The sequence below is a fragment of the Xiphophorus couchianus genome, chromosome 21, assembly GCF_001444195.1.
Source record: "Xiphophorus couchianus chromosome 21, X_couchianus-1.0, whole genome shotgun sequence".
NCBI classification, from domain to species: Eukaryota; Metazoa; Chordata; class Actinopteri; order Cyprinodontiformes; family Poeciliidae; genus Xiphophorus; species Xiphophorus couchianus.
In genome coordinates this window covers 19,068,153-19,140,241 of record NC_040248.1, presented here as the reverse complement: position 1 = coordinate 19,140,241, position 72,089 = coordinate 19,068,153, and the positions used below count along the sequence as shown (strand labels likewise).

General features: G+C 41.6%; 1 protein-coding gene across 7 annotated transcripts; it reads right to left on the bottom strand.

The window, feature by feature from the left end:
* Nucleotides 1-31,509: 31,509 nt before the first annotated feature.
* pfkpa (phosphofructokinase, platelet a) lies at nucleotides 31,510-58,499 on the bottom strand. Of its 7 annotated transcripts, none has more exons than XM_028004700.1 (23): nucleotides 58,245-58,499; nucleotides 55,963-56,036; nucleotides 54,495-54,572; nucleotides 54,139-54,328; nucleotides 53,164-53,329; nucleotides 53,036-53,080; nucleotides 52,845-52,953; nucleotides 52,557-52,652; nucleotides 49,980-50,072; nucleotides 47,318-47,443; nucleotides 45,598-45,662; nucleotides 45,320-45,389; nucleotides 42,547-42,693; nucleotides 41,646-41,716; nucleotides 40,109-40,196; nucleotides 39,152-39,304; nucleotides 35,903-36,067; nucleotides 35,750-35,811; nucleotides 35,431-35,542; nucleotides 34,310-34,409; nucleotides 34,046-34,051; nucleotides 33,208-33,313; nucleotides 31,510-32,396 (listed from the first exon to the last, which is right to left on the bottom strand). In XM_028004700.1, the coding sequence occupies exons 1-23, from the start codon at nucleotides 58,336-58,338 to the stop codon at nucleotides 32,240-32,242; spliced, it is 2,373 nt and encodes a 790-aa protein (XP_027860501.1). In that variant the 5' UTR covers nucleotides 58,339-58,499; the 3' UTR covers nucleotides 31,510-32,239. The 7 variants fall into 7 exon arrangements, with proteins under 7 accessions (XP_027860501.1, XP_027860500.1, XP_027860499.1 ...); XM_028004699.1 differs by lacking the exons at nucleotides 39,152-39,304; nucleotides 52,557-52,652 and adding exons at nucleotides 37,077-37,229; nucleotides 52,027-52,122; XM_028004698.1 differs by lacking the exon at nucleotides 39,152-39,304 and adding an exon at nucleotides 37,077-37,229 and having other exon boundaries at nucleotides 58,245-58,498.
* Nucleotides 58,500-72,089: the final 13,590 nt, after the last annotated feature.

Here is a 72,089-nt window from a genome sequence, read left to right as displayed (position 1 = left end):
TGCAACATCAGTTTCCAATTCTTTCCACAGATTTACAGTTGAATTGAAGTCTGGACTTTGACTAGGCCAACCCAACTTATGAACATTCTTTGATCTGAGCTATGTCAGTGTCCCTCTGGCTATCTGTCTAACGTTGCTGACTTGCTGGAAGGTGAACATCAATTTCTTCTTGTAAATCTGCATAGTGATAAGTTCTACTGGCAACAAGTTCTCCCGCCTGAGACTTGGATCTTTGATCTTCCACCAGAGTGACACTTTCTTTGCAAATATCAAACCCCTGAGGCCTTCGCAGAAAAAAAAAAGAAATTTAGACAGATTAAATTACACACCGGTCGACTCCATTTAACTAACCAGGTAAACTTCTGAAGGCATCTGGCAGCATTGGATTTTAATCAGGAGTATCAGAGTAAAGGGGTGCGCTCACTGCGGTGAAACACACACACACACAATTCCATCTGTGAGCCGCCTTAATCAAAACGAAGCACACACAAGTCGGTGCGAGTGCGCGCTAGAAAATGCTGACTGGAAGAACTGTGGGTTTCTACAGGAGCTTACAAAGCCATGAAAGCATGCGATGACAGAATGTGGCGAGCGCGCTCCATTGCCTGTGCAGGAATATAAGCCAACACACACATGCACACGCCCACACACAGAGTCACCTCCACATTCACATGTTCACGCCGACTTGAGGCCTGTCACAGCAAATAGAGCCACTTACATTTTGGCTACAAGTACCTGCCTGGAATATGAGAAGTGTTTCAAATCTGTCTGAGCCAATAAAAGGTGTTACAGGATCACTTGCATCCTTAGTGGATTAAATTGCAGTTACAATCTACCGAAGGACACAGTTACACACAAAAGGAGAATGCTTATCGTTTGGCTATTACTTCGGTCAAGACAAAAAATCGAAACCCTGTGACTGAGTTAGTTCCTTTTTTCGTCATGTTACAACAGAGAGCTACAGCGCGAGGGTTGTCACCTGTGCTGTAGGCTATCATTTACCTGCAGCGAACCCACAAACTCCATGCAAAAAAACCTCTGGCTGGGCTGCAAGCCCGGCCCAGAAGCGGCCCAGAAGCAGCCCAGGGGCCTCTGGTAACTCTGGAGGAGCTGCAGCTCCTGTCAGCAGGACAATTGCAAGTCTTGTACTCTACCCGCCCCACCTTTGCAGAAGAATGTGAAGAACGGAGTCATTGTTATAAATAAAAATCAAGCTTGCAGTAAGCTACATGGGAATACAGCAAGAATATGGCTGAGCAGAACAAAACGTTTTGACCTTTTCGAGAACTACAGACCCTCTCATCCTCAGGCATATTTCACTCCGCGAAGGTCCACTCCTACTCAAGGTGGACTCAAAGCAGACGTCCATCGGACACGTCTGTGCAAAGGAAAATCTTTATCTGCATGCATATCTGTTGTGCAGTAACCGGTTTGGCAGGAAACAGTGTTCCCATCGACCTATTTGTATGAGCTGATAATGTTGTGAGTTGGCGCAAACAGTTGCCAGGTCACGGCCAGACTGCCACTCTATACCACACTAACAGGTGTGTGATGGCTGCCCCGGTGGAGAAGAAATGGTGTAAGGTGTCTAACTTGCTCATCAACTTGATAGTATCCATTCAGATTGTGGGGAAAATGAAGCAATTTCTCATGAGAAATGCAGGCAACCAATATGCTTGACTATGAAATCTCAACTGTCTGCAGACGGTGTGCGCGGAGTTCGCGTGGATACAAAAATATGTACAGTATATGAGTATTTTGGATTTCAAACACCACAGATAACCGTACCATTTCACTCTTCTTTAGCAGGGATGGGGGATCTGGTCAGAAATGAGGAGAAGAGTGAGTTATTTACTGACCAATTCTGGATGGGTATGTGGTAGAGGCTTCAAAAGACTTGAGCACGGGATGAAGCATCACCTTGCAACACGACAGCAAACCCACTTGCATATCCAGACTCTAAACACGCTATAACCACATTAAAACATGAGTAGCACTATCATGCTACTACCATGCACAGAGCTCAACTCTTTTGTAAAGGAAATTTGATAAGAAATGCAAACCTGCTAGAGACATACCTCAAGAGGCTTGCAGTAGTTTGCACACTTTTGCAAGGCACTGTACATTCAGAAGGCGGGTTGAGAGTAGAACTTAACATAAAAACCCCAGAGTATCAACGGATGTCGCTGCACCACCACCGTTTTTAAGAATCTAATTCCTCCAAGAAAGAAATATGCTTGCCTCTGTCTGTCTATGTCTGTCTGTGGGTGGGTGTGTGTGTGTGCGTGTGTGTGTGTGTGTGTGTGTAGGGGTGTTTGTTCCTGTTCTCATTAGGATCCACACTGCAGGGCGCTGCTTCAATGTTGTTTCCTGTATAGCCCATTACAGCTACCTGCCCCGGGGTTGGAAGTTGAAGCCCGAGACAAACAACGAGCCGTGTGCAGTAAAATGCACCCGAGAGATTAGTGTGGCGAGGAAATCGCGCTGTGTAAAGAGGGGTGAACTTAAGGTTGAGTCAACCTGAGGCCACAATAAGCTGGCGTGGAGATTTCAAGCAAAGCGTTTTGTTTTGTTTTTTTATTATAAATATATATATTGAGCGGGGCAGGTGACAACAGGCAGGCCGTGAGATGTGTAATTCAATTCAGAAAATAGAGAAATACATTATTAAAATATCATAGCAGGAAAAGAAAAAAAGCAACCTTGCAAAAGGTTCACATGTGGCGCATAGATGTGATTACAAGCTAAAGTAGCAGCATTTCTAGTTTTACCAAAACTGAATGACTTTCAAGATATATAAAGCTTAAAGTAGATGGTTGTTTTCTATGTGAATCTATTTCAAATGTAGTGATTTGATGTCCTTACAGCCAAACCTACTTTCATTCTCACTGTTTCGCCTCCCAATGCTCTTAAACTACACAACCATCACAGGTTTTGTACGGATTATGTGGTTACATTAACACATTGGTGCCACAAATGAAAGCCTGCAGAGGTTTCACAGACTGCAGGGTTTCTCAGACCAACTGAAACCAAATGAGCGCATCCTTGTTGTTAGTTTGCTTGCCAGTTTGAAGGAACATCCACAACACTAGGTGGAGGTAATGGACGATATTCTCTGAATTCAGAGGGGCTCGAGTCTGTTACACGCACTCATAAAGTGAAGAAGGGCGTTTTCACACCTGATACTGCAGTAGACTCAGTTTGATTGGGGACCAAAAGAGCAACACCAGTTACATTGTCAGCTAGTGCGGTTCGCTTTCTCACTGCAATGTGTCAAACGATCCAAACCCTTTGGAAAAAACCTGACCCTACCCACCCTCGCCTGTGGTGGCGCTGCACCAAGAACTACTGAGGGAAACAACATGAAAACCTCTGAAGACCAGAGCATAACTTACTTCTTCTCAAAATGTAAATGAATATGGAGTGGCGTCGGATTTATCTTTTGTCTTTTTCAAAACACCACCAGCCATTTCTCCTGCTAGCGCCAAACCGCTAGACTCATATAGATTCTCTAGGTTGTATTTACCCAGAGTGCCCTGCGTCGCAGTCCGCTCCCTGCTTTTGGAGCGGTCTCCGGTCCGCTTGGCCGTCACATATGGATTCGAACAGCAGCAGAGTTCACTTCGACCGAACCAAAACCTAGGTTTGTAGGCGGACAACAGCTCCATTGTGAACTCACACCTCCCCCAACCAACCAGACTTTCTAGGCAAACGAAAGTGGACTAAACAGGCCTGGTGCAAATTCACCCTAATAGGCAACTTGAAACATTTTAAGTATATCTCATAAGAGAATACTATTTGCATAGTGTTGTTATTCTTTGTTATAATCATGGTGAGAGTTTGGAACAATGGCTGTAATCTAGACGGCTCTAACTGTGGTTTACCGGAAACCTAAAGCTTTAGAAATGACTGTCACCATTTCCATATTGACGGACATGATGTGTTGCTTTTAGAGATTTTCCAGCCTAATTCATGTTGTCAGACAGGTTATATCTAAGTACTTCATTTCATTGTATGTTTTTGACATGCATGAAATAACGATGAATCATTTGTTTCCTATTTATCCTGAATGCTTCTTTGCTCCAAACTCATCAGGTCATCGCTAAAGCTTCCTTAGTTAGATGGTGTCGGCCCACTGTAGGTATAAAGCTAACTCAGAGGCTAGTGATAGCCACTTTAAGCCACTAAATTATTAATTTTGGGAAATTTAATACTAAGGCCAGAACATGAATCCTAAAAAGATAACTCTAGGAAGGACGAGGCATTACAGCAAAACACCCTGTATCTGAACAGTAGATCCTCTACTAAACATTAGTTGTATTTATAGCAGTGGTCAGATCAATAGAGAGTGATATTTGCTCATGTTTCCTACTTCACTCCCCCAAGTGCTTTGTTATGCTATTTTCCTGAATGTGCCGGCTGGAAGAGACTACGTGAAGATGCACAGAGTCTTTATATTATCTGCCAAGCTATTTCAATAAAACATAAGGTTACAAATGTGCGTCAGTTCAAGGCAACAGCACACTTTGTGATGACATACTCCAGTTTAAGGGATGCAGAGGGAAAAATTAGCTCTTCTCTTTAAATTCAATTTTCTTTCAAGACAGGAGCTTTTTTCTTTTTCCCCTGCTTCCTCAAAGAATGGATTTGAAGAGAACATGACTAATAGTTGAGACCATAAGATGTTCAAAATACGGCGCGCAGTTTTATACCCCGACCCCGGTTTGACTTTCTCCATAACTTTATCTCCGACGGCTCTCCTTGGTCTTCATTTTTGCTGTCTGTTCAGCAATGTTCTCCAACAAACTTCTGAGGTCTTTAAGGACGGAAACCTAATGCTGCACCCTGAACACACCATTCCTACAGAGAAAAAAACGCTGGTGGCAACAGCTACGAATGCGCCTTCATGAAGGATCAGAATGCAAACAGCCAGCAGCCCTTTCATATTTATTTTGTAAATAATTTTGAATGCTATGAATCATTTCCCCAAGTCCCAATAAAACCCATTAAAGCTTGCGGTTGTGACATGGCAAAATGTGGATATTATTTCAAGGCAATGTTTTTCTAAAATAGTGATTAAATAAATGGAGGAAAAAAAATCCCTTCAGAACTGTTTCAATCACCGTAATAAAGAAAGGGAACTGCTTTAAAGCCAACGATTTTGTTGTGTGATTTAAAAAAGAAAAAAAAACAACAACCGTATTCCTTTAATTTCCCCCCAAATAGTATGATGATTTAGGAAGTCTTTTTATATGACTTATTACTCTGGGTAATTGAGAAAAATAACAGACCCCCCTTAATATGCAAGTTTCCAACACTGACTCATTAAAAAATCTTCAAATCTTAAAACCAATACATGTTCTACTGCGGCAGTAAAATCTCACAGCAAAATCTGGAGTGAAATCCATCCTTTCGTTTGAGCATATTGACGAAGAGGAGAAAACCTCAACAAGAAAAACCTTTTTTAGTACCCTTCACAATGCCTGTAAAATAAAAGGAAAATGAAGCCGTATTTTATTTATACGTAACATTTCGGAGGCTGAAGGAACTTTTAGTTTGGAATCAACGACTCGTTTCCCATTGCATATCCTAGGTGAATGTTTAAGAGATAGTAAATGTGTAGAGTTTGCCAAATATGACTTGAACTTCCCACATTCGGACAATTGAGTATGATTGTGGATTTGTGACGCCGTGGGCCTGCTCTCCTTCTAAAGGGGATAAGAACCTTGTTAGAGTGCTTGAAATCGTTAAGTCTTGAAAAAACTGAAGAGAAAAAAAATTAAAATAAAAATACAGCCTCAACTACTAAACTTAAAATGATGCATCATTGGGTCTTTTGGTAGAATGATCTGAAGCGTATGGCCAAAACAACACAGGGTTCACCAGACACAAAATCAACCTTCTTCCATGCCCATCTTAGTGTCCACATCTAAATCACATAGAAAACCAGCAGCCAGAGGTGGCAGGAAGTGTGACTCTGGTGTGCAAGATTTATTTTATTTTTTTTTCGATCACGTGCAGCAGTAGCCGTGTTTCCATGAACGTATTTTTATGCATATTTTGAAGTGTTGCATTAGAAAACATTGATGGAAATGCCAAAACTTCAAAAGAACTTCTTCATTTTTGCAAAACCATTTTCATGCACGCTCGGGGCGGACTTTGGCTTTTACCGAAAACGAGATGATGCCGCTGAGGGGAGATGGAAAAACATTTGCCCAATAAGTTCTGACGTAGCAAACGTTCCCGTCCACTGGTGGGTCTGTGTGCCTCATCAGAGTCTCAAAACTCAAACAAAATGTTGAAGTCTAAACTTCCAGTTTGGAGGCAACGTGTCTCTCCATTTTTCTGAGATGTGTGGTCCATGCTAGTTTACAACCTTTACTTCCTGTTAATTACAGCCATACGTAGCGTCAACATCTGACTAAATAACACTCTTGGGTGATTTGCTCCAGACCAGTAGACAGAAACACGGCTAATTCACTTTTTTGTGACATTTTAAAAGTTCACTCAAAAGTCTGGTGACAGTTGGATGGAAACTTACCTACTAAATTTACACAAAGTGTAACTTTATGTTACACATAACATAAAGTTTGGACTTTTCAAAATTTTTGAGGATGAGATCTTTTTTTTTTTACAATATCCTATTGTAAAGAAAAATAAATTATCTACCGAACTTTACATGTAGGGGAAATGAACACAGATACTTTGCACATTTACTCTGATTTCCATTTAGCTCTTAATTTTAGCCAATTCTACAGTAGATGCATCGAGAACGCAAGTTGCAGCATTTTTTTAAAAATGTTTGCGTTATTAGTCAGATTTTACATTTCTGTGAAATGGCAGCTTTCATATATTAATCTCAGTTTGAGTAATAAACTGTCACAAGTTTAAGGGAACTGACTTAAATCTGATGATTATGTTAATTCAGACATTTTGGGTTTGGTTGCTTTAAATAGTCAAAAGGGAACTGATGCAGCTCGTCAGTAAACTCAAGACAGGAAGTGGAAGTGACACTAGAGAAACAGTGGCATCACACTAACAAAACAGATGTAAACCGTGCAGCACAAAAGGGGAACTAAAACAAAACAAAGTCTGAAAGTGAAATCAGAGCAAGATGACGAAGACTTGGTTAATTATAGTCCCATAATCTGGCCTGGCTCCGAGCAACAGAGATATGCCGATCAACTGAATATGAAAGAAAAAAACCCATCAATACTAAGAATTCCCAACATTTTCTGCCCTTAAACACATCAAAGAGCAGCATTTACTGAGTGTGAAGGTGAGGCCCAACAGATTTACTTTCACAAGTGGAGCACTACGGCTTTCACCAGGACGCTCCACATGGGACTTTATTAGAGATTGCTTCGGGTGTATTTAAAATGGACTGGAGGCAGAGACGAAAAAGAAAGGAGAAGAGAAAGGGAGAAAAATGGTGTGTAAAAGCAAAGGAAATAAGAGTAGAGGAGATTTTTAAAAAGCATAGATGGAATTCAAGTCAACACCTTATTAGTCTGCTTCTACACCTCCAGAAAGAGGGAGAAACCGCAGCAACAAACATCTACAATTCAAACCTTCTACCTCCTTTATGGAGCACTAAGGTTGCGTTCACACAGCAGCATGAAGTGACACAATTCCGATTTTTTTTTACGTAGTGCGAATCCGATTTTTTTTACGACGGTCTGAACAGCACAGGTCAGATTCTTTTAGAATGCGACCCGTATCCGATGTGTATCTAATTCAAATGCGACCTAACGTCCAGGTCGCATTCATCCAAACTGAACGTCAATGATACTAAACAAATGTCACTACTCTGCGTCCTGACGCGTAAGTGGGAAGAAAAACAACAACTATGACGGATTAAGTCATAGTTAAGGACAACTTAAGGATTAAGTTGTTAATGTGCTGCTCCGGTCGGACAACAACTTCAAATGTGTAAGCGATGCTCCACCGTTAGCCTCCATGTTTACTTCCACAAACACTGAGCACTTCTTCTTTTTATGGCTGTTGGCAGAACACTGAGAACGCTGACGTTACTGCGCCCCCTACTGCGCATGCGGGACACTTTCAGGTCGTTGCCCGTTCACACTGCAGAACACATACAGGTCACATATGTTTGGAAGTGTGACCGGCCCCAGCAAAAAAAAAAATCCAATTTCACAAAAAATGGGAATTGGATCACTTCAGGCTGCAATGTGAACGCAGCCTGAGAGTCCAATCAGCGCATTTCTATCTACAAATTGTCACCTGTTATTGTAGTTCAATTTTTTTTTTTTTTTTCCTCAGTGTCAAATATTCCAGCGGGTGGAGACTCTGGAGCATGCTTCAAGGGTTTGCCAGAGACAGTACCAGCTTTGAGACAAATGATGTCAAGGCAGCAACAACGGACCCATCTGTTAGAAGCAGATGCATCAAACTGCTGCGGGGTTAATACACCTGGGATGTCGGTGTCAGATGGCTCAACTGCAGGCATGTTTCCCTGGTTTTAAACCTTCTTTTATGCATCCGAATAGATGGAACAAACACAGACGCGCGGACGGCTCGCAACTCTCACGTCCTGCGGCAGCGTCAGGAGTTTCAAATCAAAGAGAAGATCCCCGCGTCTCCGCGGCAACCCCTGACTCAACACTCTGTTCAAAGGCGGGCCGGCTCCGGAGACCGTCCCGAGGAAGCAGGCTGGCCGCTTTTGCTCGGCGTGTTCGCGAAGCGGCTCGTCCATCTGCCTCTCTCTCGTGACTCAACGCCGTCCTCTTGTCTGCGCCAGCCGCGGTTTAGCAGGTGTTGGTGGGGACGGCTCGCACTGATACTGTCAGTCACCATGTTTTCCAATTACCATAGCGCCCGCGCACCAACACGATTGCCTGATTGGCAGCGTTATTTCCGTGGCAATTATTATGATTCTGATTATGTCAATCATTTCGCTCTCTGCTCCATGTGGCATCAAATAGCAGTAGCTTCGGCTTACCAGCGCCTCCCCTCCCCCCACCCCGCCCAACTCACGTGTCTTGATGGCTGTTTGAGGTATAGTCTCTGTTTTTTACAGTAGAAAACTTTTTAAAAATTCATGTTCTGCTTGCTGCGAGCGCTATTACCTTTGAGCGCGGTAGCTCATTCCAGATTACTAACGGTCTGTATATGGTCCCCATAATGATCATTTTCACTCTGTGTCAGTAATAATTGCGAGGTTAGTTCTATTTTAGTGCAAGCTCAGGGCTTCTGGTTTTATCTCGCTACTTCTTGTATTATTCATGTCATCCTTGTGTCTTTGACTTTTTCCACAGCACCCCTCCACTCAAAACGGCAATTACTACTATTACCTCTTCCGCAACGCGTCGGGAGGAGGAAAAGCCATTTTCTTTATTATCCTCGTCATCTGCAGCCACGACTATCATCATCTATTTACTACCTGATTCAATTAGTGAGCCATCAGATGAAAGGTCAGAGCTGTAATCAGTCCTTTGAGAACATGTTTTTCTGCGCATCGAGCCTTCCACTGGGCCTGGCTTTACATCTAAGGACAACTAATGACCTTTCTTTCGCATTCTGCGACCCGAACTCAAACACTTGTTCGGCCGCTCTAATGCTGCGTCTGCTCCATCAAACGTGTCCGGCAGGCCGGACTTGAAGCGGAGCCTCTCGAAAATATCCAAACCTGTTGGAACTTTTTGACATTTTGTTTCATGTTTTCCTTTTTTTTAGTGCAGAAACACTCTTTGCTATACGTATGACTTCATGTGGTTTGGGCTGCGTTTGTTCCCTGCAACATCTAGCAACGCTAACCAGTTGCATTTCGGCTTCATCTGATCAGATGACCTTCTTTGACATGACTGTGGCGTCCCGTACTAAGCTTTGTGGCTTTATTCTAGCAGTGGCTCTCTCCTTCTTAACATGTTTTTCCTACTTAATCTCTGCAGCTCCTCCAGAGTTCCCATGGGGATTAAAACGTATCTGCTTCTCCTGAAAGAACTGCCTTGCTGATGAAATTTTCTGATTGTTTACTCTCATCTAAGCAAAAATGCCAACATATTTATTACTATGTAAGTAGTGTGTTATATAAGAACATAAACAAATAAGAGAGCAGTGTGAATTTTAAACATTTTAAGGATATGTGGACACTCTAAACTAATGTGTTCTAACTAACGGACCAGATGGATATATATTCAAATTAAATTAAACACTATCTACTAATTAGATGACGGGCAGTTTGTTGCGCTGAATATTACCTGGAGGTACTGGAGTTAAGCGGTCTGAATACAAATAATTCTGCTTCACGTTTATGTGCCTGCTTGTGTTGATTTATTCCATGAAACAATGCAAATTAACACAGTGAAGACTGTAGTTGTGATGTGCCAAAGTATATATATATATATATATATATATAAGTTCATAGGGTATGAATTCTTTTGCAAGCCACTGCAAGTCATACAGAATCAGCAGAAAACGTTGAGATTGACACGCTTTATGCATGAGGTCCTCAGATAATGCCTTGTTTATTAAGAACCAGCTTCCTGATTTAATTTTCCCCACCAAATTTTTTTTTGCAATGGATGGAAACCGACTCAGGCCTAATGTGCATTTTTCCTGCTCGCGTCAGCTCTCCACGTGCAGAAGTGAATTAGGTGTAAATCTACCTGTGCACAGTTATGTACATGTATATATTTTTTCATTATATGTACTGCATCTGCAATTTGCGCAGACTTAAATATGGCACGTTGCTGACAGCTTGCCGGCTCACACGCAAGCAAGCTGTCCCTTCGACTTTTGATTTATGTACTGAAACATTCATATCCGTGTTTGACTGCGTTTTATTACTGAAAGGTAACTAGGGAGTTTCCGATTTTTTTTCATTTAGCAGCACCCTCGGCTGACCCTTGTTGCTACGCTCTGTGCAAAAATGCAGCCAAATTTGGTGCAGACCTTTGTGTTCTCTACAGGATCAATCTGACTGCTTTTCCCCTGACCTTTCCTCTGCAACCAGCAATGAACTGAATGTTCTCATTTTCTCCAAACTCACAAAGAGGTTACCATAAAGTTTAGCACCGAGGGTTATTCCTAAAATTAATCTGCTAGTCTGCTTACATTTCGTCAAGTAATACCAGCGGACCGAAGTTTCCACTCGTTCTGTTTACAGTGCCTCGCCAAGTAATCATAACCCCCTTTTGAGCCTTTTAGCGTTTAATAAAATGTATTTGACTGTGATTTTATGTGGAGGATCAACATAAACCAACAGTGGAGAGAAACATGCTTTTGGTTTCAGTTACAACTGAAATTCTGAAAAGTGGGAATCAGCATTCTGCCTCCTTCTCTGTGATTCTCCTAAACAAAATTCAATACAAGCAATACCTTCAGACGTCATTTAATTAGCAAACTGGGGTAGGTCTATTTATCTACCGTCTTCCCATTTTTATGGAAACATTTCCAAATTTTCAGGTACTTTCTGGTTTGATTCTCATCTCCCTTCAGTGCTCTGGTCTTCCTCTCATTGAAGTGGATTCCTCTGCTTGAGTTTTATCCGGACCAAGCAGCAAAGAGAAGGAAAAGTTGAGAACAATGACATTGATTTTCGGCGCTGCTTTAGAATTGTAGTCTGCCTGTAGTTTTATCAACGCATCAGAGGAAGTGAACAAAGTCATTCAGTCCGTGTTGGCCTCACTTCCAAATATTGACCTAATATCAGCAGCCGACTGGTTCAACTTGGCACATCTCTCTTCACAGCGCAGGCGAGTTTCGGTAAGCTTCATAGCATCAAACTATCACTTTACTTACGTCATGGAAGAATGTTAGTGATATGGGGTAAAATTTTAAACTTTAGCAGAGTCCAGCCTCCAGCAAGCAATCGTTTCTCTATAGTCGAGACCCTTTGTACAAAGCGAAGCATAGAACGAAGTGCTGTTTATTATCAGGCTAATTCCAAGATGTTGCCGTGGTTAAATGGAGATACAGTCTACTCAACATGTTCTGGATCTCCAGGGTCTCTTTTCAAATGGGATGTTCCTGATCAGACACTCCGCCGAATTGTGTTTCGATGTAGAGGCGCAGTTGCTCTGCTGCTAAACCTTTGACCCCGAGCCTGATCGCCAACCCTCACTAAAGGTGAGAGACCAGATCTGAACACATACTGTAACTTAAAAAAATTATTTTTACTATATGCTAATAGGCTAGAGTTTATCTGCCATATGCCCATATTTGAAGTTGAATAAAACTGACACCTCCGCCACGACTGACCTATATCCGAATGTCAGCTGACAGATGTCTGGCTCTAACACGCGTCCATAATCACCTCTAAACATCAACAGCTTCTGCCGTCGACTAAACTCTCTGCAGTACGCCTGCCAGATCAAAGAAGAAAAAGGCAACCTTCAGTGCGTGTGTGTGTGTGAGTCCATTTCAGCAGCTGCTCTGTCAGCATACTTCCAGTCCATGGGGGTTTTGGGCTGGTGGGGTGCAGGGGTGTGTGGGGGTATGTGTGTGTGTGTGAGGCTGGGGGGCGTTTGAGGGGGGAGATGTCCACACAGCATGCCTAAAGAACTCATGTACAACCTCAGGCACTGTGCTTGGTGTGTGGGATGATGTGCTGCAGACTCAGCCTCTCAGCTCACTGAAACCCGAACACACAAACACCTCCTCATCACTGACCCGCCTGTACACACATTAACATGCCCGCCGTCTGCATTCATCCAGCAAATACGCCTGTTACCCACGACGACGGGAATTTTTCATCGGGATGTGGGTGCAAAGGGGTAGGGGGGGGGAGCAGAAGCCTGTTATGAGAAACTTCCATTTGATTTGTTATGAATGCAAAGCACAAAGCTAAAAGCTCTTGGGGTATTTAGCGTCTGGCTATGAGCTTAATAAGTTTGTGTGTGCTGCATTAATGTGTGTGTGTGTGTGTGCGCGTGTGTGACGAGCCCGTGCGAGATGCAAATGTGTGTTTGTTTTGCACTTGGAAAGATGGGAGAGCTCTTTTCTGGTGTAATGCACTCATGTGATGGCTAGTGGCTGGAGGCGCATCCTCTAATTCACTCTCGGAGGCTAATTCCATGCTAACAAGTCAGCGATGCCACATGCTTGTCCTTGCCCACAGCCTGGTAGGCCAGCCTCAAAGCAAACCAATTACCCAGCCTCACTCTGGGTCTGTCAGCCCCCCTCGTCCCCCCGCAACCCCCAGAAAAGTCACTCTAAACCTTTTTTTCCCCCCTCAGAGGCTTTTGAATGGAAGAGGTCTGTGAGGGGTGTGAAGGCACGTCGCATTAATAAGCCCGTATTGCTGACATGAAAGACGCCTGGCGAGTGACATGAAGCAGACAAGGCTGAGCTGCGTCGCCCATTAGCCAAAACAGCCATTTAGTGACAAAACTGTCCAACAAATTGAATCGCTACATATTTAAAAAGGAGATGAATGCAATTTTTTTTTTCTTTAGTACATACTTTGAACTTTTTTTATTTCTTTATTTTTTATTTCCATTTTTTTTCAGCTTCCAACAACAAACATCAGTGCAACTAAACTACCTTCAGGAGTCACTTAATTAGAAAATAGAGATGTTTAATTTAAACACACAACATGAAACCAAAAATACATTTTTGTAAGCGATAAAGAAAAAACATGCGTCCACGTGAGAGGATGCAGGGCCACTGGAAATGCTGCAGTAGGTACGCCAGACCAATCGGTGGCACTGTGACACTGCCACAGAATGACGCAAAGGTCATAGAACACTGGATGGCGCCATGTTTGTTTTTGCGTGAGTGAGACGCATGGAGGATAGCAAGAGAGATGGGGCTTAAAAAAACCCAAACAAACATGCGGTTCACAGTAGACATACTCGTGCGTCACATGGCGTGTTCACAAGTGTGATGCAACAGGTAGTTGAGTTTAACCTCATTTTTCCTGTGATATTCCAACTGGCGGTAGTTGGAAAATCACTGGGATATTAAAACATCCCACTGAACCTGCCACCCAGTGGAAACGATGCATCTGTGTCGTGATCCTCTGTTAATGCTGTGGTAATTCTCTCCTAGAGACCTTCTTAGCAAATATTCCTACCTCCTAGCTGTTGCTAACCCCTGGTGTCGCTTTGTGCCTGGATCTTTCTGGAACCCCACTTGAATAGTAACCTGTGTCACCACATAAATGTCTGGCTTCCTTAAAAAAAAACAACAAAAAAACCCTCCCATGGATGAAAATCTACCTGCAAAACGAACTTCAGAAGAGAAACGCCCAACTTGTCGCCCCGCTCATTCATCCACCTGGAGTACCTGCAGGAGAAAATGAAGATTAACACACCTATGATTCATGCCTGTGTGCTCTCCAGCTGCCATACTCTCATCTATCAAAACACTCACCTGGAGCTCTGTTCCCAGTTGATGTCTCCACCCCGGGGGTCTCCCACTAAATTCCCTGCCATTCCTCTAACCTACAATAAAAAGAAGAAACCCAAACATTAAATCAACCTCCAGGTCCCACTTGAGCTACACTATTCTGTTCCTCCCTCCCAGGTTCCATTGCCAATCTGAAGCGTTGGAGCCCTAAGCCTTTATGATTTGAACTTTTATTCTAAAAGTCCCATGTTTCCCCTTGTTTCAGTCACAATTCCTCTCAGACGTGATGGTTAGAGGCTCCGAAAGACTTGAGATTCATGCAGAGGTTCACCTTCCGGCAAGACAGCGATCCTAAAAACAGCCGGGGCTACAAATAAGTAGCTTAGATCAAATGATGTTAGAATGGCTCTGTCAAAGTCCAGACTCCAATGGAGGATCCATAACGAGGCTTGAACTGATGTTCTCCAGCCAATGTAAGTAAGTTTGAGCTGCTTGCTAAAGACAAGCGTGCAAAACTTCTAGCCTCTAGTTGAGCAAAGCTGTACAGATATCCCCCAAAATACTTGGTTCTACCAAGTATTGACTCAAGGGGGGCTGAGTAAAGGGGGCTATGAATACTTTTGCAAGGCACTGTAAATGAACATATCACCACTCTGACGGATCCTTTGAGAAAATATTCTGCCCTTAACCAGTTTGAGTGTGGAAAGAGCAGCGAACACAAAGGTGTCAGGATTTGCTAAGTGGACTGACTTGACGCTGTGCACGACTGCTGCAGTTCCACTGTGGGAGCAGCTAATTGGATGGTAATTAACAGAGCGAAGGCCGATAAATACCTTTGTGAGCAGGCTTGCCAAGGACACGGAGGTGATGGGACGGTGTTTGTGAACCAGAGCGAGAGACGAGGCTTTTTTTTTCCTCCCTTGCCATCCCCTTCCTCCAGCTCCTCTGAAAGATGCTCTTCTCCCTTATCACACCTCCCGCCTATTCTCTCCTGCCCCAGCCTCCTTCGTTTCCATGGAAACACAGGATAAAAAGAGTTACTTCCCGATTAAATCAAAGATTTTCCAAGTGCCAAAAATATTACCGGCTGAGCCGTGTTCCTCGAGTTCAGGATGACGCTCCGTTTTCTTCTTCCAGGTAACGCCTGCGTGCTCCGTGTCTCCGCCGTATGATAACAGACGCGGCCTATTCATACACCCAGGCAAAACTGTTAGGCAGTTCTGTCTCCGAGGGACCAATGAATGGCTTGAGTGCTGACAGTATTTCTTTCTCGCTGTCTTTTCTTTCTTCCAAGGCCTTCTAAATGTCCCACAGAACTGCCTAACCAATCTGTCAGCTGCCATGGTGAAGGTCCAGAGGAGAATTGTATGCATAATTGAGCATCTAGGATAGAAGAAGAACAAACCCTGAAAATCATTCATGTGATTTTTTTTTTTTTTTTTGCCACAGGACGCTGCAGTCTGATGTGGTTGCTCCGTCTCCAGATACACTCCAGCTTTACCTGACAGTAAACGGTGCTGTCTCTGTTGTCATCTCTTTGATCCCGATCACCTTCAGAGCTTTGCAAAGAGTAGCTGGCTCCCACAGCCTGAACAAATATTGACGTTGAGGATTTGTGCTGTGCCAGTGGTGGCTTGCAACAGTGCAAAACCGACGGGTAATAAGACGTAGGTGCGTCGACCTTCTTTTAGGTGCACAAATTGGAGTTGCAACGTTAAATAGTGGCATAATAATTTCTGTTCCAGCCGAAAGCTGCCATCAAACTACTACCTGTGGGGATCACCAAGACCCTCTTTTATTCATTTTAGTTGCTAAACCTTTACAAACTCTAATCCATGGTAATATAAAAGGGCAGTACTATGAGACATTGACTGAGCTTTATATATTATAAAGTTATTCCCTCATCAAAAACATACCTGGAGTGCTGTGATTCTTTCATGCATGTCTGAGAAATACTTTAATCTCCTGTGGAATCCCTTGGAGGGTACCTGAACACTTGCTCTAACGAACCTCCTTGGAGCTGCAGAGTCCAGCCGAGCTTCGCCTGCTCCACTCAGCTCCTCCAGACTAGCGGCAGCAGCAATTAGCTAACACCTGGTTAGCTAATTTCAGTTCTGTTCAGTTCAGGAACTGTGCATCTGCTGAGCTTATCATGTACACGACTTTTCATGTGAATGCTCCTAACAACAATGTCAAAGGCTTAATGGAGGAAAGTTGTTGTGTTGTGGTGCTGAAGAGGAATGCCAGAAAGAGTTAGGAGCTTCTTAAACTAAGAGGCCGATTTCAATTGTGAAGTCAAATTCCTTTTAAGTCATGTTTGATATATACAGCATTTTTATAAAACCTGAAGGTAATAGTTGATTGTGATATAAAATGGCCCAATGCGCCTGGAAGATGCATCATACTAGACTAACCATTAAAGCTTCACATCTGCCCAACATGGGAGAGATTTGTCTGTCTTCAGTTCTAAGGATAAAGACGCTGACATGAAAGAACAAGCTTAAGCTATGAGATCATAATAAGGTTGGCAACTTATTTTTCTGAAAAGTTCCTTGAAATTCACTTCAAAGCACATTTTCTCTTGACCTTTACACAAGTCTTGTTGGCAAGCGGTGCGTTGCAGCATAATAATCCATCGCTAACTTTAAATGAAATTATACACACCGACAAATTTTGAGCCACGTTGTAGAAAAATCCTGAGAATAACTACAGGAAAGCGCGACAGCGACTTTCGTCCGGCCTCGGAGTAAAAACCGCTGTCACTTGTCCAGCTGCTCAGGGCCCCATGAGTGACGGGAGATCTGCAGTGACGCGGCGGCGGCGTGTAAAGCTTTTATCTGCAGCCTGCTGGGCATGTTCCTCCTTCACACATGGCCGAGTCCTGAAGGGTGATGAAAGTGTGAGGTACCTGACGGGGCGGACGGACGGGCACATCCACAAGTGCGACCAACACAAACGCGCTCTTACGAAAGCAAGTAACTCGGGAGTGCGGACGTCAGGTCTTTCCGCTGGCCTCCGAGGGACACGTCTCATCGGAGTCGGCCCTCCCTCCTTCACACTGCACTGATGGAACTTCTCATTCCTGGAGCGTCCATTTTATGTGTGCTAGATTGTAACCCACCTCCAAGTGAGGAGCTACAGCAGTGTGCAATATTTACAGTAAGGGCGCCTTTAACTGCTGCGGGACACATGCATTTTTTAATGCACACACTCTTTATGCATATTAACAGGGCCGTATATCTTGCATTGTCCTTTTTTTGTGGCTTTATTGTGCAGCAGTCTCTGAGAGCAATAGCCTGCTTCAGGGGAAAAGAAAGAAAAAAGAAAAAAGGGGATTCTTTTGCAGATTGTGTCTGTGCCGCCTTGTACAGTACAGCGGCGCAGATCTACCACCCGGCAGAAGATGATTTATGAGGTACACAGCCACCAAATTACACTTAAATTCAGTGAGGAGCAATACAATTCATTAACACCCCTTTCATTCTGCTGCCTTTGTTAAACACGGGTTAACTGCCACAGGAATCCCAATCGATGCTGAAATGGTTAATGAGTAAACGGTGAGAAACAGAGAATATTAGGGATTGATTTGCTTTGGGGCTATAAAATGAATTTATAGCGTGCGCTACCAAAAGGAGCCTTAAGTTAAGATGAACCCCGTGATCCTGGCAGCTGTTTTCCTGACGGCCTGGAGTCCGTCTCACCGTATCCAGATGTTCAGTTTGTGGCATGCACATTTAATGGTAAAAATTTACAACAACAACAACAAAAAAAGACTTAAAATGTATCTAATAGTATAATCTCACACTGGAAGAAAAGATAACGCTCATTGGAGTACATTAATTCAGTGGAAAATCTCCGGTTTAAAATGATTTTTTTTTTTTTTTTAAATAAAATCGTTATTGGCAACTACCTTGCGAATCCTGAAAATGAAATTTAACCGGTGCATCTTAGTGTTTTATGCTTTACTTTTATGGGTTTATCAGAGTCCCAAAGTACCTTTAATCATTAATCCATATCTTCTTGGATTAACGTTTCTTGGTGTAAGAATAGCAGGAGACAGAGCGCCGTTTCTCTTAAGTCTTTCACATCATAATGGGAAACGCTGGAGGACATAGTGATTCAAATAACGCAGCCGTGAGTTGGCATTCATAAATCTGAAACGGATACAAGAAAATACCTAAGGCCGGACAAGAACCCAATTTGATTTTGTTCACCTGCGCTTCAAAACGACCGTAAGAGAAGACGGTATTATCCATTAATGTCAACGTTAGATTTACCTGTATAGCACATTTACACCAACAGAAAAGACCTTATACAAATACATTCTACAGTAGCTAAAACAAATAATTTAAGACAAAGAAGAAAAACAACAGCATTTAAAAAAAGCGTTCTCAGTAAGTCTGATTGTAATGTTTCAGTTGAAAGAATAAAAAAAAATGTCATAGCGGTATGTTTCACGCTAGTTGTGCTTTAAATCATAACATCTCCATGCCAACTGGTTGTTGGGAAGGTCCGTCAATAAAACCCTTTTCTTGTTATCAGTATGAAAATTAATGCTATTTAAGCTTTTCATCTGTATAATCTGTTTTATGTGACTTTTCTTTGCTGCCATTGAGCATCTTAACCTGAGACATAGCTAAAGTAGTTCAGTAATCATATCTTAAGAAAGGTCTTGACAAGAAGTTCTTTGGTCAGATGAGACTAAGAGAGTTTTTCCCTCATACTAGGTGGGTTTGGAATGAAGAGGATGAATATGATGTACACAAGGATCTGGAGTTCTGGGAGGTTACAGTGGGCAACGGCATCGTGAGCGATTTGAAATATCCGATTTTAAAGTATTTCAAAAAGCACTGTATTTTTTTTTTTTTACAGAAACCTGAAAGTGGAAAATGATTTGACCTTTCAGTTGGTCAAATCATTACAAACAAAATGGCTCAACAGACTCAAAGTTCCCCTGTTATTATTATACAAGGCAGGTTGCTGTCCTGTTGTAAAGAGGGCAGCATTGACTGCGGATTATTTCAAGATAAACTCACTTAAAAACTTTTGAAACATCTTTTAGCAGGTATGCTAACAAATGTGTCTGAGTTCGCACACAGCCTTCACTGAACAGGGGAAACACATTTACCTGGATTCAGCCGCGCCGGAGGTCAGCGCTCCGTAAATATCCTGGCGCTCCGGTTACATGTCACGGCATTTAATTGGGTCGACAAACGGCCCACCTGGGACTCGTGGGAAAGGGAACGGCTGGGGGTGGGGCGGGTGATGAGCTCAAAAAACGGGAACGAGGCCCCCTTTTTCGTTCGCGTCGTTATTTTTCCAAAGTCTTTACGACTCAATTTAGCGGAGTGGGAAATAAAACAAGCGGGGCGTCGGCGCTCCGGGGGCCTGAGATGAGTTAGTGGGGCTCCCCGAGCTGTCAGGGAGCTTGGCGAAGCGGCGTGGGGGTTGAGGGGAGGCGGCAGGCAGAGCCACCCTAATCAAGCAAGTTTATTCAGATCAATGTCAGCCTTTAGCTTCGCTTCAAATCCCAGCAACTTGAACTCTCGAGCTGTTGGCTTGCTTTCTCATTCTTCTTCTTCTTCTTCCTGGCTCTCACTCTGGCTCCTTTCAGCACGCTCTGATAGCGCCGTGTGCTAATGGCACCGCCTGCCTCCTCTTCCTTCATTTCTGCTGTTTTATTCCTCCCCACTGTTATTTTAGACCAAGTGGGAGCGCTCACGCCGGCAGAGGGAGGAGTGGGGCCTGTAATTAAAATTCTGTTCAGCATGACAACGCCGTTTCATGCCTCATTTTGCCGTGCGCGCGCGCGGGACGAATGCGGGATGAAGCTCAGAGGCTTTTAATAGGCGAACGAGCTCCTGGAGCCCCGGGTTGGGTAGCGCGCGCGTCAGGTGAGCTGGGAGCTGATGCACGCGCGCACGCGCACACCCTGCCAGCCTATGCTTGTGCTCGTGCTGCGGTGTTTTTCGTGTATGTTTTAGGGGAGGAGAAAGAAAAAAAAACAAAACTGCTGTGAACTTGTATCTGAGCGCGCGGGCTTACTAGTGCAACACGGCTCTGCATGCTCGCTTGCATGTGCTGACTCTGTGATGTGTTTACTCATTGAAAGGAAGATGTCGAGGGGAAGTAGAGGGGGGCGACCGAGAGCCTCCTGGGATTCCATCCATGGGGCTTGTCAGCTTCTGTCACTCAGTCATCAACCGCAGTATCCCATGCTTCCCTGCTCCGTTGCCCTCTCTCTCTCTCTCTCTCTCTCTCCTCCGACTGCAAAACAAAGACGGCGGCAGGGGCCACAGCTGCTGCATCCAAAGGGACCATCCCTCTCCCAGTCTTTAACCTCTGCTCCCTCCTCATCCTCTCTCCTGCTTCTCCTTCATCAAAGCATTTCTGGCTATTTTGTTTCGCGGCTCTGCCAAGAGTTATTGCTCATGACAACGATCACGGTCGTTTATTTTCTCTCCGCAGCTCGGGCCCCTGCATGCACGCCCGGCTAGCGTTACCCTATGATATTCAAGCGCTCTCTTATTAAATATGCATGAACCCTGGAGATGAAAATTAATTTTGGGAATGTCGCCTCCCCTCGAGCACCCCCATCACCCCACCACCCCGGTTTTCTCTCCCTTCGCTCTCCCGTCCTTTGAATGCTCAAAATATGCCTTCGTCTGCCTTTGTGTCGAACCGTGAATTCATTATTTTATTCGCCGGTGATGGTGTAACACAACACCATGTGCTCGGAGGTGGAGGGGTGGATGGGTGGCGTTGTAGTTGTACAGATGGATGTTGCGATACCGATCCCCGCTCAAGCAGGAGGCGACAACAGAGAAACAAGGCCCAGTTGGAAAAAAAAACCCAAAACTAACACAAGAAAGAAGCGTGGAGTTTTCACGAAATCTCCCAAGTTTCGGGGAAAGTTTGCCCTGAGCTCTTACTGCTCATAAATATTTAGGGGCGGTAAAAATGGGAAAATATTACTTTGAATTATGCATGGAAGAAAACGATGGAAATCTGCAGTAGGACACTGCACGGCTGTTTCTGCTTTTCTTCGCCACGCGATCATCTGAGGGCGACGCCGGTCCTCCTCGCTCAACCCCGGTGACCTCCAGGGTGTGGGCGCGCGGGAATGGGCCGAGACCAGCTGAGCTGCTCCAGGAATGGCAGGATTTCTCTGTAAGGAGAGTGAGAACTTCAAAACGACGCTGACAAACACTCGCGTTGAGCGGGGGGCTTGTGTAGGAGGTGACGCCGACTCTAGGATGAAGGATGAAACAAGAACTGCTCGGAGTGGAGGAACGGAGCTCGGGGAACGCTTTTGAGTTATAGACGTGCTGCTGGAGTCAGACTGCCTCACCATTGTCATAATCAAAAACAACAACAACAAAAACTTAGTTGTTGCTGTATTCTTCTGTATTCATTGACAGAAGATTGTTGACAAGTGAACGTTTTTAGGCCGCCTCAAACTCCATTGGTTTGTTGGAGAGGTCAGAAATACGTTTTCACAGTGCTGTGAAGTAGTAATGTACTTCACTAGTGTCAACTAGTTAATACTTGGAATCTCTGAATGAAATGCCTTTTTGAAAACAAGGCAGGGTTATAAAACCAGCTGCGTTCTGCATAGTCGTTCTGTTTTATGATTTTAGTGGCTACTTAGCTTGGTCATTACCTTCCAATACAACTCCACTTGATTCTAATCTCCCTTTGGGATTTCTCCCATTGAGCTGTATTTCTTCAGTAGAATTTGAATATATATACTTGCTGTAACAGTAATTGCCCGTTGGGACCTTGAATCTGAACTTGAAGCAGGCCAATCAGCGAATCGAAGGAGCAGTTGTGAACGATGACGTTTTTCTGGGCCGTTTTGGAATCATAGTCTGCCTGTAGTTTTAGCAACTACAACACAGGAAGAGACGCGAACATAGAATTGTCATTAATAGTCACTTCCTTCGGCTCTGCACTTCTCTCTACACAGTGGGGGATGGTTGTTTACAGCACAGATCATTTCCGGTAAGCTTCATAGCGTCAAACTGTCACGGACAAATGTTAGCAACGGGCTAAAATGTCAAACTTGGCGACTTTCATTACATTTTAATTGTATGCGTTCCTCTTGGCCAGGTCTATCTTGAAAAAGCGATTTTATCTCACGAGACTCTCATAAAATAAAGGTAGGAAAAGACATGAGAACTGTCTATTTATAATTTCTGTGGAACATTAAGTCAAATTATTTGCAGGAATTCCTGGTATTTTTGTATGGAGCAATGTCTAAAATATTCAAAAGAAAAAGCAGCTTCTGAAGCTGAAAGCATAGGCACAATGTTACTTGAGATACTATTGGCTGCTGTTTCCAAAGGAGGCAATCCAAGAGTAGACCGCAAATATTAGCTTCTGCGGTAGTGCTACAATGCTTCAAACTGTACATATTAATGGATGTTAAGGTATGTTAGGCACTTGAACTATTAAAATAGGCATTTCTAAGCTTTTTTAGAGACAGTCTCAAGTATTCGTGGATTTCAGCTATTGGCTTTGGTCTCTAACCCTCGCGAATATCGAGGGTCGTCTGCAGACTGTAGTCCACTGCAGACTACAGTCTGCAGAAGATTACAGTCACTCTTGTCACTCCCTAGTGCCAGAGTGACGCATATTTGCAAGTACTGTAAGAATGCTAGTAGAGGCTAATGGCTAGCTCCTGAGAAACACCATCTGCTACATGGCTTCCTGTCAGTGCTGAAGGCCTTTTACAGTTTTGAATGGCTGAAATTATATTTAATCATCACATGTTCAAAAATTACACACGCTGATCAAAACGGATCATTCCACACTGAACAAAAACTCTTTAAAACCGAAAATGAGACGTGAGATCTTCCCCAAAAGCTCCGCTAAATTCTTAATCTCGGATAGTTTTACCGTCAAATCCTAACATTTCTCTCGTCGGCATTTTAAAAAAAAAAAATCTTTTTGCTCATGATTTATCTTTTAAGCAAGAGACTTTAAAGAAGAAATCTAAATGTGAAACTGCCTCAAGGTGTTGAAACACCGCTCTACAGATACGAATGTTGAATAATGCAACTGTAAGGTGGGTGTCAAACACACAGGGTACAGTTACTGGTGTTTGATTGGCACACTCTCCGACTAATGCAATGAAGTGCTGCTGATTTAAGATGGTCTTGAGAAAATAGTTTTTATTTACATTAGTGTACTTAGAATCAGGACTTGGTTCAAATTTCCATGAGAAACTAGCAACCTGTCCAAAGTGTCCCAAATCTCTTGAAAAGATGGATAGCACACACCAAAGTCCCAATGGAGGGGTGCATAGTTAAAGTGATAGAAGTGTCCCCAGACACAGACATATCTCTAGAAGTGATCATCAAGATTCCAACTGGATTAACTCTGATTTTCTTCTGTAGCAATCCTGAACTGCAGTAATTTAGATTTTTAGCTCAAAGATAGCCAAGATGATGAATAACTGAGCTCTCCTAGCTTTTTTTTTTTTTTTTTGGTTCATTAAAGCTGATCAGAAATTATTATTAGTTTTAAAATCCAATTTGAAACATTAGATAATTATATTTATATGCAAAGGGTTGTAAAAAAAAAAAAAATGTTTTCCCCGTAATGAAATCAGAATGCATCATTTTTCTTTCCAGGTCCAAACTTTGAAGAAGGAGCTCGAGGTTTATCGACACCTTTTAACAGTTTTAAACGCTTCGGCCAATAAAGAATTTGTAGGACATTTGTAGCGAATTAGGGCCATTGTAGAAAGAAAAAAAAAAAAAGAGAGAAATTTTCAGATCTCAGAAATATTCTAGAGAAAGACATGGATATTTCTAAGCTCGAAAATTAGAAAATTTCCTAAAAAAAACAAACAAACAAACAAACAAAAAAGATTTCCAGAAAAAAACCTTGGAAGTTTCAAAAGCTGAAAATTTGACACAAAAATTATCTCAGTTTCAACTGACTCGAAACGCAGAAATTTTGAGATAAATCTCGGAACAAAAATATAGAAAAAAAAGTCTAGCAGAAATTTGACATTTTTTTCTAGAAAACAATTCTCAACATTTTAGTTATGTAAGTGTGGCAAGCTCTCACTGGTCTAGCCCCTTAAAGCTCTTTCATACGCGACACGTTTCTTCCAAAAAAAAAAGAGGTCTTGAATCCGACGGTCATCTTTAGGTCTTTACTGAGCTTAAAAGAAAATCAAAATAACAAACAGATTCAAAACAAATAGAAAGTGACGGTCAAAAGACTGTGTTACTCTCAAGGTGCCAGACTTCTACAAAGAGCAGGTACTTTCATCTTTCATGAACTAATTAGTCACTAACCAATCAAAAGGCACCATGTCATAAGCTCAAACACAATACAATTACAGATGTTCATCTTTTTCAAATAACACAGTAAAAAATTTAACTCGCATAAACACAAAATAACATTTTGTATTAAGCTCCAAAAATGTATATATGGCTCCTACAAGTTTGTAGGCAGAAATTTTCTATTTACAAATAATTTTTCCATCCACAATGGCCCTAATACACTGTGCCCCTGCATGAGTATGAATATATTACACTGAACAGATATTCCAGGGTACCATTTGTGTAAGACACTGGTGCACAAATGGATCCGTCCACCTTTGTAGCACTTTTGCAAAAGAGTTTTCCCCCCCCATCAGATATCCACCTGCAAGCGACTGAACAGCAGATAATCATCTCCTTCTCTCAAAGTTCTTTTCTTTCTGGCAAATCTTTGCGATTTTCATCCCCAAAGGAGCCCTGGATAGGCTTTCCGAGATGAACAGCACCCATGCCAGTTCTTACACATTTCTGAAATTTAGACTTTTATTTGGGTTTCCAACTCATGTGCCACAGAAGGAGGGCAGAGACAGAAAAGCAACCAAGAGTTTCATTAACCTGAAACCACGTAGGTGGTTGACCCTGGACAGACCTATGGCCGCTCACAGAGGCCAAAAGTAGAACACCCACATAGGTGTGAGTCAGAGCTGTAAAGTTAGACAACGGGTGTTAATCATTGGCAGGCCTTCCACATACAAGGAGTTTGTGATCCGCAGGTTTTGAGCACGTATTAATATTCTTAGAGGTTCTGTTGAATGCCCAGCGTTTCTCTCAGTTTCCCAGGAGTCAGACTTCCTCGTGTTTTAAATTGAGCTTTGTCGACAGCAACATCCAGAAACCTTGGCTGTTTCTCCACACATTTCGTGGTAGTGTGAAGGCATTCTGTGAAGCATGAGTTTTAAAAAAAATAAAATAAAATAAAGTAAAATCAGACTCGTCAGTTTATCAACACTGGCTTAAGAGATCACAAGATGCACGGACTCTTTAGAGGCAAAGTGTTTCAAAGATGACGGATGATGCAGGATCTTGGCACAAAGGCAGAAAAATATGATTATGCACCAGAAAGGAGCCGCCCACTGAACTGAATAGCTTTAACTTTAAAATGGAAATAGGGCGTCAGCATTGAACCATGGTGGGGCTCCTTGATTCCAAATGTATGGGGATTTTTTTTTTTTTTTTTTCTGGAATATTTTCAAACAAAACTAGCACTGTGCATTATTGTATTTCTGTGACTTTGTGTGACACCAGAAGGTTTGTGTCTGCCTGTTCAGCAGAGGGGGAAGCTTTCAGCTGCCCCACTCCAGCCCCCTGTGGCCTTTATTCAGTCACCCCAAATCCATCTGCATAACTGCATCTTTCATGAGCGCTGGTCAATGCCCGATCCATACTGCATGGCACCGCGTATGCGTGTGTGTGTGTGTTCCGAAAGAGTGTGTGAAAGCCCGCACTTTATTTTTCCTCTCCATTTTTTTTTTTTAGCTCTTCCACACCTCACAGTGTTTTCTCTTTTTTTTTCCTTTTACGTGTGTAAGATGCTGCACAATTGAGCCCCAGTCCTGGTGCTTGTCCTTTGTTTCGGATTACGGCGTTTTGAGTCCGTCGTCAACTAATTGCTCGGGTCAGCGGACGAATGGTCCCCGTTTCGATTTGCTACAAATTAGCACTCTCACCTGTATCTCTTCATCACGTTCATGGTTCCTACTAGTGGCACCTTGTTTAAGCCCAGTCAATATTAGCAAAGAGGAATGCAGGGTGCCAGTGGCTGGAAGACGACCCCTGTAGTTCTTATCAGGTAAAGTGGTTTTTGATTAGTGTTAATGGCTCGGACTAAATAGCCTTCAGCTTTTCCACTGGCTACACTTGTTATTATGTGTGCGTGTTGCTGCTCTGCTCAAGGGCACGCCAGCGATTCATCAAGTTGAAAAAGCTGTATCTGCTTTGCAAGGATGAGCGGGGGGCGGATGGGCAGGTGTGTGTGTTGGGGGGGGGTGATCTCGCCGGTCCTTTGAAAAAAACTACGTGTAGCAATTGAGCTTTCACATTTAGTCATTCCCCAGCCAAAAACGTCCGCGGCGTTGTCAACTAACGTCAAATAGTGTGTTCATTGTATAGCGGAAGAAAAATGATTCATGGTTTTCCCATTTTTCTAATAAATGTAACTGCACTGGAGCTCTGGATGTATTTTTTAAAGTCCTGCTGGAAGGTCAACCTCAACCCCTCACAGCACTGTAAAAAAATAAAAAGAAAGAAAATTCTCAAGATGAGTCAAAAAACAGAGAAAATTAAGAGTTGTTCTTCTGACAGATTCTTCACAACCATATTCCCAACCAGTGTCATGTGTTCCTTGGTCCTCATGACAGTATCTCTTCAGTGATGTTCTCTTGCAAGCCTCTTTTTATTTTATTTAGAGGCATCAGAGTAAAGTAAGCAAGTAGCACAAATGCCAAAAAAATTTAAAACCATTTGTCCTTAATATTTTACAGGATTCAAAAGGTCTGAAGCACCGCAATGGGCTGGACACAAGGTGAGCGACGAAGTACAGCAACAGGCAAAAGTTTCGTTGTCGCACCTGGGGGGAAACCCAGCACATGGGATGTGACAGCAACAGCCGTGGCAGCAACAAAAGTTGATGGTTTTTCAACGTTCTTGTTGGTTCGCCAGCAGCCTGTGTGTGCACGTCTACGTGTGTGTGGCTTCAACACACAATGAGCGACAAACGACAGTGACAGGCCAAAGTAACCCTAACCCCAACACACGGGATACAATAGTGATGACAGTGACCAAAGTTGTACATCTAAAAGCACCTTCACTTGGCTGGAGGATGGGAAGCAATTGTTGCCTCATTCTCCATGTAGAAAGTTGAAAGCAGCGGCTTTCAACTTTCTAGTGTTGCGTCGCAAGCCTGCCAGTGCACGTCTTCGTGTGCTGGTGTTGACACACAGTGGAACGGCGGACCATAGTGTCGGGCTAAAGCTTACGCCACCTGGAGTGAAACCCAACCCATGCGATGCAATAGCAACGGCAGGTATTTAGCATTTTTCACCTTTCTTGTGTTGCGTCGCTAGCCTCCGTGTGTACATCTGGGTCTACGTGCATGAATTTCGCTGGTCGCTTGGCTAGCAGAGGGGAAGCAATTGTCGCCTTGTGGCCCAACATCCAAAGGAAATATTTGGAGAGGAATCGACATTGCTTCCTGTTTGTCAAGCCCTCAACAACACTGCTCCTTCGACTTCAACCAAACCCCCACACCCAGCATCTTCTTGCCTTTCCCCTCGTTCAAGAAAGCTGTATGGTCTCCCCACAGCCACGACGACAGGGGATTCTTAGTGTCAGCAAGCACACAGACATTAGCAAAGAGGCTTTTCTTGCTCTGCATACATCCAACCCTCATCTAGTTGTGGCCCAGAAAGACAGACTGCAGCACCCGCTCTCCAAAACGCTCGGCATCTGGTGCAACAGACAGCCTTGCATGTTAATGCAGAGTTAATATTATTCTTATGAACTGCGAGTGACTTCGCATGTTAGTGAGCGCTCTGTCAAATTAATGTCACTTCCATTAATGCCGCCGTCTATTTCGTGTCATGGGCACGCTCGCGCCAGGCACCACAGTGGATACACACACACACACACACACACACACAGTTGCAGAAGCTCAGGCAGAGATTTACACCCCTGCATCTCAACAGTGGACAGACACGGTATTTACACGCGCACATGCGCGCACGCTGTTCCTCTACAGATGCAACAGAGGAGAGGAAAATGAATGTCCCGACTCATTTATCCCATGGCCTCAAAAGTACAAATGAATCCTGTGATGAAAATCTGTCCTGAGAAATGTCAGGAAGATATTAACTCCAATACATCAAAGTGGAGCTGCAGTCTCTAAGCTGACTGCCAGCCCCTACCGCCCGCCTTTGGTTAAAGAGGGGGAAGCGCACCGGCGCCAATGTAATTTTTGCCAACTCTGACCATTTGTCACACAGAAACGAGTAAATAAAGACACAAGTCACTTCCATCCCAAGATTAACATCCGAAATGGTGCAGAGCGAATTTCATTAGCGCGCAAATGCCATTCTTTAGATCTGTCCGATCTCAGCGAAGTGTGAGGGAGCGAAGAAGAAGAAAGGATGGAAGGGGGGGATTGCCTTTTCATGTAGATTCCACTAAACGCTTCCCTAACAAAATATGGCAGACTTGTACTAATAAGTAAGTTAAGGCTCAGTGGACAGAGAGAGTGAAACAGCACAGAGGCTAATGGAACTGAGAGCTTTCCATGCCTCCATGGGTGTCTTAATTGTCGAAAGGAGATTCTCAGAAAGATGAGCGTTTCGTCGAGCTGCTCGGGCCGCTGGATTTCGGGGGGGCCTTAAATTGGGAGAGCGGACTCACTGGAGTTGTTTTAAGTCTAAGCCTCTCTCGTGTGCGCGGGCGGCTGGATCAAATCCCTCAATCCCAAGTCTGCAAACAGGTCGAGTAATTAACGCCTGTTTGTGCACGTCTTTCAATGCGGCGGACGGGGGACTGCAGTCGGCTCGCATCAAAAATCCAGAACTTCTGCTGTTCTGTGCTTCCTCATCCTGCGGTATATGCGTCATGCGCTTGTTTATTCTCGCATAGCTTCGCCCTAGCGTTAATTTTCATCACATATGCAAGTAATCTGAGCTTGTTTTTTGTTTTTTCCCCGCCCCCCAATCACAGTCAGTCTGGATTTATTGGCTCTCATTGCTATTGTTAACAGGCTACCTTTATGGTGATCTATGCTAGCACTGCTGGCTCCTAACTAGTTATTACAGCTCTAAGAATCCCAACCAGCGCGGTTCATTAGGGGGGAAATTAGAGTGCAGCGGAGTCCATGAGAGATACACAATGCGCTTTTAATCTAAAAAGGTCAATGTGCACAAGCCATTTTAGAGATTCACTGCGCGCTTGTAATTGGGGGGCCTTGTCGGAAGACGGCGAAGAATTAAATGAAGACAAAGTTGCCGAGCGCGGGGTTGGCCTTTGATGAGAATCAGGAGGTGAGGATGCTTCATTTGCAACCTTTAATCAGTCTAGCGAGATCCGATTCATGTGTGATTGTAGAAGAAGAGAAAGTGTGTGGGGCGGGTGTGGAGAGAAATGAAATGGTAATTAGTATTGATTACCTATGTGCATATGACCCCGTGCTCTCCCCTTGCATTCCTAAATCAACCCAAATTATTGAATTTTCTAATTTCATGCTCAGGGAGAGGGAGCCAGCAACACAAAACTGCCTACACGATGAACCAAGTAGTCATGGAGGAGGAGCGGTGGTGGAGGTGGTGGTGGTGGGGGGTGGGGGTCTCAAGAAATCCAAGTGAAGAGAGACCAGTCTCCTTTCCAGCATCGAGCCGTGTGTGTGAACCTGCATTAACCATACAGGGTCTAAGTCGGGGATAATAATTATTCTTGGACAGTCTGTAGGGAGCAAAGGTGATTCGGGTAGCTTTTTCTTCAAATTACATTTCACGTCACTCCACTGTCGCTAAGCGATGGCCTCAGCACAGCCATATATGTATGTAATTACTCCCAGTTAGCACAGGCAAAAAAAAAAAAAAAAAAAGTCAATTTAAGCAGTTAAAAAAAAGGGGAGCCCAATTACATGTATACACAATTAATACACCCATGGGAAATTGAAATTTTCTTTCAAATGATCAGATTAATTCCTAATTATGGCAACACACACACACACACACTCACACATTCAAAGTTAATCTACTTTAGTAATAAGCCACCATACAGTGGAATTGTGAGAAAAGGTGGACAGCCAGTGATGGGAGGGAATCCGTGTCACAGTGGACCCGGTGAACCGGTGGGACTGCTGCACCTGACGGCGCTCTGCCGCCATCTACTGGATGATCTGGGTTCACAACTAACTCGGTTAATCACTGCCCTTCTCAGTCCTCCCATCACGACGGTTCAGGACGGAGGGAGAGGGTGACCTTCTGTTTCGGGCGAAAATTCCCAAGGTTAGCACTAAAATGGCTGATTGATTATGTAAGGATGAAATTAAGCCGATGTTGTTTGTGTAATGATCCAAAAAGGGGCCTGGAGCATCTATCCTCACTGAAGGATTGTGAGACAGCAGAAATCTGGGCAGAGAGAGAGAGAGCCAAAGCAAACCCCTCCATCCCACCATCTCTACTCAGTGGGAAAACAACTGAAAGACTCCCAGAACGGTGACTACACACCGAGCAGCATTCTCCTGTTAGTTTTCATATTGTTTTTGTTGTAACCGTTTCCAAATCTGTGTTCGCTACTTTACTGATCATTTAAAACGTTGTTCTGCATATTTTTCGGGCGCCTCTACAATTTGTATAATGCAAAGTGAAGCGATTTTGACTTGTTCAGTAAAATTGCATCTCTTTGTCAGTGATTTTCTTGTTGTCTCAGCTCTTTTTGTTGACATTTGAAATCTTTTTTTGGTCATCATTGACCATAATTGTACTTGTTTGCTTCTTGTTCATCTGATATTGTGTTTCAGTTTATTTTTGATTGAAATTCCTTTTAGTTTTCCCTTCCCTAGGTCCATCCTTTATCTTGTTCTCTTCTGTTTTCTAATTTTCAGACTGTATGTGTGTGTTCATAATTTTATGGTTGTGGCAGCCATTTTGAATCTCTTTCTTTTTTTTTGTAACAAACTGGTACATAGTTCTGGCTGCTCTGCCTGAAATCCTTGTTCGCTCTGCATCTTTCTAACAGCTTTATGAATATTTGCGACTCCTTTCATATGAAGCAGGGGGTTTTTTTGTGTAAATGCTAACAACATATTTGATTTATTTCACAGCAAATTAAAATAGTAAATGAACAAAATAATAATAAAAAGAAACAATCAATAGGCTACACTTGTCAAGTCTGATTTTATTTTGTGGTAAACCTTACTCTCGTACACATCTAACTCGCTGGATCAATGATGGACAACTATTCATTACAGCATCGCCTACAGTACAATGATTAATATTACTATGCTTACAAGCAAAATAAACAATGTTAAATATATAAATATTAGTTATCTGTGTAAAGCACGGCACACAGTTGACTTGCAGCAGTAGAATGTCGTTGCATCAGTCGTCACAAACATGCTGGACCCGCACGTTTGTGCTGGTCAGAAACACGCTCTGGTTTTTCCTTTTCTTTTCTTTTTCTTTTTTTCTACTGCAGATAAAGTGTCTATTCTGTCCTCTTGCAGCTCTGCAATCAGAGCCTGTCTACGCAACCGGGGACAGAGAAAAGTGCAATTAAAAAAAAACAACAAAAAAAACACAACAACCCTAAACAACCAGGGCAACGGGAACACGCATATGCATGGCAAGACTGTTGTGTTGCGCAACATCGGGAGTACTGAAAGGCTCGGTTAAAATTCATCAGTTGTGATCTGAGGGGGGGATGACGGTAACGAGTGAGAAGTGGAGGAAACGAACACGACGCGCGGCCAAACAGAAGTCAGCTGTTTCGTTGAGCCTCCGTTACAACATCTGGACTATCAGCACCAGAACTTACTAGTCTCTGTCTCACACACACACACACAGAGAGAGGCTGGACTTCACGGGAGAGCAGACAGCGAAGTGCCTTCACATGGCGACCGAAGCGTCCGAGTCTTTGGGTCGGCTGTGTATGACGTGCTCCACCTGTCCCGAGTCGGACACGTCGTAGCTCGTCTTGTACTTGGCCAAGATCTTCATCAGGGGACGCAGCTTCAGCCACCACTGCTCTTTGGGGATCCTGTGGCTGAACAGACGACCGCAAAAATATTCACCCAGCTCGCTACTGCTGCTCTTTTAGATTTGTTTCTTATCTTCACTTTTAATTGACTCAAGTGTTGATTAATGGTTAGATTAAAAGCAGTTTCTATCGACTAATAACGTCCGCATTAGACCTTCTTTTAATGTTGCAGTTTGCCTGTCATCCAGCAGAGGGCACCGCTGGTCATTCTTAAGCAGTGACAGTTGATACAGAAATAAAGATGACGGGACCATACCAGAGCGGAAAAGAGAACAGGTCCAAACAGAGTGCTGTGTGGGATGCAAATTGAACTTTGTGTAGTTCTGATTTGAAATATAAACAAATTCCTTAAGTTTCACCTTAAAGCTACAGTATGTAAATTTTATAAAGGATATGTTTTTATATGCTTGTTAAAACTGTCACTGTGTTGTGATGGTGTAATATGAGACAGATAATCTATGGGGGGAAAATAAATCCTTGCCTCTCCTAGTGCTAACTAAAACTAACCAATCAGAGCCAGGAGGCGAGGTTTAGCACTGCCAAACATGCCTATTTGGACGCCACAAACATCTCTCTGTTCATGGGGAATTTCTTTTTCTCTTATTTTACATCTTTCAATTCAGCTAAATAATGTTAAAATGTTTAGATTTTTTTTTAAATTCAACATATGAAAAAATATGCCCTTTATGTCATGGAAAGACGGTCGACGCTCTTCATACAAGAGACAAATCTACAGATTTTTAGAGAATTGTCGCGTGTCAATCACCAAGATCAATCACTGACGCATTAATTGACATCTTGCATCCCTGATACTCACACAAAATCGGTGTGATCCTTGAGCTGCACGACAGGCTGGAAGACCAGAGCCCTGGCGTGCATCCCCAGCAGACAGCAGGTGTCCTCGGTGTTGGCAAACACTCGGCCTGCGGGGGAAACGTCACGGCAATTACAGGACGCACACGAAGGAGCTTTAGCTTCATCCTCGGCGTACGAGGTGCCTTAACGAGAAATGACGGGGCTTCCTCTACCAGCAACTAAGACCAAACACTAGCGAAATCTAAACAAAAAGAGGTGATCACGCAGAAATCAGAATTAACTTAAAAGGCTATAGACAGACACGGTACAGAAGAAGATTAGGGCCACTGGAAAATAAAAGGAATTCTCACTTTACTCTCTAAATTCTGACTTTTTTCTTACGATTCTGACTTTAATATTCAGACATTAAAAGTCAAAATTCTGAGATTGAAATCAGAATTCAGATTAAAGTCAGAATTTTACAACAAAAAAAGTTGGAATTTTGATTGTGAAGAATTGTGATTTTAAAAAAAAAATGAATTCAAAGTTTAAAGTCAGAATTCGGAGAAAAAAAGTCTTTTTTTTTTTTTTTGCCAATGGCCCTAAACCTCTTCTGTAACAAGGAGAGGCAGGGGGCAGAGGAGAAAAATCCAGCCCATGGTTTCACACATTTCCAGCTCGCTTTCAGATGAGTCATAATCTGGAAATGGAACTGCATGGCAGCAGCTGATAAACATGAAAGACATGAACACAAATGTGTGTCTGCACAGGAAGTGTGCATTTCTAAGCTACATGGCCACTAAATGGCAACACAGGAACACGAAGATGGTCATGGAGCCAGCATGAAAAGCAAGATTTACCTTCATCTTAAGTCATCCGTGTGTAAGAGGGAAACAAAACATAAAAAAAGAAAACCAGCTTTAATTTTAACGGTACTTTGTAATGATTCACTTCAAACATGTTTTGCCTCGATAAATGGCAGCAGTTGGAAGAATAAACGACTGAGAGATTCCATGACAGATCTGCGTCACAACGGTCACGTCTCTGTAGGGAGGGAGGATCCTCTAGGGGTCTGCAGCTCGGGTTTTCATCTACCGGCAAACACAGCGACTGGGACACCTTACCTTTTCTGTACGACTCCACCAGCTTCTGGGAAAGCCACTGCATGGCCTTGGCGGAGATCTTGGTCCCGAAGTTGCGGTCGAACGGCGACGGCGCTCCTCCCTTTCAAAGGAATTCTCAAGTTTAAACACTTTTCTTTGCTGATATATATAATTTTAGGGCCAAGAAGTCCTGGTTAAATTTAGGTCTGGGATTTGACTAGGGCATTCTAACAAATAATTGAGCTTTAAACCAGAGGTGCATCGATTGCGTTTTCTTGGCCAATCACGATCTCTCAAAAAACCTGCCCTGCACATTTTGGCCAATGCAGATATTTTTTTTTCTTCTGAAAAGTCACTAAACATTGTAACGGAGTTGTTAAAGCAGAGGAAATGTGGTCAGTGGATCATTTTCAGACATTTGCAGCAGAGGATAAGATCAGTTTCAAGTTTCGGCCGATTACAAAGCAGAGTTTTGCATTTAGGTGAGACATTAAAAATATACTTTTTCATAAGCTTTCCCTTTTTTAATCTTAAACACATCTTGACCTCTGACCGGTCTGTTGTGTTGCTTGTTCTTAGTGACCCTGTTTGTTCACCAATGTTCTCTAGAAACAGTTGGACTTTATATTGTTACTACATTACACATAGATGAACTGTATTTATTAGGTAAAAGCAATTCATTCCCCTTGTTTGTCTTTAGGGCTATCCAGCTTACAGGGTCTAAATAAAAATGCACTCCACACTTTACAGGTAGTAATACTGCCAAGCAGGCTTCCTCTTCATTCCACTTAATAATAATGTGCTATTTTAATTTGGACTGTCTCATTAAAATACATTAAAGGTTGTAGCTTTAAGATAATAAAATGTAAAAAAGTTCAAGAAATCCTCCCCCCCCTCAATTTTCTGGTTTTGTTTGTTTCTGCTTATTATTAATTCTCTTATTAAAAGTTCTGTTTGATCCTGCTTTATCTGTGCTAATCTCCAGACGCAGACAAAACAAAAGACCTCATTTGCAAACAGGGGATATGCATGCTTCCAACACAAAAACAAATCTTCCCCGGTCTGCTCTCCCCTCATCCCCCCCGACTTCTAGAATAATCCACTTTGCGGCAGCAGAGCATGCAGGACCGGCCCGGCGGTACCTGCTGCATGTGTCCCAGCACGTTCTTCCTGCAGTCGAACACTCCTCTGCCTTCTTCCGTGTACAGCTGGTAGATGAAGTCCGTGGTGTAGTTCACGTTGGAGTTCTCGTTCCTAAACGGACCGAAGGAGGTGTTGTTATGGGTGTTACATAATGCGAGCTTATGAGCTGTGGACAGCAACACGCGCTTTGTTTAGTGTAGAAGCAGCTTAGATTCAAAAACCGAGGGACAGAAGCGCAGATTTATTCTCTAGTACCAGCGAACAACAAACAAAAGTCACAGTGAAATAAAACTAAACCACCAGAACCCTGGTTCTCACCTGAGCACCAGTCCTCTTTGGATGCTGGTCTTCATTTTCTCTGTCAGATGTTCAACATTAGCCTAAAGGAAGAAACATTGACCAGCGTTGACTCCCTTATCAAGGGGATAAAACGACAAAGCGGCCAGTCGGGCGACTCGGCCTCGTCTTTACCTGTAGATCTCTGATGTCGAATGGCTCCTCGTAGATGTAAGCGGCGTCGGCGCCCGCCGCCAGCCCCCCCACGGTGGCCAGGTAGCCGCAGTAGCCCCCCATGGTCTCGATGATGAACACGCGCCTCTTGGTCCCGCTGGCTGACTGCTTGATGCGGTCGCAAGTCTGACACATGCACACCAAGCTCGCAGAGTGAGTACGTTAAAACATGGACGCAGTCCCTTTAGTTCACAAGTCTGATCCTCTGACTGAGAAATGCATTAAAGTGGATTTTTAGAATTCAAACCAGCAAGTATACAAGAGGCAGTAATTAGGCACCGAAACTGTTAGCATACTGGAAGACATTCCACATGAGAAACACAACGTCAAAACTGCATGCTGGTCATTCAAAATGTTTCACAATTTCATCAGGCTAGATGCTGTTTTTACCAGACTGACTGGAGTCCTGCAAAAGAATGAGAGAGCACATTACATGTAAAAACATCAGAGGGGTGTTTTCTGTTTGTTTACCCTTTGCTGGTGTGAACTTCCTGTTTAATGGCCCAGTGCTGATAATCAAGTATCTAGTCAGGTAATGGGGCTGTTCGCACCAACACACATAGTTTGAAGGATTTTTGACAAACTCTGATTGTGGGGACATTATTTACGCATTTCATCCTCTTCTTTCTTACTTGCTCTAAATGTTTCTGACCAAAAGAGTAAAACGGGTAAAAGGGAAAAAGGATTCAAGTGTTCTGGAGGAATCTTTAGCCTAGCAATGCTTTAGTCGTGCTTAAAATCTTGTTTTAAACTTTTGTCATGCTGCACAGCCCCAACTTTATAACTGTGCAGACAGCATTTTTAATTCAATTGTATCACAAGCAGGAGAAAGAAATTTAAAATTATTTTGAGAAAAAAATGGTGTTATGCATTAGAAGTTGCAACAGTGGCAAAACAAAGATTGATATTCATAATTTCAGTTAGGGTTCACTGCAATTAGGACTGAAGCTAACGCATAGATTAGAAATATTCACACATTTTACTTTCGCTAATCTTGCAACCTGATATTTTGCTAATTATTAGGACTGGACCATTAGTTCTACTGATGTCTCAGGTCTTCCCCCCCCCCAACAAATCAGTTTAAACAAAGTAATCAAAGCTTCATCGGCGGTGCTGGCGGCTCAAACTGCCTTACCTCCACGATAGCGTTCAGGGCCGTGTCTGCCCCGATAGACAGCTCTGTGCCCGGTACATTGTTACTTATGGTGGCAGGCAGCATACACATTGGGATGCAAAACTCCTCAAAGGTAGAACGGGCGTCACACAGCTGCAGCAGACACTCAAGCGCCTGAAGCGGCAGCATATAGAAAACTTGTTAGAGCCACTAAGAGAGGGCCGGCCGCTGAGAGAGCGATAAAAACCCTCTCAGCCAGTGAGAGCGTATCCTGCCATTCCGGCTTTTCCCGTGTGATAGCTGCGGTGGCTTCCCTTTGGCAAACAGAGGAGTGTGGAAGGATTGCAGAGAAAGTAAAATGAAGAGGTGTGGATGGAAGGGAGGGGAAGAAGAGAGGGGTTCTGGGGGGGGGGCAAAGGGTGAGAGGACAGAAAGAAGAGAAAGAATGACAGACAGGGAGTGTGTGTTTGGCGCGCCTCAGCGGTGATACGGCGTATAGCGACCATAAAACTGCCAAGTCAGCTATGGAGGTTTTATACACTGCAAGCCAAACAAGCAGCACTGGTCAAACCCATGAACACAGGGGGGGGGGCGAGGGGATGACGACCAGCATCATTGTGTTTAAAATGCATGGTGCTTCTTTCACATCTAGCTCATTAGTTTATACATTTCAAAGCCTAAATACGTGTTAAGACTATCTCAGAAATGCAAATTTAAAAAAAAGAGCTTGTTTCCATATTTTACTCTGACTTTCACTTATTTCCATACAATATGAATACAGTAGAATATGTGATTCACTGTCAACTATTGGAGCCCATTTCTGCCTCCCAAAGGCTTGTTGCAACTTAATGTCAGTTCATAAGATCCTACATTAAAATATTTTTAATACAAATTGGAAATGTATGTCAAAAAGTTAGCTTCAGAGTCTACATTAAGGCACAAAATAATAATTGGCTTAGTAACAAAATATTGCTGAAAACCACTAATTATGGTTAAGTGACTTAAAAATCCTAATTACGAGTCATTGCAATAATTCATATCATTATTGTGAAAATTTACAGTAGAAATTTAATACATTCCCATTATTGATGTTTGAAAATCCTCAAAACTCACTGTATTGTTGAAATGTTTTAGTTTTTTTTTATTATTAACACATTTTTCCACTGAAATTTGTAAATTTCAGTTACCTTATTGAATCTCAGCAGAGATAATATGATTTAATGCAGTTACTGTGGGCTGTTGTTGATTTTTGTTTGGAAAAGAATCAAACAAGCAACTGGTGCCCTGAAGAAGCCAAATTCTTAAGACTTGTAACTTTAATTATTACCACAATAAATAAGAGTTTTTAAGGTCCTACCTTATAAAAGCATGAATTTAAGACTTTTTAAGGATGTGATGGGTTTCTTTTTTGAACTCTGCAAGACGCAAAATGTCCAACAAAAGCCAGAAGCGCTGTATTTGCATATTGTAAGAAAATAAAAGCCATAAAAGCAAGCTGAAGAGACAAGCTTTCTTTTTATATTTGTATTTCTCCGTCTGTCGAACAAACCAGCACCGCTGCACTCTGTTCGCATTTCATCTTCATGCTAAGAAGAGGGGGGGGGACACAGAGAGGGGGGAAGGCAGAGCAAACATGGCGGTCACGACGCTTGTGCACCTCAAAGCATGCCTCCATGTTCTCACTCACTTACTTACCTGTTAATGAAGGGAGGAATGCTGCTGTACACTGTAACTTTCACCAGTCTGGCCTCTCGGACGCGCGCGCACACACACGCGCAGAGTGGCTGAATTTCCAGCGCTCCGAGTGGAGCGCTGCTGTAGGCCAGATGTGGCTTACAGACGCTGACCACGACAAGAATTTCTGCCAAATAATTCCCAGACGGGGAGGCAGGAATACAAAGTCACTGGTGAAAAGACCGAGTGAGCGATCTCTCCCTTCTTGTAACAACTGGCTTTCGCTGCGTCAGCATGTTTGTGGATTTCATGCTCGAGTGCGTGTGGGTGTGGTGTTTGTCTTTCCCCCCCCCCCATCTGTTGGTGTGTTGCTGAGGTCATCTAAAAATCTTGTCGCCAGGCCCCGCCCCCCCATCACTTACAGTAGTGATGGCGTTCAGAGCCGTGTCAGCGCCAATGCTGAGGTCTGAGCCAGGCACATTGTTGGAGACCGTGGCCGGGACCATGACCATGGGCACACAGAACTCGTCATATTTCCCACGAGCCGCTGACAATTCCAGCAGTGACAGGAAGGCCTGCAGGGCAGAGCCAAGGGCTTTAGTAGTGCGAGGGTGCAACTGTGGCAGGTGGGTTTTGGTTTTGAGAGAGGCGCTACTCGCCACAAGAACAAAAAAAAAAAAAAAGAGAGGAAGGAAAAGGACATAAGTGGACGGTGCCAAGGGGAGGAGCCAGGTCTATCACAACGGACAGCAGCGAAACAGACAGGTACCACTCCACATTCAGCCCCACGAAACACTCATATTCACAAAGGAAGACTCTTCTACTTCCATACATCACAGGAAAGTCGAAGCTAGTGAGCGTCTAAACAGGATTTGCGTGAAATGACTGGAGAGAAGCAGATGTTCACTGTTTCCTAATCAAATCTGTCTCAGTAGGAGAATTATCTATTAAAAAATATCTAAATGCTTCAAGTTATTCTCACAGAGCTTCTGCATTTACAGCAAAAATCGAGAAAGAAAAAAAAGTCAGCTAATTTGTGCGTCTACTAAACTCATCAGCGCTCTATTTGCGGTTTTAGGCAGAGAAATGACTTTGAAGCATTGATATGAACACATGGAGCATATGGTGACTGGCATGAAAGGAATAGGGCTAATGGAATACATCAACACTAAACAAGATTCAGAACATTAGCACATCTGATATTAGGAGTAAAGAACAACAGCTGTCTGCTTTAATTTGATGAGGAATAACGCTGTAGCTGAAGTCATAAATATACATCTCTAAAGAGCTTACGAGCTTGTAGCCAAAACGAAAGATGGACCTCAGGAGCAAAACGTAAGCTAATGAACAGGCAGCGACAGAAAAGGATTTCAACGTACCTCAAATCCGCCAATTACCAGCAGAGCGTTTATGTTGTACTTTCGCATCTGCTCGGCAATTTTGTCGACATGCTTCGCAGGAAGCGTCCTGAGGAGGAGAAGGCGAATAAAAAAAAAGCTGGTTTTGTATTTATGATAAACATTTATGAAAATGATAAAGTCACCAGAATACTAGGAGGATATTCAGGCTCTTGTTTTACTTTGGAGCAAAGAGGATGGATTACAGATGTGACACCAAACCACTTCAGGTCACAGCTGAACACTGTCGCTTTGTAAAACATACCTCAATATAGTTCATTTCCAATAATGTAATGTAACTGATAAAATACTAATTACCCAACAAAAAAAAGAAAGAATAACACCAACCAAGCAATTCAAAAATATTTGCCAAACTGTCAAATTACAGCAAATAAAAAAAAAATCTAATTATAGTAAATAGAAAAACAATATTTGATTGATAAATAAAACAAACTAGTAAAAATTAATAGGGAAAAAAACTAATTTAACTAATTAATTTCACAGAAAAAAAACTAGGCAATCAATGAAAAAAAACTTACCAATATAAAAAAGCTAATAAACAAAAAATAGCCAACAACTGTCAAGATAGATAATTAATTTTAAACAAATGTTAGGTCAAATAAAAAATGGCACGAGATGAAAAACGCAAAAATTAAACATACATGAAACAAATACTACATGTAGCTAACAGAAAAATGACATATGTAGCTAGCAAACAAGCTAATTGTTTCATTAAACTATAGAAAATAAGACTAATTTACTAAATAAAAACTGAAAGTAAAAATAAGCAACTAATAAAAACATTAACAAACTGTCTAACCAGATAATTACCGCTTCTCTTTAGCTCAATAAGTGGAACCTTATTTCTTTCTGAAAAGGTGTTCATGACTTTTTTTTCCCTTACATAAATCACAGTCATTGACCTCCACTCCTCTTTCTGTGTGTTTTTAATCTGTGACTAGCTGTACGCCTCATTTTAACAGTTCGATTTCGTCTGAACTTTCTCCAGGCTTTAGTCGCGGCTGCCTAGCAACAACAAACATCTTTCGCCTCACTCGGTGTTGATTTACCAACTTCAAGGAGTTTTATAATCCTTCCCATTTTTTCAACTGATCGCTCTCTGGTTGGAGCCATGTTTTCTTTCCAACAGCACATTAAGCTCAGAGTTCTCTTAACTGCACCATTGTTTGCATAATTAGACTTGTGCAGGCATTAGTGATAGAAATGTGAATTATGCTTGGATTCTAGCATAATTCACATTTTCTACTTGATCTGGAAAAAATAATGCCCCATTCGTTACACGAAGCATGATTTTTTTAATAGGCGCGTTCTACAAAGGGAGAATAGTCAGCTTTTAGATGAAATAGTTTTGTTTCATTAGAACATCAGATGTCTTTCCATATTTTATGTTGCTTTGTTTTCCGCCTTTATAACCTCTAATCTGAACAACAATCATTACAAGAAAAAAAACAACAACTTAGATTTATATATTTGAGCTTTTTTTGGGGGAGATTTTCACCTTTTAGTTCCCAACAGGGAGCCACCCTGTCCAGTCCAGCCTCCAACATCCCCCCATTTAATCTCCTTAATCTGAAAAAAGGACAACAGACACACACGTCTTATTAAACACTGGAAAGTTTCACATTATAAAATGACTGAAAAAAAAGAGAAGTACAGAGCAATCGCGTGATATTATCCAAGTCTGGCAAATGTCAAAGCTACTCGAGATGGTTTAAATTTCTCTACTTTTACGGACGCCCACGTTTAAAATATGAACGGGTCAGAATTATAGTAATTTACTGGCAAAAGCCGAACGCATTCTGTAACACGTTGAGGATGAGTAATGAGTTCTGTGGATTCCAGGCAAAAAAAGGAAAAAAGCCCGGCAGTGTTCTGAGCCAACTCCCTCTCATGACCTGAAGCCCTCTGAGGTTTTCTCAGGGGGGGAAAAGGACAAAACTAGATCAGTGGGAGGAGTGTGAACCCAGTTCCATCAGTAACAGAACAAAGAATGACAGTCTGGTTTTGGATCAGATTCCCCCCTGCAGGTTTCACAGGCATCTACACTTCATTCACAACTAAATCCCTGTTTGTTTTGCTGAAAAACTAAAGTGGAAATCATCTGCAATTCTACAGAGACCACATTCTGAGTCAGATCACAACTCTCCTGTTGCCATCTGGTGGTGTCCTGTGGTACTGCGTCGGCTCAGGCTAATGGGGGGAGGGGGGGAAGTCGGTGCTGGAAATTGGTTTACATTAATCTGTGCGGATTATCCCCCGATTATTCTTCAGTGAGAAGAACAAGCAGTGAGAGCGCAATATCTGAGTCATCAAGCCAAAGCAGCACTCCAGATTCCATTCCAATAGGAAATCATTTTTTTTACGTTATATGATTTCCTCCTTTCGGTCCAGGAGCTCACCTGCCCTTTGTAGAATCCTTCAAAGCCGTCGCTGACGGCAAACATCTTGTGTCCCTCTGAAATCCCCACCCTGACGGCCGACCGGACGGCGGCGTTCATGCCCGCCGCGGGCGCTCCCACGTTCAGCACCGCCACGTTGAAGTTGCTCTGCGGGAGGAACACGCGGAGCAACGGGTCAACTCAAGTCAAGTTTAATCTTGTAACACCTTAAAGCAACAAGACACTTCATAGCGCAGCAAACAAGCAATAATCATAACATTTTGTGTTCAAAATCAAATACGTTGATCGATATTCCACTAACTACCATTCAAAGGCAGCTCTAAACACAATTTTTTTTTCCTACTTTAAAAGGAACTTGGTGTTACCCGCTGGGCGTTATTGCCAAAAATTATGTCACAACATTTTTTTTTTTTTTAAATGCCTCGATAAAGATGTCACAGACAAAATGTATGCAAGAATCACAAAACGCATCTAGTGCGTCTAAGAGAATATAAAATAGATGAATAAATATAAATGCCAACTAAATTTGGCCAAGAAAAAAAACTGTCTGAAATCAGCAACCAAGTGCAAATAAAACTGCTTAATGAAACAAACTGTTCAACAGAACATGAGCTTTAACGTCTTGTAACATGAACAGTTTGTTCATGCACAACTAAAACTAGGAATCTTATTTTAATATAGAAGGAAATCTTCCTTTTAAAAAAAACTAAAATATAAAGTAAATGCCTGAGCTTACTTCCTAATGACCAGGAACTTTGTTCATTTTCATGTTTTTCCACCTCTCTTCTGTTCCACTGTAGTAATGACTGTCAGTGTTTTGGTTTTTAGCATTTTGGACACCATTGCTTTAATCAATGCGACTAAAGATAAACGCATGGGTGAGCTTCTCCAGATCTTTCTGCGACATTAGTCCTTTAATCCTGGAAATGTTCTTCAGGTGACAGAAGACTGAATTTGTAACTGCCTTTATGCGTCTCAGAAGGTTCAGGTCTGGTTTCCAGCTGTAAGAACCGAAGCTGCGTGCCGACTCCGGGTCGTTTCTGCGCTGGAAACAAAGCAGCCGTCAACGCTCACTCACTCACTCTGCAGCTTTGCTAAATGACACGCCGCACGACGGGAGGATAGCTGTTGATGTTCCAACAGAGGAAGTCGATGCGTAGCTTCTGGCGTGCTCCCGGGAGCACGTCACAGCTGTCGTTACGGAGGGAGAGCGAGTCGGGCCCTGAGGCGGGCTACTGCTGCCTCCACGCCTCGCTCGGTGTGAGCCGCCGCCGCCCCTCCTGGCTGGGTTGACCGGGTCGGCTCTCAGAGGGGAGGCCGAGGCGTCGTCTCGTGTCGCATCAACCCAGCTCTGAGCCTCCGGAAGGCCTATTATGCTCACAACAGTTAGAGCTGTTTAGCAAGCAGGTGGATAGTAGCTGTCGGGATTACGTTATTTAATGAACGGCTGCTGAAAACCTGCATCACATGGGCCCTAGGCCTGTCTGCTTATTGCGACAGGCCTAGGCCTGTCGCAATAAGCAGTAGATCAATTAATCGCACGATTAATTAAAACAAGCTTAATAACTGCCATTTGCATAATTTATCATCTGTCCTCCATTTTCTCTCGTTCTACCAAAATCTGGATGATAAAAGTCTCGTCTGGTGTTTTGGTCTCAACCAGCCCCCCTTTTTTGAAGGACAGTTTTGTTTACAGACTTCATAATTCATTTCATTTGCTGTTTGTATTGTTTGGTTTATTTATTTAGGGTATTTAAAATGACACCCAGCTCCTGTGTTAAATGTTCAATAGAATTTAAAGTTTATCTTTATTGTGATAAACTTTATTTATGATAAACAGCGGGGATGTGAGCGCCAGTCATCTATCTTTTCCTTCCTTTTGAAATTATTATCAATATTTTCTTTTCTTTCTCTCGCTCTTTTTTTTTTTTTTGCAGTGAATTGTGTAGCCCAAATTAGTATTTCTGGATTTAAAAGTATATTACTACCATATTTTTGTTATTCAGCTCAACATGATAACTATTAAACTTATTTAAAAATTTTTTTTTTTTTTTTTTAGCTATTTGTTAACTCACTTTGTGGTGACATTTTAGCATAAGACAAATAATCTGTGAAAATAATTGACCTCCTCTGCCATCTTCCATCCCTTCCAGTACTAACACAAGTACACAGCTCAGTCAAAAACAACCAATCAGAGCCAGGAAAAGGGTCATAGTGCTGCTCACATACCCCCCCCCTGAACTCTGCAGTATCTTCCAGACATCATGAATGCTAAAGTTGGTTAGCATGGCCACCAATGATGGCAGATAAACGTTTTTTTCTGGAAAGGTAAGTTGTTTCTCCATTAGTACATTTAGCAGTGCGTACATGAGCATGATTGACAGCGTTAATACACACTTCCTGGCTCTGATTGGTAGTTTTTGACCAGGAGGGGATCATTTCTGGAGATCTGTAGTAGCTCAGGGAGAAGACGGAGGAAGTTCAGTTGTCTTGCATCTGATCACATATTGGTTGTGACCCCTAAATGGCTAAAGCTACATATTTAGAGAATTGCTTTGCTTTTTTATTGCTTCTTGTTTTGCCAAGAATCCAGCAGCAGCAGCACGGTGTGTGAGGCCTGCACTATCTGAGTCATTCTTTGTAGCTAGAACCTCAGGACAATAATAAATAATTTAGCTTATCAAAGGGTTGGGCGAGGCTGTTTTGGCTCTCGGGCAGCAACCTGCTCCTTTGGTTGTGTGTGAAAGTTGTGCGCGCTGCGTTTTCAACTCACAACTGGCAGCTCAGACTCGGGTTTGCGGTGAGCCAGCAGTTTGTACGTCCTCAGGTTGTTTTCGAAACTCCTGTAAAACACGGCGAAAAACAGTCAGCTCTCCTGTTCGATTCGAGGAACGCGTCAAGACATTTTTCCTTCCATTTAAACTCTTTTTCTCCTGCTTATGAGCTATAGCAACTCATACCAGCTGTCCAGACTGATATTAACCAACCAAATCGTCACATTGTTTTCTACTAATGCTTTATTTGGAGCTGAGATTTCTACGTCAGTCATACCTGCCCCGAAGTTTGACGGCCTCCTCAAACCGTTTCTGGTCCATGGCTTTCTGGACCTCTTGAGTCTGAGGAAAAGAGAGAAAAAATAATAATGTTTGCATTCAGTTTCATACATTTAAAGCATATGAAACAAAAGTTAACAGCAATCCATTTCTCTCTTGTGGCTGAGAGCCACAATGTCAGAATAAAATGCATTTTACTTGCATATAAACTTACTTTGGAGACACACATTCTAATCTGAGACACTTTTACCATGAACTGATGATAATGGAGCACATATAAAGACCAAAACTTGAATGCCTGTTGTTCTATAAACAAAACAAGGTTGTTCTGACGTACAGTACAGACCAAAAGTTTGAACACACCTTTTAATTCAATGAGTTTCCTTTATTTTTATGACTATTGACATTATAGATTCACACTGAAGGCATCAAAACTATGAATAACACATGTGGAAATATGCACTAAACAAAAAAGTGTAAAACAACTGAAAATAGCCCTTATATTCTAGTTTCTTCAAAGTAGCAACCTTTTGCTGTGATTACTGCTTTGCACACACTCTGCATTTTCTTGATGAGCTTCAAGAGGTCGTCACCTGAAATGGTTTTCCCTTCATAGGTCAACCTGCCCTGTCAGGTTAATAAGTGGGATTTCTTGCCTTATAAATAGTCATGAAAATAAAGAAAACCCATTGAATTAGAAAGGTGTGTCCAAACCTTTGGTCTGTACTGTATATAATACCTTCCTTTCAAGAAGAGGTCAAATGAGCGTGTGGCCAATTACGGCATGTAGAGAACATGGGCTTCTCATCACAGATCACAAATATTGTGTCTGTTTGTTATCAAAACAAATAAGGAAGTGGACAAGGACACGGCATAGCTGATGTCAAGGTAACAATAGATAGTATCACAATCAGCAGTCAGGCAGTTGCAGGTGTTGTTTGTGAGCATAAAGTGTTTTTCCTACTGCTACAACACCACCTTAATGTTGATTTTAAAAAGTACTTGCTCCATTTGCAGGTTATTTTACTTACGACATGTGAAAAATGTCTTCTTATAAGTGAAGCAATCTGCCAATGGAACTAGTACTTTTTCCATTAATATTAAGGAATTATTGACTTGAAACAAGCTTTGATATCCTGCTAAAAAGTTACTTTCAAGTTAGTCTTTGTCCTATTTCAAGTGTACTAAGATATTTGCACAAGAAACTAGACCAAAGTTACTTGATAAGATTTTGTGTTTCTGCAACGTAGACAGAAATGAAAATACATTTAAGCCTAAACACAAAGAAAAGAAAGAACAATGATATTTGTCATATTACCTGACTGTGATCTATGATTGAAAGAAATCACTTATGAAAGACATAACGAACAGAAAAGTAAGATTTTCCTGTTTTTATTTAAATAAAAATATTCAGATAAGAGCAGAAATCTTCCCAGGGACATCTGCCAAATTCCAAACACGACTGGCCAACAGAACAACAAAGCTCTTTTCTGTTCCTGTGGAGATGATTAGCTGTTACATCACCACTCTGGCAGTCATCGCCAGAACGCTTCAAAACGCTTCAGAAGACCATTAACCATCAACGCCTCTTTCTCAGACAACATTTTAGACGTTACAGCCCTTCTGAGCCCAGTTGGCTCCTTCTCAGCTCCTGTGCGTTGAAAACTTAAAGGGTATGGGGATGTCTTGGACCGTTTCCAGCTCAGCGCTACACTCACCGTCTGAACACACTCCATCAGAGGCACGCGCACCGACTGGTTCCCGCAGAGAGAGACCACACAGGCCGGCGTGTTGGCGGTGGTCTCCAGGAGAGCCAGGATGGCCTCCACTCCCATACGACTGGCCTTTTACGGGTGGACAGGAACAGACAACGGTGTGTTATCGCTTTATTTTTGCATGCACGTGTTTATTAAAACATTTAAATCCTGTTCTGTTTGCTCCTTTCTGGTTCATTTTCACTTCTTGACCTATTTTTGGTAGCTTGTAGTACGGGCGTAGAAACGCGTCTGCACGAGTCGTGTCCTCAGCCTCGAATCTCATCATGTGCTTAACTCAAATCCCCGACACCATTTCCTTTAAGACAAACACACTGAGGCTTTACCATGAAATACTCTACCGCTACCATTACAACTCCAAATGTTTACATATTCCTGTGTAGAGCTTCCACTTAAAGTGTTACAGTTTCCTACAATGTCACTGATTCTTGTTTAGTATTTAGTCAATATGGGAACGAAGTTAAGGACGGAAATTTTTTTAATTAGGGCTGGATAAAAAGGCTGAAAAATGCATCGCGATATAAGCATTTCAGTCGATATCGATGATTGTTTAGTTGTTTTTGTTTTAAATATCTGAACTACAGCCAAACTAGTGACTTTTTCTGTTTTATCCAGTTTTCACTTCATGACCTTATTTTTTATTTTTAAGCACTTATTCAAAAGGTTGTTGCTAGGCAACCACAAAGTAAGTGAGTTAGTTGATGTTACCAAATTTGCTTAGCTGGCTGTGAGAGGTTGAGCGACTAAAACCTGTCCTCTGCCTACATCTCCCAGAATGCCATGCGCTGCTGAATCGGGGTTCAGTTAAGTTATTGAAAAGTCTATCGGAGGTATTATCTATTGATACTGATCACATGTATATCTATATCATGATATATATTTTTATTGATTTATTGCCCAACCCTATTTAAAATCCTAAAGTGAGGATTCTTTTTATTTCACGTTTTTTTCCAGAATTATTGTTTTTAAAATGTGTCAGATTTATTACATTTGTAAAGCAAATTGTCTGAAGCTCTTTGGCTCTTTAATTGGTATACTCCAAACTAGAAGTAAAAAACTGAATGGTTCAGTAAGAGCTTTAGTTGTTTAATCACAGCACCCCTGGTGAAGATGTGTAAAGTTTCTTAAAATAAAATAAATTATGCATTAAAAATAGCATAATTTCACACAGAAAATCTTTGACAAATCAAGCCTTATAATTGAGTACAAGTATTCAGTGTGAGGGAAAAAGCAGCATTAATAGGTACATAATTCTTATTAAATAAAATTCCTGAATCGTGTTTGTATGGAGGATCAAAAGGGGCTAAATTAAATCATAAAAATATATATATTCCAGCCCATAATCAAAGCCAGAACACAGTTGATTAAAACCTTTTAAATGTTTTGGATTGACAATGATTTGCAAATCCATAAAAAGACTTGTACAAGTCTCTCTTGTTCATTGAAATCTTGCACATTTTGTTTAATATTGAGCAAAAAAAAAATATGTTCAAGAAATGTATTTGTGAAGTTTTAAAAAATAAAAAATTTTTGTGCTTCCATGTTAAAGATTTTGGTCATCACAGCCAAAAGACACCACTGAAATACATAATTCATTATCTGAATCGGCTATAATAGGTTTGCATTTTAATGATTTAATGACATAGTTAATCAATTTATAGCCTGTCAAATAAATTAAACATGTATTTCATGGTACATTTAATTATTTATGTATTTAATTTTGTCACTTTTCGCCCTGCATATTTTTGTAGTTTGTATTTTATCAGAGTGACTTCTGATTAATAATTAATGACTTCCTGTTTAATCTGGGATGTTATTGCCCCATCCTTCCTAGTTTAAATTCAAATAATAAAGATTTTATTATTTGCCTTACACACAAGTTAGGCAAATGTGTGCAACTTCATTGGCATGACCATAAGAAAATAGCTGAATAACATCAATGTGCCCAGGTTTACAGTCAGTGCAACAAATGAAGTTGAATGAGGATGCATTTTAAAAAAAGATCACTACTAGATAACTGCAGTAAACATTTTAGTATGCAATGATGCAACAGCAATTAAAGATAAAACAGTTCTACTTTATAAACACTTTTTTTTTTTTACCAGGGATTCTAATAATTGTGCAATTGGCGCTAGTGTAGCTTTAGAAAGGACATTAAGGAAGAATGTGAAATAATTTATCCATAGCCCTGCTTTCAGTGGTAGCTTTTAATAACGTTGGCATAACAGAAATGTGGACCGGTTTGTTCTGGACCCTTAAGGTAAATTCAAGGCCATGATTGTTTATGCTTTCTTTTTTCTTAATAAATTGGTTTTGTGTGAAACTATAAAGTGTAGTATTTACGGGTCATAAAAGAAAATCTTTTTTTATGGTAATGCACTGACTATTTCAAACTGCAATAACTCAGCCTGTACTTCAAATATTATGAATAATCTCAAACTTTCTATCTGTTCAGCCTGATGTTGAAGTAACAAAATACGAGAAACCATGGTGACAATGGATATCTTTCACATCATGTCCCGAATATTTTATGTGATTAACAATAACAAATGAAAGCAATGTGCTAGGTTTTTTTTTTTTGTCTCATTCCTCCTTGTGAACCTACCAAGATGCGGTCAAAAGCAGACGGCGTCCCTCCTCTCTGCACGTGGCCCAAGATGGTGACCCGTGTGTCAAAGCCCAAGTTTTTGACAACAAGCTTTTGATGACAACACACAAAAGGATTTAGCAGCAGGTATTGTTGCGGAAAACCATCAAAAACCACTTTGTATATGCAGAAACATTCAAAAATAACTGGGCACATCACACACTAAAAACACAGGCACAATATAAAAGCTAAAGAGAAGGGGAAACTGCAAAGCACAAGCAAGCCATTCTAATTTTTCAGTCATGTTAGCAAAATAGCTTGTAGCCCATAGAGGAACCCAGGCAGGATGTGAACCATTAAAAAGAAAAGAAAAACCCAAGTACTGATAAAACAATAAAACTTTAGACTTTATCACCAGTTAGTTGAATGAATGTGAAAACTAATGTGTGAAAGCAGGTGTAAATTATAGAGATGCACCGAGAACGAGGACTTGATGGAAACAAAAATCAACAAGTTAACAGCGACACGTTTGCGCCAACAACTTCCACTCGTTAGATTGGAAGTTGTTACGGCGGGAAATAGACTCAAAGATACCCGTTTTATATCAGCTGGGATGTTTAAAATAAATAAAACCTGGGAATCCACAACACAAACGCCAGCCTCACTAATTACAAAATATTTTACATGCTGAAGGCAATTTGCTAAATGCTAAAGCAAGTTTAAAATGTCACCGCAAAGGTAATTTTGTCTCTGCTTTCAAATAATATGAAATTGCTGTTTTACAGATACTGCCGTTTAAAACTTGTTAACCCCACCGGGGGCAGATTTGAACTTTTTTTTTTCTTAACACTCATTACTTCACCTCCCTTCAGCTAAACATGGACATATTTGGTATTCATGGAGACATGAAGACTCTTGGCTAGAAGCTGATAAAAAGGATTTGGACGTTTGAGTTGAGCAGGAAGCATTTGAGTTGGACAGATGTCAGTGATCAAGAACCTTCTGCAAAAAGACATTGTATGGCGCTCTGGTAGTGCCAAAAAGTATATATGTTTGTGGTTTTATTTTTTCAATAAAACATTTATTTTTGGGGGGTTTTTTACTCAAGATTTCCAAAGAATACGCTTGAATTAAAGTCAAATATAACAGTTTGTTATTGTTTTATTATAATGTGATAAAAAAAAAAAATGTATGTGTGCATTTAAAAAAAATACATATCAAAAACAAAAAAATTTACACATGTAATATTAAGTTTAGTAAATTTAGTAAGTAAAAACACAGAAAGTCCCAAGTTTTGTACTTGTTTATGTATTTTTCACCAAAACTTTCAGGTGCATCAGTCTTTGCATGGTCAGGTTTCCAAAGGTTCAGTCTCATTTATGATACTTCTAGAAGGTTTTTATACTATGTAATGCCAAAAGATTTCTGACAAGAAAACATCCAAATTATTATACTTTCCATCCTAATTCTCTCTGAAACAATAGCAGCTATTGTGATACTTAGACGTGTGAGAGTCCTGTAAGAGTTTATTTCGATACCAAGATTATTGAAATAAAGTTGGTAATTGCTGAGACAAACGAAGTTGGATTTGGGCGTGTTATTTTAAATACAAACTTCAGAAAACCCTGCGGGGCTCAAGTTTTAACATGCATGACATAATGTTTCAATTTAATTCAAATAACGAGTTACACAACAACAAGCAGGCTAGCATGTTTAAAATGCTATTCTTTAACTTGAAATTTAGCTTTGAAAAGAAGCTGAATAGAAGCAGATAAAAAAGTCTCTTAAAATATGAAGATATTACATTGACAAAAAAATAAATAAATTCTGATCGGTGCATCTCTACTAAACAAGTGGCAGCTGGTTTGGGAAAATGTGTGTTTGGTTTAATGAGTGTCCTACTGTCGTTAAGAGTACAGAACCGTGAAAGCCTTCTTACCAAACTAGCAAGTGAGCCTGATAGAGCATTCCAGAAACACAGCAACAGAGTCAAAAGCCACACCGGGGCAGAGGGTCAGAGTCATACAGGAGGCTGGAGGCTCGCTGCACACAGCTCTGTACTTACATTCTTAATATAGTCAGTTGTAATGGCTTTGTTGTTACGGTCAATCGCCCCTTCGGCGACAATTATGATATTCAGCCTTTTCATCCCTGCGCGGTTCTACAAAAGGAGGGCGTGGTGGAGAGACAACATGACAGAAAAACTGAGTGTGTGGCTGTGACGTGGGCTTTCAGAAGCACGGGAGCCAAAAACAGAGAGAGAGAGAGAGAGAGAGAGAGAGAGAGAGAGAGAGAGAGAGAGAGAGAGAGAGAGAGAGAGAGAGAGAGAGAGAGAGAGAGAGAGAGAGAGAGAGAGAGAGAGAGAGAGAGAGAGAGAGAGAGAGAGAGAGAGAGAGAGAGAGAGAGAGAACAGCTTCCTTCATGATATAATCAGCTGTGTCCTGCTTCTATTGCTGCTTGTCAACACTTTTGCTGCGTGAGATTTAAACGCTGTTGCTAAACAGCAGCAGTGAACGTTCGGGTCAGATCTGGTGGCATCGGCCGGGTCGCCGTGCTTCTGGCTTCCCCTTCTTCTTTCCACACTCGTGTACTCACATCCTTGACAATACTAGAAGTTATAGGCTTCCCGTGCCTGTCAATGGCTCCCTCTGCTACTATGATTATGTTCAGCCTTGTGCCCCTGGAACGGGTCTGGATTACAAAACATTGTCAGGTTTTCAAACAGAAAAAAACACTGAAACTTCCACACTCGTGGATCTGAAACATCAGATAACTTATGTACTAATGTTTTGAGGGGGGGGTTTTGTGGAGAAATAAAACTAGTCATTCAAATGGCTGGTATATTGGTTCATTTTTGCTGCTGTGGGAATGTGACGGAGTTACCGCAGATAGTTTCTGGCACATCTTCTCCTCCCAGCCGTCCTCCGGAGGCATTTCAGGAATCAGAACCCAGTCGGCGCCACAAGCCAGAGCGCTCACCAAGGCCAGGTAGCTGCCGTGTTCCACACAGATACGTCAGCTTCATGCGAGTACCGCTGGCCACACCCACTGAGTCTGCTGTTTATTTTTCTTACCCACAGTGTCTGCCCATGACCTCCAACACAAACGTCCTCTGGTGGCTGAAAAGGCCGGATGATGAAAGTGGAATCAGTACAGGATTGGTGTTGGAAACTAAAGAGATGCAGCATTTTTTGGCTCTCACCTCTGTGCGGTGGTCATGATGGCGTCTACCACCTCGATGATTCGGTGCAGGGCCGAGTCAGTGCCAATCGTCATGTCGGTTCCACAGAAGTCGTTGTCGATGGAGCCCACCATCCCCACGATGTGCAGGGCCGAGTACTTCTGTACGGCGTCGGCTTCGATCAGACCTGAAGGGACCGGGGGGGTCTTAGAAACTCGTTCAACTCTTTGGCTTCATCACATGTTTCTTTCTGGCCCCTTGAAGCCAGAAACAAACTGTTTCAGCATTCCTTTGGGTGGCAGTATCATGTACCTTCCAGTAACAAAGTGCCATTTTATACAACAGTCATGTGACTGTGTTACCTTCAGTTGTTATAAAAATACTACATAGAACAAATATGACTCAAAAGAAATTTGAGTTAAAAATTTAATGCTTTGAAATTGGGCCTCTGGCTCTTTAAGCTCTTCCTGTAATTCAACTTTCAGAAAGCCGTCACAACATGGTTCTACTATTAACCCTTTAACGTTTTTACCAGAGTTTTACTGAGAAGTAGCTCCTATAACGAGCTCAGCTAATGCTCAGTTCCACCAGGTGTTTGCTAATTGTTGCTGACTAGTCTGCAGGAGCTGCCCTGGAGAATAAAACTTCTTATGGCTTTGTTTTATAGCCACTGTTCCATAGAGTCAACAAACTAGAGATTGTTGCCATGGAGAGGGATGTATCGGTTTCCCTCCTAGTCCTGTTACTTCACAGCTCAATGTCAGATAAGAGGAAGACAAAGATCAAATGTATGGATGATATGTGGGTAACTTAACAGATTTGGTTACAATTTACTTAACGGATTTTAGCGTTAAAGAGGCTACATACAAATGCGTGCCTCACCTTTGAGAATTGTTTGCACAAGAACATTTTAAAACGATGTGGACTTCTCAAATATCCGCTGTTTCCTGTTGGTTAAAGTAAAAACGGCTGATATTTTCGGTTGTGTTCCACTACCTTGCTGCACCAGCTCAGAGAGCAGGCCGCTCCATTCCTCCCTGAACAGGTTGGCTCCCGTCAGACTGCCGTCGCCGCCGATCACGCACAGGTTGGTGATGCCGCGCTCCACCAGGTTGTGAGCCGCCTTCAGGCGGCCCTCGTGGCTGCGGAAGTCTTTGCAGCGGGCGCTGCCGATCACAGTCCCACCCTGAAGGCAGCGGAGAAGAAGGCAGGGGAAGCATTTCTGGTCTAAATCAAAAGGTGTTGACAGAGAACTCTGGTTTCTCTCAGTCCTACTAACAAACAATAAAAACAACATTTTTTGTGTTTTCTCTTTGAAAACAGTTCATTCTAAGCAGATGCATGTTTATTACCACTTGTAACATGCTGGAGACACTCTCCCAGGTGGCTTCTCTTATGTTGTCCCCTCCGTCCACCATCCCCTGATACCCCTGAGCGGAAAACATGACAGGAAATATGTCAGAACCTGTTTGTCTCCATAATTCATGAAAAGACAAGATGCAAACCAGTTAGTGCAGGTGACAGGAAACAAACAGCAACACTGAAAGAGTTGCGGGAATTTTTGGTAAATACTGTTTTCTACAGTGATGATATAGCCGAAGGTTGCTTTCACATAAAAATCATTTCGGGATGACTAAAATCTCCCAAAACCTTTTTAGTTACAGTGCAACTGAAAATGTTAAGTCAAAATCTTAAAATATATGTTCAGCGTAGACATTGCACATTGCCATGCCAACGGTGAAACATGGTAGTGGTAGTAAGTCTGCCACCATAGCCAATTTTGCTAGACGATAAATTGTCCCAGAAGTTATTGTGATAAATGATAATATTGTCATTTTGAGATTTTTTTCAAGTGGTATAACAACAAAAGCATAATGATGCAAGTAAACCTTCTCAGAGATCAACAAACTTTCATTTCCAAAGAACGTTTCACAATTTTAATGAGAAAAATGGTTGGATAATTATTAATTATTTTTGTGTTGGAGTTTATATTGCCTCTTCATTTCCCTAATATTACGACTTTATTCAGGTTTCTCGTCAGCCACATAATTCAAACAGAGTCTCTAGACCTGTTAGGAAAAAATTGTTTCTGAATTGAATTGTGACCCTACAAAATCGGAGTCAAATTGTTAGATACTGAAAGACTTGCATCTCTACTGACCCTTATAGAGTTGGCCTGAATTCAAAGTCCAAATAAATAGGAAAAATAGAAAAGAAGAAAAAGAAGCGCCTGTCAGACAAGATAGCGGCATTGGGCATGCTGACATCACTGGGGACTCTGGAAACCCAAGGAGTGCACAGGTGGGAGAAAAAAACTGATTTTCCAATAACATGATTAATTGATTAAATCAATTCATCATCAATCTCTACCATGATGTCATTATTTTTAACATCACAATGAGCTAGAATTTTAACAAGGGTGTGTACACTTTCTAGATTCACCATTTTAGCGCTACTCTTCTTCATATTTAAGGTTTATCCCTCGTCACTTTGTGAGCTGCAGGAACAGTACGGCGTTCCCGTCAGCCACCCGCTGAAGCCTTAAGTCCGTTATGTAACGGCATGCTGCGTGAGCTGGGACAGATGAACTGGGATCACGGTTCGAGCAGCAGAGCATGGCTGTTGCTTCCTAAATCCTCTCCCTTTGGTACTGATCCGTACCTGCGCAAACGCTGGTCGCATTCATCTGCGATCAATCCACTTCACGCTTAAAAACCAACACCTCCTCATGAGCGAGAGCAGTCATAACTAATTTCACACGACAGCATTTTGTGCAGAGTCATGCTTTCTGTTGGACCTGTGAAGCGGAGACGGGCTCACCTCATGAATAAAATAAACTTTAGCTCCCACGTACAGCCCCATTCGGACCACGGCGCGGACTGCCGCATTCATTCCTGCAGGAGGAGAGGAGGGAAGTGACACAATGCTCATAAAAATTGACAACAGAGGAGCTTTGCTGTAATGCAGTGCAGCTATAGTGTAGGAGAGGGAACGCATGCTTAAGTGTAAGCTCAGGCAATTCATGTTTTGTAGACTTCTGTGGTTTAGGTCAGTCTGTTTCTTATTGCAGAGTTGAAAGCCTTTTATGGGCACAATGTCTTCCAGCTCGTCCCTACCCTCTCTCTGTGACAGTGCGGTTTGTACAAAGTGCGCTCATTAACGAAGAAACTCTGCTATGCGATCTGAAAGTAAATGTAGGGCCAGGAGACCGGAACGGTTAACGCTTCGCTCGCTGGGGGACGGACAGAACCCGGCCGACTGGATCAGCTCTAAATCAACAAATTTCCCAAAAACCGGTGGGCTGCCGGAGGGTTGTTGCTTAGCAACGCAAAAGTTGAGGCTGTTGGACAGCAGGGGAGAGCATTTACGAAAACAGTCTGTGCATCTGCTGGGATTTTTATTTATTTTTTTGTACTCAAACGCTCCTTGGTATTTATTAGATAAATAGTGCGTTTAACTTCAAAGGAGGCAACGTTTTTGCAATGTCCTGGGGGAAAACAAAAAGTTAGAAAAAGGATTGTTCTGAAGGGTATCTTGAAGAACTCATTCACAGTCGAGTCAAACGACCTGTTGAGCGGTTACATAACGGTGCACACAAACGCCTATTGAGGAGTCTCTCCCACTCGTCTCCTCTGAGGTTTTCGAGGCCCGGATCCAAGCACCCGATCTCTCGTTCAGCATGACTGGCGCTTTCTCCAGCGCGCCGCCACGCACAAAGCCTGGAGCACAAAAGCCTGAACAATGCCCCGACGACTCCTGTCATCCATACGCAACGTTACTTTGCTCTGGGATCCGCTCAGGGTGGGCTTAAAATCAAAACCAACACACAAAAATCTATTCTTAGAGTTTTTGGGTTTTTCTTTCTAATTAACTACTTTTGAAGTTTTCTAACTCTATATTAAGAATTTAATTAATTGCGTCTGGAAAAGAAAAGTAAACTTTGATCTTCCCTATATCAGATACTTAAAAAGATACACGTTTGTTTTATTATTATTCCAAATTCATCATATGCACCAAAACAAAGAAAATATGCTATTTACGTTCTAAAAATGTAGCCAGTTTAATTTGATGCACCGGTTTAAATGACTGATATTGCTTCATTGTCTGTGGAATTCAAAACTAAAGATATTTTCAATAGAACACGCATCACATCCTTCCTCTTTTCTACTGTTGTTTATCACTAATAACGCAAACATTGGCTGTAGGCCATATTTGTATAGAAGGTCTTTAGTTCGAGACAAAAAATGTAGTTCAGACCATTAAAAAAATAAAAAATAAAACAAACCATTGACTAAAAAAGACAAACACATTTATGACGAAGCAGGCAGTTATTAAAACATGTTTTAAAAGCTCGAGGTATGTGTTGCAGTTGACTGAGCTCCTACTATCTGAGTCCGACACGAGTTTAATAATTAGACATGGAAACGGTGCGTCTGAATGTGCTGATGAATAGTGAGGGCTGACAAGAGTAGAATTAATAAATTTGTCTAATGAATTAAGTTCAAAATGCACTCCTTAAGAGGCTGGGCGCGTTTGCGTTTTTGATAAATAAGAGATGAGCCGGTGGAGCACGTGACTAAGAGTTTCCTCTGTGACGCAGAAGCGGCCGGGTGCCGCTCATCACGTACACAGGATGGAGGCTTCCCGCCGCTGGCCCTGAAAGGCTGAGCAAGCCGCTGCCGTGACGAGCAGCGCGCCCGCGACTTTCACTTCCTCGTTCCCATTAAAGATAAGTGACGAGCTTCCAGGACCTGGTGGAAAACGCAGCACGCAGCTTGACCTTGGCATCTCTCCGGGCTGCTCGGTTTCGGAGAGTGTGAGGATGCGGACGTACCGAGTTGTCACGTTGCGTCATTGTTAGCATCTCAGCTAAGCGCTGCCTCTTCCTGGATGATTCAACATCATGCTTTTAGTTTGCTGGAGACTGAGGGGCCCACTGCGCAAAGCTTTACAGACATATTGTTGCATAAACACGGTCTTTCTTACCACTGACAACACGGCATCACTGCCGAGGGGGTGTTATGTTCGCCCTCTACGGGCATGTCTGCATTAATGCATAGTAACCTCGAAAAACCCCTGTGTCCCTGCACGCGACGAGTTACCTTGAGCATCTCCTCCGCTTGTGAGCACTGCGATGGCTTTCCCCGCTCCCGACAGGTTCTCAAAGAATATCTTCTTGCTGTCCGGCTGCGCCATTTTCTAGTATTTATTTCGGGTCAGAGTAGTTGAAAGTCTCCTAACAATTCTGTACAGGTTGCAGCGAAAAGTGATGAAGGGCAGCAGTCTTCACAGCCCCATCTGCAGATAGTATGGCCGTTGTGCTTCTCGTGTCTCTGTTCCGCGTCTAAGCCGGCGAAGACGCGTCGTCGCGTTGATTGGCTGACCGACACACCAATCACGTTCTTACTCTATGGGCCTCAGCTTGGTGATGAACCAATAAGACGAGACGTAGCTGGCGATGTGGGCGGGCTGAGCAGTGCAAGGTGCGTGATTCGATGTGGCTGTGGCGTAAACCCAACTTTAAAACGAGGTTTATGCCGCTTTGAGTCACCAGTTCTGAAACTCTTAATTCGTGAAAACTTCCCACACGTTTTCAGACGTATTTTATTACATTTTCTGTGGAAACTATCCACCTTCTACCCATTTTCGGTCAATTATCTAACCTTTTTTTTTCATTAATGTTTCTATTTTCGTTATATTTGTTTTATATGCCGCTGCTCTGACCCAGCGCCGTCCCAAGGCTTCACAGGGCCCTAAACGTGAAGATTTTACGACCTTCCCACAACAATTGTTTACTACGGTTCGACAGGTCCTCTTATGTAATCTATATGTTTCTGCATTATACATTTAACTTGCATAGTTAAATGTGCAAAAATGTGTATTTTTATTTATTTTTGTGTTTGTGGTGCAGCAAATTAGTGTTTGCTCAGTTTAAATCCCACGACTCGTGTAATATATGTTTGACTTGATAGCATACAGAATGTGATATGTTCAAAAATGTAAGTTGTCTAATAAAACACTTTTTGCAATAAGACTAATGCCCCCATCCCGGTGTGGGGGGGCACAGCAGCTGCTTAGTCTGCTTTGCCTTTGGTCAGCTCTCCTTTGAAAGATTAATTATTCAAAAGTCTAGGCTAAAAAGTTTTCTAAATTTAAGGGATGAACTAGAATCTACACATAACAGATGGTATAGAAGATAAATAACTCTTAAATTAGATCTTGGAGTATTTGTTATTTGCAGATTTAAATTTTAAAAAAATCCAATTTTTTAGTCAAATTAATTTAATAACCAATATAAAAGGCAAAAGTTTGAAGGACAGAAAGTAGAATTTTTGCCAAAACAACATAACTCCCAATAAGCCAACTATAAAAAACTTTATTAGGTACACCTGTTGAATTTCTTGTTAGCAAAAAAGGTGAATTGGCCCATCACATACCAGCACATATGAATTTATAAATATAATAACCACATGGAACCTTGAAGCAGATGGACTACAGCAGCAGAAGACCAGATCTGAACATAAAACTGAGACTACAGTTCGCACATAACAAAATTGGACAATGACAGACTGCAAGAGTCACAATTTCAGTCAGAAATGGCTGATTTGGTTTGAACAGCAGATGTGGGGCCATTATTGCTGATCATGTCCAACCCTTTTTGACCCCAGAGTGCCAATTCTATGATAGCTTCCAGCATGTTACTGCACTGTACATAACAAAGCTCCAATAATCTAAAACCGGTTTCTTGAACAGAACTCCAATGTGGCCTAAAGTCATGGAGGTCTTTTTTTTCTTCTTTTTCCTGAACAGGAGATTCACATATGAGTATCCAGTTGTCAAATCTAGCAAATGTGCGATGCTTTTATGACAGTATAGACTCAAATTCCTCAGAAATGCTGAGCAAGAAAACCAAGACAGTTGTCAACGGAAGATGGGGTGGAAACCAGCGGCAAAGTGAGGACATTGTAGAAAACCTAGTCCACAAAAAAAAAAAAAGTAGCAAAGGTTCAAAAACTCCAGAAGACCTAAAGCCCAGAAAATCACAAATGTAGACCACTTAAAAATAGTCCCAAGACATCTGAAGTTATTGGAAGTGAAACAAATGAGAAAATGTGGTTGCACAACAGAATATATAACTTGAAAACAGATAGAAAGAAGATGGCTGAGCGGTTACAATAATATGATTATTATTATTGGTGGTGTTGTTGCTGCAGCATTGTAGTTATGTGCTATTAGGCCATATGCATTTGAATCATCACTTATTCCACTAAGTACTAAAACTCCTAGACCAGGAGAATTAGAGCTATTTTTTATTAACTATCCACATATTGAACTGGTTTGCATTACTAAACAACATTGATCACTTTTCAGATCGTTCTCTCTTTGGTTGTCTTCTCTTTCTTTTTACACATGACTCAGGTAACTCCTCCATAAACATGACTTATTCCCTATGAAATTCAAAGCCATTTTTCCAGACCTGCACCACGGTTGTAATGTTTAGTTATTAGTGGTTCTTTTATGCTTCCTTTAATAATCCAATTTGATTTGTGCTTGCTGCAGAGGTTCATTTCATAGCAGACTCCCAGTGTGAGTCATGCAGTTTGCTCTGCCATACTTACTATAAAGCGCTCCATGCTGAACTTTCCAGGAAGTCCTCTCAGTTTAACATAAAAATGTGCAATTAGCGGCCTCGGATTGTGGCTCAGTGTCTCCACCGTGTGGCTGTTAGCGCAAACTACATGTATTTTGTTCCATGTATGATGGAAAACAAATTATTGTGCTTGCTCAGAAAAACTCACATAAAATTTGCTTCACTTTCAAATTCATAGGAAAGGACGTTGGTTGGCCAACAAATGTGGGAGGCTGGGTCAATGTCGTAATCACCCACTAGAACAAGAGTCCAATGGCAAGTCTGTGACTGATTTTCGAGAAGTACATCAATTATTGCACACACTTTCCATCTCACTCAGACATTTTTTTGAACTTACAATACTGTGTCTTTTTCTACTTTGTTTCAATAAAATATTCCATGTCTAATTAATTGCAGGACAGCTGGAAAGAAAAAATAATGCACAGTTAAAAAAAACCCAAAACCACTTATTTGACATGTATTTACTTCAATAAAAGGTACTAAACATTGCCTTTTCGGGGCAGTTGTAGGAGCAAGAGTCTGTGAGAATAAATTATCTTTTTTAACTACATCTGATTTCACCAAAAGGCCTTTTTGTAAAGTCTCGGTCAAAATAGCGACGTTTTTACGTTTGTGAAGAAAGAAATATGCTCAAGGCTATTTAAAAAAAAACAACAAAAAAAAACCAGCTTTTGCAGTAGAGAGTTGACACCAGAAAAAAAAACCTACATCCACAAAGTTTGTTTCAATCAGAAACAGTGGTTAGAACAGCCTGATTTCACATTAAAGTGACGAGTTCTGGTACAATAGTCTACATTAGTAAAAATGTGTCTGACAGTAAAATGCAGCTGACATATCTAAAAGTTAAGCTCTTCCAGCACATATGACAACGTGCCACAGTCATTTCCCCTGAAAGGCTGTGTGCCATTTCAGATATGGGCCACGACTGTTTGGGGAGAGGAAACAGTCGCCGCACGCACGTCACTACAGATTCTGTGTTCCTGCTTGAATACATCAGTTTTCATCTGCGTCTGTGAATCTCGAGAAGACAGCGATCTCTGCCCTCGCGATCGATTCAGACGTTTTGGTGTCCGAGGGAAAATTCAGTTTGAAAATGTTTCACACGGCATGTATCAACTCCCCCTCCCCGCCTTTAAACGTATATTTGCAGTATTCAAATCCCGATGAACTTTGTTTAGTTTTTGTCAAATGCATTCTGTTGGGGGTTTGAATGGTTAGATCTTGGCAAAAATATATTTTTTTAAAAGTGCATAATTGTGAAGTGGAAGGAAATGTTAAAAAAAAAAAAAAAAAAAAAAGTCCACCCCGAAAACGTTTTGCAAGAAAGAATTAGCTTGCATTTTTATTTAGCGCCGTGTACCTTTAAATTGAAGCAGACAGATCTGCGTTTCCATTGACCACATAAATTATGCAAACTGGACAATAAATGTGCTTAGTAGAAACACAGCAATTGTGAAAAAAAAACAACATGTTTTTCGATAAAACGTTTTGCGCTTGAGGAGGTTTTTTGGGGGGTCTCGAAATGTGATCAACAACCGGATGTTACCACCGGCAGAAACGACAAAGAAGACGACCAGAATGGTAGGAGGTTGATGGTACAGCAGTCTTTGTTTCTGTTTAATAATTGAGTGAACTAACTTATTCATGTGCGATCCTGATTGCATTTCTTATTTAATGGAACAAAACAATTACAGAATTGTAAACATTTCGCTAATTTAATTGACTAAATTCGTAATGGAAACGCAAATGTGCAGAAATGGGGGGATGAGGGAGGATTGCTGACGGTGCAAGAGGTGATCCTGGCACAGTGGCACTTAGATTTACCATTCCTCAGAACAATTTCCAGAATCCACAAAAGGTATTATATGCATGAAAAGTTTCTCATAACAGAATAATGCAAAGCGTTTAAATATTTGTGTTTACAGACAAAGCTGGCTGCATGTAGACATGTATTTAATACCAGACTGACATCTGAGAGAATATTCTGATGTTGACATTATTATAAAAAGATCTTTTTTGTATGTTTTTTTTTCCCCAGTCATTGAGGGTGGGTGGGGTACCGTGTTTCCTTTACATTAGCTTGTCTCCGTTCCCTTCAGGCGTTTCCGGGGATCAGACGCTCACACTCAACACGGCTGCTGAGAAGATGGCTTTGGTGGAATCTGCAGAGATGATGACGCTGGCAGCTTGACGTACGGCCTCTTCATCTGTCTGTTATCTGCACTCATCTGTCGTGTTTTTTTTCCCCGTTTGCTGTTTTTTTTTTTTTTTTTTTTTGCTTCGTACAACACTAAGCCGTCAAAAGATATCATCTGCCAAGGTACATCATTTAGAACCAGTGGCAACACATCCGGCTGACAGAAAAGATTCCATCCATGCTACAAATCAGTGTGTATTAAACACGCGGCAAGTTTTAGTTTGTACTTTCACTGCATTGACGTTCAGCGTTTTAGGACTACATTATAGCCTGCTGTAGCTAAGCATCCATTAAGACTTTTAAGTGGCAGGATGGGTTTCTGAGCATCCAATTAAACTAATGATGTTCTGGAGCCTAAAACATACAGTAGTCTGTCAACTGTGGTCTTAAAGAGACAGGAACTCTTTATTTTATCCCGATTGCCCGGTGACAGAAATAATAACAAAGGGAAAGGGAAGCTAAAATATAATAATAAAATCAAGGGGAAAATATATGTTGATATATTTGTAATGTTTGAGGTGATTTGCTGAATTTAAAGGAGCAGTACTATGTTTTTTCCAGGGACATATAGTGCGATTTCATAACATAATCAGGTAACTATGTTAACTTCAGTTGTTATGAGAATGCTTTTTATATCAAATATGACCGACCTAAAAGAAATGTTAATTCCTAATTTAGTGCCATGAAATTGGGCCTCTGTCTCTTTAAAAGCTCCTGCACTAAAAACTCAAAGGCGTCTCAAAGGCGGGGCTTGGTCCACCCAGGCGTCTTTCACAGCTGAATGGTTGCCACGGGAGATTCAAGGGTCTCTCAAACATGCATGAATGAATAAAGGCAGCACTCCAGGTATGTTTTTGATGAGGGAATAACATTACAACATGATAGAAAGCTCAGGAAAGTCAATATTACAGAATGCTACCCCTTTAAGGGGGAGAGGCTGCTTTCTCACAGCACTACTAAAAACCAGTTAAAAGCAACAGCAGCAATCACCCTTCTCTATCGGGCTATATATGGTTTAAAAATATTTAGAAATGTAAGCTTTTAAATTTTCTATAAGATAGAGATACAGTCAATGATATTGCTGTCAATCAAAATGCTAAAAACATGACTGTCAGTCATGTTTTCCACAGTAATTAGCATGCTGCTAACTTTCTTGTTAGCAGTAAAATATCAATTAAAGGACTCTAAAACTGTCAAAACACGTGTACCTGTATGGCATGTTTAACTACGTTAAGATTAGCAAAAGCTGGTTGCAACATTGTTCAAAAAAGCTAACAGTCTGATTACTGGCCACATTTACAAATGTACTTAGTAGGCTTACCAGTCCAGACGAAGTTTTCTTAAAAGGACCGTGGGTAGAGCTGAAGTATTTTATGACATAAATTTAAAAAAAACCTCAACAGCCTGGATGGGTCAAAATGAAGTTGAAGCTAACCGAAACAATACCTCCAACTGGAAGCTAAGAAGCTAACATTAGCTGAGATTGTTTTGACAAAATTTCACTTAGTAGAGCAAAACGTTGCATCGATGCCTCATGCCTGTAGCTTCATTTCATGTTGTTGATGTTGACAAAAATAAATCAATAAAAATAAATTTCAGGATGTTGAATGTCAGTCTCAGTGTAAAAAAAAAAGAAAAAGAAGTTACATTCAGATTGCTTGCCATAATCTTAGGAATTTAAACAAACATCTGATCAAATAGAAATCACTATAATAATTTTATGAGCATTAGTGGCCCGGGCTGAGGCTGGTTGTTACTATTAACTCCTGGTGGAGGTCACTCACGACGCAGCCTCACATCCCAGCAGCCACCTGTCCATTAAGGAAAGACTCTGCCTGTCAGATTACATTTCCTGTTCTTGGTCATTTTACACCTCACACCTCGCCCCTTATCGCATTGCTCATTGCTACTTTGTGTCCCGGGGGAAATCAGCTGCCAGTTTGAGGCTCGTATTGATTGGATGCTTATTGGCTGCATGTTGTCATTCAGATTGGTTGTTTTTGTCCAGATTAGGCTTTAGCAGATATTGTGACCCAAAGGGACAGAGCCCAATCTTATATTGAGCTCTGTCAATATATGCTGCCTCTCTCATGGGAGGAACAAGGGCAGGATACTGGAAAGCATTGCTTTCCTTTATACCCCCACAGGGAAACAACTGCAATCTGTATACAACAAGTTTCCTTGTATCATTGGCTTGTTTTGTGGTTGTTGTTGTTGTTGTTGTTGTTGTTTGGCAGTGCTGGGATCACACACTATTTGTGGTTGAGATGAGTTGTAAATTTAAGTTAATCTGGAAGATAACTAATGCACTTACAGGACTTATAGCCCTTGAGATTTTAAACCTACACATATACAAACGTCAATGTACTTACTTTGTGTTTTACACATGTACCCTATAAGATCAACATGTTACTTCAAAGGGTTAGTTAACACAGAAAGATTTTTATGCCTATTTATGTCTGGATTGGAGGAATATCGGGGGACTGCGCCGATCTAAAATTGCAGCTATTCAACATGTCTTGGCACGATATCGCAAGGATGTCCTTAAAGTCCCTAAGGAGAAACGACATGTTTAATGTGACTGGTAGCCAATCAGAACGCGAGGTGACGTAAAAATGGAAGGCAATCCGTCCTACTTAGAAGACAAAACAAACTACCATGAAAGTTCTGGTGGAAACATATTTTTATTGTTGTTTTTTTTTCTCTGTTAATTATAGTCCAGAAACTATCACAACTGCTTCTTCCCAGTAACATTTTTTATGAAATATGTTGTTTTGACCAAAGCATTAAAATGTAACTTGGGTCTATATGTTTGGAAGCCCATTTCCCAACCATGAAAGGAAAAACTATAACAGGAAAACATCATTTCGAGTTTTAAAGGACATAATTATGAGATTGAAAGTTATAATTTTGAGATACCAGGTCATAATTTTGACTTTCAGGGTCGCAAGTTTTAGGTACGAGGTCAAAAATATTAGCTCCAGTCATAATTCTACATTATAAAGTATTATTACAATATTCAATTTCATAATTATGAGCTTTAAAGTCATTTTGCGCCACAAACTTTTCCAAGAAGTTTGTGGACTTCTGAGAAAAAACATTGTGACTTATCACGACTTTGAAAGTCGACAATATGTGTATCTCAATATTATGACATTTATTCTCGTAATTATGACTTCCTCTCGGGCTTTAATTTTTTCCTCTCGTGGCAGAAATGGGCTCCCATAGACGTGCAGATTTACGTTTTGATGTAATATATTTACAGACGATTTTGTTCAGTTGTTCCAGTCGACAGTAGCTTTTTTCCTTTCCTTCTGTATCCTCGGTTATTGATGCGATTTACCACCGAAACGTCATTTTTTAAGTTGAAACATTGGCCTTTTAAACAACAGCAACACAGCGGAAAATGAAATGCATTAAAGTACACAATGTTCCTTTTACTTTGGCGCCTAAGGGACTCAGTTCAGCTTCTTATCCTCCTCGTCGCAGGAGCTCATTTCCAGTTTATTTCTATTTTTCCACATTAAGGAGGGATCAAGCGCCAGACGGACATTGTGAGCAAATGGTGTGTGAAAGGTGCAGAGTAGCGCGCAATGTCCTCCAAGAGCTGAGGATTGCTGCGCTTCCCGTCCACGTCTGCTGACAGGACGCATCGTTTGGGCCGACACGGGAGGGTTGCTTAAAGTAAGCGGAGAAAAATCGGTGTATTTTTGCATGCTGCATAGAAAAAAAAAAAAAGCAGGACTTTATTAATAATAGGAGTAATTCTTGTTTTTTTTTTCTTTTATAAAGAAAGAATTTAATTGAGGGTATTGTTAGCATCTGAGGTACAAACCCGGGACTAATGGAGGTCAGACCTGGCGTCGGGATTTAGCGGAGGAAAAGAAAAAGAAGAGGAAACGCTGGGCGGAAAAAGTAACAAAAAGAACACAAAGAGAAGGTTTATAGTGCCAGGTAATAGCGTAAAGGTTGTGAACTGATTTCTTTTCCCGCGCGCTGATTGCCACGTGGGAACAAATGAGCGAGCTGCCAATCTGCTGAACTGATTTCTGGGGGGGCCCTCAGGTTGCTGATTAATGAAATGTGGGAGGACAAAAAGACGACAGCAATCCCTCGCTGCTTTTTTTCTGATTGGGCTAATCACCCAATTCACAACCTCCCCACCATCACCACCTCCACCACTCCCAGTCTGGGATTCTTTAACAACAAGAATAAAACTGCATTTCTCTCTCTCTCTCGCTCTCTTATTTATGTATTATCTTTACTCCCATCATCTCCCGTTTTTAAATCTTGCACCATTACCTCCAGTTTTTCCACAGCCCCTCATGTGTCATCTATCTGGCTCAATTTAATGGCAGCCTCATAATTATTTAGATGATTGTGTTGCAAGCCATTTAGCATGCTCAATGACACATGTGGAGTTTATGTGCTGCCGCAGCTATACTTCCATAAGAACGGAGGCGAGAGGCTAAAGATGGCGGATGTTGGCCCCAACGTCGCCGCCGCCGCCATGGTACTGTCAAGCGAAGCACGTCTGAGCCAAAATTGTTTGATAAATTGCATCTGTTTACGTAATATGCTATGCCACATCAAAGAGCTAATGCCATACAAATAAGGTACGCTTCCTGCCGCAGCACTGCGAGGCGACGTTCGGCCGGACTAATGGCGTGTGTCTCGGTTGACCACTGAACCCACATAACAAAATCGCGCCATTGAACAAGCTATTAGGACGGGATAATGGGCAGAGCAGCCTGGGTGCTGAATACAACCGCGCGACTCCTTCCAGCGTTCCTGAAACAAAACGGGAAGAATGCAAATGAAATCCGGTTTGTGCTGTGATTTCAAGAAAAAAATATTAAAAGAAGAATTATTTTAGACCTCGTGTATATTTGAAAATGTACGTTCTTATGTTCCGGGTAAATATATTTCAGAGAAGTGTACGGTAGATAAAGCAACGGCCCTGCCTGGCCTTTAGTGGCTGCAATGATGTCAGACGACCACTAGAGGGAAGCACAGGTTCAGTAAAATGTGAACGGAGGCTCCGAGTCCCGCTAAACCCAGCAGAACATGTGGGTTTTAAAAGCTACAAAGCTGCATGTCAGACAGCTGTCATGTTTGTCAGTGTATTTTTTTGTTGCTACGAAGCCGTTTACTCCTGAGAGGTTTTCATTTTTCCTTTTACTTTCCATGAACATCAACAGGAATCTGTGGCAACTGCCACTATAAAGCACACATTTAGCTTTTACTCTGTTTCTAAAAGAAAGAAAACATTTGTGTTCGGCGTAACATCGACTGAATGTCGGATCTTTCCAGAATACCTTTTTTTCCCTCTTTTTTCAAATTTTATTTTTGCATATTGTTTGGGTATAGGAAACCGTATCTTTAAAGCATGCTTTGCAAGATTACTCATGCTCCTCGAACTTTCACGCATGTTGTCAGTTTACAACAAAGTACTTTATTAGGACTTCATATGACAAATCCTGATTGTTGAGGAAGCATCCCACCTCCCAAACCCTCCTCCACCCCTTCAAAAAAAAAAAGATAAGTGTGGTGTGAATGTAAAATAGATACGACTGAAAATTTATTTTGTAATGATTGAGAATGGGAGAGGTTTGTGCAAGATTTTTTTCATCTTCCTACTCCCTTTTCACAGGTATGTGTTGTCAGAGAAAGTGTTTGTGAATTTGTTAAACTGAGCGAATAAACTGATTGATTGATTGACTTATTGATTGAAAAGGCCAGAGAGCACAATTAGCAGCTCTGTAAAGACAGCCTCCAACCTGAGCAGCGGATATCTGCAGCTCCTCCAGAGTTATCCCAGTCTTCTTTGCTGCTTCTCTAACCAACTTAAGGATATCAGAGTAGAAATTTTTTTTTTTTAACTTTGTTGTTCTTCAACATTACAACTCAATGGCCTCAGTTCTGAAGGTTATCCTTTTAATGTGACACATTATGGAAAAGCTCCAGCATAAATACTTTGTAAGGCATTGTAATAATAATAATAATAATCATAATAATAATAATTCCAATTGATAATTTACTGGTGCCAAAACGTCTTTTCTCCGCCGAGCCCAGATTGTTCCCCCCGCCGCACAGCTTGCAGAGGAGACGTCGGGCGCGGCGTGCTGCAGCTGGGTCTCGGCGTGCGCCGAGAGTCTGTCACCGCCGCTCGAGGACCCCTCTGTCATCTCGAGCATCTGCCGTGACTCCTCGGTTGGAGAAGCTCCTGGAACAATCACAGTTCTCTGCTCGTCAGCACCTGGCGCTCCTGCCTGCTTCCGCCCACAGCGTGTCAGGCTCTCTGCAAAAAAAAAAACGTTTAACCGCTTTGTGTCCCGGCAAAGCGACGTCGTCCCCTTTCAGAGCCATATATGTTTATATATATATATATAAAAAATTAGTCATGGAAGGCGTTGGAAAAAACTGTCCTGTTTGTTAACATTTTTCAAGGTGAGATTTCTCCCGTGACCCAAGTAAGAAATCATTATGATTGAAGAAAGCTTTTTATTTTTGAACAAGCGAATCTGAAATGTGTTTGCATTCTTAACTCACTTAATTTATTTATTTTTTTAATTAATTTGACCTTTAGTTATAGGTTGTCTTACTGAGATTCGGGTTTTTCATTCATAAGACAGACCTGTTTTGGTCAAACAAAACCAACAAAACAAGTAATGAAGAAGTTTGATTCAATGAAATAATCTAATGAAATATGAGCTCAAGCAAGACGGAGACAAAACATTTAAAACTTGATGTCTTCTGTTTCTGCAGCAACATTTATGCCATAATATATAATTGGACTTGACTCATTTTTTCCAAGCCACTTTTCATAATAGGAATACGGTAAAATATGGTATGTGTGTGTTTATCCTTCTAAGTCTACAAACTGCTTCCAGAAATTAGTTTTTTTTTATCCAACTCTTAATACCAAATCGGTTATTTTAAAATTTAAAACTGTTGCAAAGACGGCAAAAAATAAAACAATAAAATAAATAAATAAAAGTCCAGATGAGGTTCTAAGTTTATCCTGCTGGATGATTAAAGGTGATGTTTGTGAGACAGCCGAAAGACTGGAGGTCACACATGCTTAACAACGGCAGCAAGCTGGTGAGAGATCACAGCCTACGAGACTTGTCAAACCGAATGACAAGAAACTCCTGTGCACACGGGTGACAATTTAACTCAAACAAAATATGGCCGTTTCCTAACCGACAAGAAAAGTTTAAGAAGAAGAACGAAGGCGCGAGGGTCAGCTTCCCCAAATTTGCTACTAGCAAGGATTTTATGGAAGAGACTTCAACAAAAATGACCATCATACATTAAATAAAAAGAGAAATTAAATAATAATAAAAAAAACCTAAAGATTTACAAATAACTGACTAGTATTATGGAGATTTTACGTCATACCGTCCTTTTTAAAGGGGCAGTATGATGCGTTTTCCAGGCACATGGTGCCACTTCATGGCACAATCAAGCAACTATGTTACCTTCAGTTGCTATAAAAATTCTATGTATATCAAATATGACTTAAAAGAAATGGTACTTCATAATTGAACGCCTTAAAATTGGGCCTCTGTCTCTATAAAAACTCCTGCTCTTTCTGAAGCTCCTCCTTCAGGAAGTCACCACGACAGCTCTTTTACTGACACTTTGACAACGATTTTACCGCCGTTGCATCGAGAAGCAGCTCGTGTAATGAGGTGTGCAGTTCTACCAGGGGTTTGCTAATTGCTGCTGGCTAGTCTGAAGGAACTGAGTGGGGAAAAATGTTGGGCAAGGGTCCTCTGTAGTTTGGAAACTACGGCTCTGAGGAGGAGCTTCGTCTCGAAGGCGGGGCTAGGTCCACCCACGCGTTTTGTACAGCTGACTGGGTGCCATGGAAGATTTAAGGATTTCTCAAACATGCATGAAAGAATCAAGGCAACACTCCAGGTATGTTTTTAATGACCGAACAACATTATAACAAGTTACAAAGCTCAGAAAAGTCAATGTTACACAATGCTACTACCCCTTTAAATTTATTTAACTTCCTAATTATCTTCTGTACGCTCCTAACTTGTGCCTTTATTTTTATCTGTATCCTTGTGTTTACTATAAATTTCTATTTACTTATTTTCTGCTGCATATTCAAATTCCCACCTTTTTTCTCAATACAAAAAAAAGTTGTTTTTTTAATTAAAAGAACACATTGGGGCCTCGAGGGCCGCAGTCCTGCAACTTTTAGATGTGCCTCTGCTGCACCACCTGAATAGAGTAATTAGGTCATTAAGGCTCTGGAGAACTGATCTACACAAGGAGGAGATAATGAAGCCATTTCATTCCAGTGTTTTGTACCTGTAGCACATCTAAAAGCTGCAGGACAGCGCCCCTTGAGGGCTGTCACCGGAGTTTGACACCTGTGGTGCAGACTGACGCAAACTTTGTCTAATGGAAGCCGTGGGTAAAATCAAGAATAATAAAAAAAAAAAGAAAATCTCTTGCCGTGTGTCATCAGCTTTACGGGAGCAAGGGGAGGCGTCTTGGCGTCACTCGGTCTCCATAACGACCATTTATTTTGAGGCACACATCTTCAGACGTACTCTACAATTCAGGCAAATTGAGTTATTGAATATTTTTGCTAAAATGATTTACGCGCACAGGACACAGGTGGAGGCTGACGGTGTGTAATGTTGGGAACAAGACGAATAGCAACTCTTAACAGAGTAAGAACATATCGTGAGATTACAAACTAAGATTGAATAAAAGGGAGTGCCGGTGAAAAAGTCACTTTCACGAAAATATAGTATTACTCTAACGGCAGCGTCTTATTGTTGGAGCAGGGTAAAGTGGGAAAAACATATTTGGAGTCTTGCTGAAATGAAAGGATGTGAGAGCTTTAAAAGGGAGATATTGCTTCTTTTCTCTCTCTCTCTCTCTCTCTCTCTCGCTGTCTACACACCTGAGGCCAGGAGCAGGACCCTGACTGGAGCCCTGCTTTCTTCTGAGGAGGTAATTTGAGTCCATGTGATTCAATATGTTGTCAAGTTAAAATAGACTGAAGTTGCAGATGTTTTCAGACAGGTAGTAACAGGAGCAAACTGAAAAATAGCTTATTATTAGAGA

What these genes read in the sequence shown, in the direction of transcription:
- pfkpa (XM_028004700.1), bottom strand. Translation starts at nt 58,338, where the DNA reads ATGGCGCAGCCGGACAGCAAGAAGATATTCTTTGAGAACCTGTCGGGA. An exon ending in AAGTTTATTTTATTCATGAG is followed by an intron (nt 54,573 to 55,962) that starts GTGAGCCCGTCT and finishes TTTTCCGCTCAG; the next exon opens with GGGTATCAGGGGATGGTGGA. An exon ending in CCGAGTCTGAGCTGCCAGTT is followed by an intron (nt 42,694 to 45,319) that starts GTGAGTTGAAAA and finishes TTCCTCCCGCAG; the next exon opens with AGCAACTTCAACGTGGCGGT.